The 69566-nt window shown below is 50.9% G+C and overlaps 3 protein-coding genes and 1 long non-coding RNA gene across 5 annotated transcripts; 1 reads left to right on the top strand and 3 right to left on the bottom strand.

Moving 5' to 3' along the window:
* Positions 1-8581: 8581 nt before the first annotated feature.
* Positions 8582-10754, bottom strand: HOXC11 (homeobox C11). The gene is made up of 2 exons (XM_058558083.1): positions 10073-10754; positions 8582-8822 (listed from the first exon to the last, which is right to left on the bottom strand). Exons 1-2 carry the CDS (start codon positions 10752-10754, stop codon positions 8590-8592), a joined length of 915 nt encoding a protein of 304 aa, XP_058414066.1. The 3' UTR covers positions 8582-8589.
* A 7178-nt stretch (positions 10755-17932) lies between these two features.
* On the top strand, positions 17933-21852 carry LOC131416019 (uncharacterized). 2 transcript variants are annotated; one of them, XR_009222531.1, is made up of 3 exons: positions 17933-18055; positions 19861-20033; positions 21108-21852. It is a non-coding gene; the product is annotated as an uncharacterized LOC131416019 (long non-coding RNA). The 2 variants fall into 2 exon arrangements; XR_009222530.1 differs by lacking the exon at positions 17933-18055 and having other exon boundaries at positions 18683-20033.
* A 5515-nt stretch (positions 21853-27367) lies between these two features.
* On the bottom strand, positions 27368-28970 carry HOXC12 (homeobox C12). Its single transcript, XM_058558084.1, has 2 exons — positions 28361-28970; positions 27368-27633 (listed from the first exon to the last, which is right to left on the bottom strand). The coding sequence occupies exons 1-2, from the start codon at positions 28968-28970 to the stop codon at positions 27395-27397; spliced, it is 849 nt and encodes a 282-aa protein (XP_058414067.1). The 3' UTR covers positions 27368-27394.
* Positions 28971-37499: 8529 nt separating this feature from the next.
* HOXC13 (homeobox C13) lies at positions 37500-44965 on the bottom strand. The gene is made up of 2 exons (XM_058558081.1): positions 44211-44965; positions 37500-38740 (listed from the first exon to the last, which is right to left on the bottom strand). Exons 1-2 carry the CDS (start codon positions 44932-44934, stop codon positions 38484-38486), a joined length of 981 nt encoding a protein of 326 aa, XP_058414064.1. The 5' UTR covers positions 44935-44965; the 3' UTR covers positions 37500-38483.
* Positions 44966-69566: the final 24601 nt, after the last annotated feature.

The raw sequence follows: 69566 nt of genomic DNA on the forward strand, positions 1-69566 counted from the left end.
CTTTCTCCCAAAGCGAACTAAACTCTCCACCCCTTCCTCAGGAAACGGAATCTGGAGAATAACTTGTCTTTCCGGTCGCCCCACATTTTCCCCTGGAAGAAGCCTCGGGTTTCGACTTTCGGAAGGGCTGGAGCCTGGCCGGGAAAGGACCGGAGCTCCGGGCGCCCTGGCTGGAGGGGTGAGGAGGCTGGATCGCTCCTAGGGAGGCCCAAGCCTGCGGCTGCCAGAAGGGAACTTCGGAAAGAAATCCGCCGAATTCTCTCATCCAGGGGGCGAGAGAGAAGGCGCAGGGGTCCCTGAACCCCGGGAAAACCGGAAGAAAATGTGTAATGTGTGGCTTGCTTGCAGGGCCAGCCAGGGGAGATTTGAAATGGTTTTGTCTTTTCCTTTGCAGGGGTCGCCGTGGGCTCAGCACAGGGGTTGGCCCGGGCAAGGTTAGGCTGTTTAGGCCCGAGACGAGACTTGGGATAGCCCGGGCAGCAGTCAATCCAGGGAGCCATTTGTCCCACCGCCCACCCCGCGGGAAACGGCGAGACTTTATGGCCACTCTGTTTGTATTATCTGCATAAGTCTTTCCCCACCAGTTTGATCGAAACTGTTCGCTTTTACGAGGACCCAACGAAAATTCCCCGTCATATTTATCAGCCGGGGATAAAAATTTAGTATGGGAACTGATATTTCCTCATTTATGGGGCGATGAAATTAAAGACCAAAGCAATTGAGAATTATATGGCTTTGGGGGGTTCCCTCCCCCCTCTTTCACATCTCCTTTATTTTCCTGCCTGGTGTGCCTGTCTCTGGAGTTTGGCATCCCAGTCCCCTGCCCTTGCCCCCAGCCCCGTTTGGGGGTCTACTGGGCCCTCTCCCCTAGGCCCAGGTGTCGCCTGGACACCTCAGCCTTTCCTAGTTTTTCTCTTGGTGTTAGTAGCTGGGGATCGGCACTGCGCCACCGGAGCCTCTGCCCAGGCCAGGCTGGGATCTGGCTGGAGGAGCCGGAGGTTTCGAGGAGCGCGGCAGAGGAAGGGTCCAGCCGGTGAGAGGGTGAGGGAGGCGGCGGAGGAGGGTGAAGGAGACAAACTCCAGATTACCTCTCAAAACCAGCAAGCCCCAAAGCTTAAGGTGGGGAGCCAGCGGGAGAGGAGCAGAGTCCCTCGGCCTCAAGACCCGTCTTCCCCTACAAGCCCGACCCCTATCCCAAACTCACTCCTTACCTCGGCTATGGGAGGGGATGGAATCGATTCAGAATCTTTGCCATTATTAATGAAAGTAATCCCCCCCCCCAGAAGGAGCCTCCCGCCTCGACTCACACCTCCTCACAAGAACGAATAGTGTTTAAAGTTGAAATAATTAGAAGTATGATAAACACGGCCCATTAATGAAAAAAGAAATCAAATTCATCAGCTTAAGTGGGACCCCCGGTGGGAAAAATGTTTGCCTCTAATTACACAGGATAAACGCAAACCCGGAGCTGTTAAACAAGAGCCTAAGCGGACGAAGACTTGAATAACTAGTTGGGTTTTTGCAGACTTGGGGATTCTGCCCCAGTGGAGGTGAAAGGAAGGGAGACATGAGGGTGAGGACCGGCGAGGGGAGCGTTTGTGCCGGTCCCGGAAAGTTCAGTCGGATGTGGGTCCCAGCCCTGCCCCCTTGGGCTCGGTCTTTCCCGAGGCCACGAGCAAAGGCCGTTTCTGTCCTATTGTCCGGGCCTGGCGTTCAAAGGCACTCGGGCTGCCACGGCCATCCGGCCTGCGCCGCTGCCAGGCGCCTACCGGCCCTGACGCACAGGGCCAAAACCCTCAGGCCTGCGCCCCTGGGGAACCGCATTGGGGTCCAGGAGAAGTCTGCGTTGCTAGAGTCACCCTGTTCAGCCATTTCCCCAACTTTCTGGGGGTGCTGAGAGACCTGCACCTCTGCCTGACTCTGGGGCTCCCTCTTCTTGCCTCAACTTGGGGATGTGGAAATCCAGGGGCTGCAGGCCAGAGCGGGGCTCAGGCTGCACCTGCATCTTGACAAATTCCACCCACCCCGAAAGCCCTGATGCCTTGTGCCCTTTCTCCTCGGCCCAGATCCCAGAACGGCCGCAGGGATGGGGAGCTGGTCCTCCTGCTGCCCGTGGGACTGTGAGTGAAGAAGAGGAGGAGGGTGCTCTGTGCTACTCTAGGACCATGGAAGGGTTCCACAGGGAAGGCGAGGGCTGGCGCACTAGGAGTCCCTGTGTGAAAACAGAAGAAGGAAGGTGCCGGGCTCAACGAGGAGGAAGGACTCTGGGCAGTTTTCTGGGCTCTAGCCCTCAAAGCACCCCAGAAGCACCCTGATTTCTTCAAAGAAAATTAGCGGACTTTCCCCAAGAGGTTAAGGAAGTCATCTGAGAAATTCCAAAGGTGAAGAGAAAAAGGAAGTGTGTCTTTCCCTTTGGGGTAAAATAATAAAATACAATAATAATAAAGTGTGTGTCTTGGAATCTCGTCAAGGGAAACGGAAAACAAAATCACACCAGTAGTGAAAATTGCAGAGGTTTTTCCTCTTGTTGTGGAGGCCCAGATAAATTACCCTCTTCCCAAAACTTGGAAAGATTTGCTTTACTTCCTCGCCAACACTTGCTGAATTGGGAGCAAGGAAACCCCAGGCAAAATGCAGAATGCCCAGAAGGCCAGAAAAGAGATTTTCAGACAGGTACGAGAGGGAGGTGGGAGGCCGAGGCCGCCAGGAGAGGCCTCTGGTCTGCTCCGGGTCTCACAGCCACCCCGGCAGCCCAGCCACCAGAGTCATTCTCACATCGGGACATTGTACACATTTGCATCCAGATCTGTGGAGTTTACTGTCTGTACACGTGTCTAAATTGAGCTTAATTGTGTGTACACAGCCACAAATATTCACTTTTGCCCCGAAACATCCTCCCTGTGATCCCTCCATCCCGGAGTCTGATAACCTGAGCCAGCGCGACTGCTTTCTTGCCCTGCTGAAACCAGCCAGTTATTTAACTTTGCCTCCTGAATCGAAACCAGACAGCAGACACGTCTGAGAGAAGCTTTGGGAGGAGGAGACGGATGGGAGGACGTCTTGGGGGGAAGCCTTGCTCCCCACTTTAATGATTTGCTTCCAAGTTGCCCCAGTAGGTCAGGTTTCCGGCCAGAACCAGGGCTGTGGTTGGGCCGGCTTACTCCGGAGAAAACCCCCCGCTACTCCCTTACCGGCTAAATTTCTTTTCGAAGATCTGTTTTCCATCTTTTTTCCTCTTTCTTTGTCCTCCTCCTTTCTCTTTATTTGCTTCTTTCTCTGTTTTTCTTTTTTGTTCTGCAATTCATTTTTTTCCTTCTCTTTTGCTGATCTTTTCTTCCTTAATTCGTTGTCTTCCTCATTTCCCCCTTTGCTTCTTTCTCTATGACACAGTTTATTCTTTTCTCTTTTCTTTCCTCCTCAGCACTTTCCTCCCCGTTGACTTTTCTCTCAGCCTTTTTTGTTTTTCTCTCTTGCGCTGGGCTCAGTGAGGGGAGAGCACCAGGCCCGGTCGCGTCCCTCCCCAGCCCGAGGCTCAGGCTTGGAGTTGACCTTCTCCTGTCTTCAGTCTTAACGCGGCTCCTCACAAGGCGAAGTGTAGGGCTGCCAGCGCCGGCAGCCAGGCCTCAGCAGTCGCCATTAGAGGGAAGGAAAAGCGGGCGCTGGGGCACGTCCCTACTGACTCCGATGGCTCCCTGAAGCGCCGGTTCCAGGGCTCAGGTATCTTCAGTTCCATCGTCCCACAGGAGCCTTGTCCACCAGGCCTGTCTTTGGAGGAGTCCCTCCATCTCTGTCCTGACCTCCAGAGATGAACATTACAATAGCCCCAGTTTGGCCCCGAGGCTGGAGTCATCAGGGGAAAGGAAGGAGTGGGGTTCTGTCAGTCCCAGGTGGGGAGCAGATCCAAGGGATCACTGTGGGCTTAGCAGCCCAAGGCCATGTCCCCACATGGGCACCTTTGTTCTCCAAGCTCCCGGTCTGCAGCCCAGCCGGCCCTCCAGTTCTCCTTCCGTCCTGCAACAGCTGCAACCTCTGGGCAGGAATTTCTTGGCGTTTTGAATTCTGTCTTTCTTCAAACCCATCGCGGACTTTGCAGGAGGCAGAAATGCAGGGCCGTGTGTGCAGAGACCCTCCCAAATCCCAAATCAGCGGTCTGAGTCAAGGTTATGGGTCTCCACCTTGTGCAGTGGGTTGAGGGTGTGTGAGGGGCTCTGTGTGTGTGTGTGCGTGTGTGTGTGTTTGAGAGAGAGAGAAAGAGAGAGAGACACACACACACGCACACAGAGGGGGAGAGAGAGAGAGAATGATGCTTGCAGGAGAACAAGAGGGTGTGATGGGGAGGGTCTGGTCCTGCTGACATTGTCCAAACTTTGGGGGTCTGTAAGGGTGTGTTCCCAGAGCAGAGTGGACAGGACTCTCTTGGAGGCCTGCAGCCTCCTTCTGCTGGCAGCCCTCAAAGCTGGGTCCAACATGGGCCTCAGGAAGGATTGACCCCAACCTATAAACCTTATTTTGCCTTAGGCAGAGAGAGAGGCAGCTGCAGACATTCCGCCCACCCCCCACACCGGGCCCTAGAGCCTGTCTCCCCTCAACCTCCCAAAGATCCTGAGATTTCAGTCTATAGCAAGACCAAAATGTTAAGTTTTTTAAAAAAGGGAGGAGGAGTCTTGTAAAACTTTTATGCCAAACAAAGTTATAAAAACTTCCCAGGCGTTGCCTTTTCCAAAGTTTATATGAATAATAACGAGTGTAGTCGCGTGCACACAGTTCTCGCTGGGCTCTGAGCAGGAAGGATTCAGTAAACAGCATTATCCAGCCCTGGGGCACCAGGAAACCCCAGGGGCTTCCCCCTTGAGGGAATACTGGCCCAGAAAGAATTGCCCTACAGATTCCTGAGAGGGGCGGGGAGAGGGAAGGGGTGGCGCCCTTGACTCCCTTGAAGTTCAAAGTTCTTCTTTGCCCTGGTGAGAAAAGCCCTCTGTCTTCAGCCCACTCGAGAAATTAGCCCCAGGTAGTTTCCCTCTGGTTAAAAACTGGCTCCAGGTATCCCCAACTCTGTTCACCTTTTGGACAACTGGTCCTCAACTCCTTGGTCCCCCAGAGCAGAGCTCCCCATCCTCTCCATCTGGGACACCTAGAAACCGTGGGCTTTCTCCCTGACGCGCTTTGTGGGGCTTGTGTAAGCCTTCTTCCAAGGGGCCCTTGTATCGCCATTCTCCAACAACCCAGGGGCTGAGTGACAAAGAAACCCCAAACCCAAGACTGGCCCCAATCTATTTTTCCTTTCAAGTCCTCCGGGGTCCCCCTGCACCCCCAAAGCCCATAGTGGGAGGGGGAGGGGCCCAGAGTGCTCTCTCTCAGCCCACACCACTTAATACCCTTGTAAACTCCCACGTGCGCTATAAACTTGGATTTTTACAACCAACATTCCTCCTTAGCTCCGGGAAACTTTGAACTCGGCCTCGGGTTTATTTACTGGGGCGGGGGGCGAGGGGGTTGGGGAGCTGGGAGCTGAGAAAGGCTGGAGGAGAAGAGGGGGGAAATGCGGGGCAAGGGGGCAGTGGAGTGGGAGTCTGGGGTGTGTTGGGGGTGCCAAGACTTTCCACTGCGGGTTTGTTTACTATTTAGGGCGGAAGCGTTTTCTAACACAGGCCAGACTGGGTCGTTAAGGGCAAAATGAAACTGGGTTTAGAGGCGCGGGGTGGGGGCGCTTTATGGCGGCGTCTAGACGAGGATCTTTTGTTCCTGGGCAGCGCCGTGGCTGGAGGGGATTACCCGGAGAGGCTGAGCCTACAGTGCCCCTGACCGGCAAGGGGGGCCGGACATCCTGGGGGGCTCGAAGGTGGGTTTGTTTGGGGGACAGAGACCCCTTTTTTCTCCTTTTCAGAGGGTCACCAAGGACTGTCAGGTTCCTGGGCCTGGGTCACAGAAGCCTTTGTTTTTCTCTCACTATGACCCTCCCTGCCCTTCAGAAATCCCTTCTGGAACTGGGTATCTTTTCTGGGCTGCACATCGCAGAGAAGGTGGTAGCTGCGGGTTTTAAATACTTTTCCCCCAAATCAAGAACCATTTGGAGACTAATATTTTGCTTTATAAACAGGTTCATTCTATAGGGTTACGTCCATCTTATTTTATTGGAAATATGGCTGGCAGGCCAATATTCCTTGATATGACTAGTGGATAAACACCATACCTACAGAATTCTCACACACATGCACACATACACACACACAGAGGACCCTCAGTTGCATTCCTGCCGACACTCACTAAACACTTCCTGTGGATACACACCACGGAGGACACAAGCCCTAGATGTGCATGTCCTCAGGTTTACTCCACATTACAGGCAAAAGCATACAAATAATATTCCTTCTCATGTACACCCATAGGCACACCAACTTAAGTAAAATATTTGTGCATGGGCACATGAGGGAATTGTGGGGCTGCATATACACCCCAGTCTGCAAATTTATCTCAAGACTCATATGTACATATTAGAGATTCAGATACCCAAGCTGCAGGGATCCCTGTCATCAAAAACAGCGACGGAATCTAGATGCACAGTCCGTAGCCGTGCCTTTTTCTTTCGTTCAACAGAATTGTATTGACAAAAACATTTTCTTTGAATTACATAAGAACAGTTCCAAAGAGAGGGGAAAGATGAGAGAATTGGCCCCAAATCACTGCCCCCAAATAACGAATTTGGATCTGAGCCTGCCAGAGTGTCCTCACTGAAAGGGCTGGAGGGACTATGGTTATCTTTACACAGAAGAAACATGCATCAAATATAGATGGATGTGGTGATCGTCTCCAAGGTCATCTCCTTCCCCAGTGCCCCACCTATGTCAACCTCTCACGAAAAAAATCTCTGGGGCTTTCTACTCTGGGAGACCCAATGTATAGACAGCAGGGTGGCCCCAGCCTAGGGTCTTCTTGTGTCTGGAGGAGCCTGGCCATTTGTGCTTGAGGGGAAGGGGCCCAGCCCCACCTTCCCACCCTCGGAGGGCCAGCCGCAGTGTGGAAAGGGAGGGGGCTGGTTTCTCCTCCTCTCCCCTCCTTCCTTCAAAACTGTATATAAAAATTCCAATACAGTCTTCTCATGGAGAAAAAAATGAAAGCCCTACCACCAACCCTACGCATTTAACTGCGACAGACGGAGACATCTGGCGGGAGGGCGGTGGAGCCAAGAAAATTCCTATAAATTTAAATTCGATGATGGTTACAATTAACTCCACAACAAACGTGTACTTAAACGGAAAGCATGGAAAGCATTGCTGGGCGTTTGGACGCAGCTCAAGCTGCACGTGAGAAAGGAGGGCTTTAAGAGTAGCCGTGGAAGGTCCTCAGCTCAAGAGCGGGAGGAAGCTACCACCACACTCCTGCCCCTGCCAGTGGAGAAGGGGGTGCAGGCCCGCCAGCTCGGCCTACCTCACCTTCAAGCGCCTGTCCTCGCCTGTCCTCCCGGGCTGGGCTCTACCCGCCTGCCTCCCCCTCTGCCTTGGGAGCATTGAGGGTTTTAAGAGGAGAGGGGCTAATAAAAGGGTCAAATAAAATCATAATATTGAACAGAATGAAATATCTTTATTTGCCACCAAAAAAAAAAATTCACAGCAATCCCTCTGGGACGGGAGCAGGGTGGGGATTGCACACATACACACGCACTCACGCACATGGAGAGAGATGGGTGATTGGAATCTCATTCCAGGCGAGTCCTCCCCCCATCCCCTCCGGGTAGAAAGAAACGCTTGTGAAATTTATTTACAAAAATTCAGGCCCCAGCATGGGAGAGGCGCCCAATCCTATCTCCTTCCTGCCTCGTCCACCCCAATCTTTTTTTTTTCCTCATAAAAAAAAGGAGGTAACAACTGCATAGACTATAACTATAAATCCGTGGAGTGTGGCACGGCTTGGAAAAAGGTTAGGAAACCTCAATGCACCAGTTAAGAAATTTCAAAGGAAGGCTCTACACGTTCACAGGGAGAACAGCTAGGCTCGGGCGGGGCCTGGGCGCAGACGGAGGTAGGACACGGACTTTGCACACCTAACACCAGGTCGAAGGTACAGAAATTTCACAGCAAGGCAGGATCACATTTAGCTGCCCCCTAGCAGTGGGGCCAGGTGGGGTAGGGGCGGGGAGCCCGAGAAGTCTCCCCTCGCAGACACGGTGTCTTAGCAGATCTTTACACTTGGGCAAGGAAGGCTTTCAGTTCAAAGATTGTTCGGCTCCGGCGCCCACTAATCTCGCCCCTCCCCCACCCAATCCGAGCAGCAAGACATCGTCGCGAGGTGTGTTTTCTTTTAAATAAAGAGTCTTGGCTTCGGCGCCAACGGAGTCCACTCGCCACGGGCCAGACACTTCCCTTCAGCCCCTTTCCAGGCCCGTCCCTGTCCCCCAGCGAGAGTCAGAGTCCCCCAGCGAGAAGGTGGAGGAGGTTCCGGAGAGAAGAGCGAGCAACGGCAGTGGGGGCCAGCCCTGGCCACAGTCCAGTTTTCCACCCGCGGAAAGAAGGCGACTTAGAAAATAAAAAATAAAAATAAAATAAAATAATTTCCCCCTTTCCCCTCCCTCCCCCAAAAGGGCCCGGTCTGCGGTTACAGCAGAGGATTTCCCGAGAAATACTGCAGCCGGTCTCTGCTTAGTTTTTTTTCTTTCATCCTTCTGTTCTGAAACCAAATTTTCACTTGTCGGTCCGTCAGGTTCAGCATCCGGGACAGCTGCAGCCGCTTCTCTTTGTTGATGTACACGTTGAAGAAAAACTCGCGCTCCAGTTCCCGGATCTGGAATTTCGAATAAGGGCAGCGCTTCTTGCGGGTGCGGGGGGCGTCTGGAGGGGAGGGGAGGGGGCAAGTGCGAGGAGAGGGGGAGAGAGACACGTGAGACCCGGGCGACCCCAGCCCGCTGAGCGCTCGGCGGCCCTTCTCCCAGCCCCACCGCCAGCCGCCCTCCCGCCAGGCCGCCGGCTCTCCGCGGGCGCAGCGCGGGGGGAGCCGCGACCCCGCCGCCAGGTCGAGCGCGTCCCGGTCCGGGCCACCGCGGGGCCCGCGCCCCTCCCCTCGGGCGAGAGCCGGGGCCGACGGAGTCTGGGGGAGAAGGGAGCCAGCCGACCCCAGTGCGTCCCCGTGGGCCCCGCCTGCTCAGCCGCGGTCCTCGGCCCCTTCCTGCGCTGCCCTCCCGGCGGCTCTGAAAGCCCACCACCCCTCCCCCAGAAATCTAGGGGAACCGCGGAGAACAGGCGCGAAGACGTGAGATCAGGCGAGAGCAGTGGGGAGGCGGGGACGAAGCGAGCGAGCAGGCACCAGAGACACCCGAGCGCCCAGACCGCTTCCGGGGGCCCTGGCGCCCCGGGACGCCCGGCGGGCCGCGCCTTCCCCGCTAGGCCGGCGCGGAGGCCGCGGACCGCAGAGACGCGCCGAGACCCCGGCCTGGAGCGGAGGGGAGCCCCAGCCGCCTCTCCCCGACCCCCTGTCGCCGCTGACCCCGGGTTGCTCGCGGTTCTGCTCCAGGACCCGCGAACACATAGTTTGAACATTTCAAAAATAGTTTTTAAAAGAAGCAGAGCCGCCCTGGCTGGCCTCTCCGGACTGAGGTTCTGCTCCATCGCCTCTCTCCCCCACCTCTCCCCCTCTCTGAGTTACTCCCTGTCTTTCCCTCGCCCTCCCCTTTCTCCCCCTCCACTCCTCCCCTCCCTCCCACCCCCCGGCAGCCCGGCTCCCCATCCTTCCTTAAATGCTCCTCTAAGTTCACGATCAAAGTTAATATCGCCCGCGATGGTGGCGCTTTTAAAAATTTCACAGACCGAGGGAGATAACGGGGAGGGGGGTTCACCCGGCTTTTCCAAAGAGCCCTTTTCCCTCCCTCCCCACCCCTTCTCCATCGTAAAAAGTCGAGTCGTTGGGAGAGAGGGCTTTGTAGGTTATAATAAAATCCTTTGAATGCTTATAAAACTCCACATAAAATCGAACTGACCCAAAACACGAGGCCGTCCCCGCTCCCCTCGCCTCCCCCCTACACTCGCCCTCCCTCTGGCGCTCCCTCCCTCGCTGCCCGCCTGTCCGCCCGGCCGCTGCTACCTACTGGGGGCGGCTCCCTTGGCCGGCTCCTTGGCCGCCGAGTGGGCTGAACCGGACGAGCTGGGATTCGTGTTTTCCTCCTCGGCCTCGGCCTCCGCACCCGCCTCAGCCCGGGACGCCAGTCCCGAGGCCGGGGGCGCCTCGGGCTCCCCCTTGGCCTCGCCCTTGCCCGGGCAGGGGGGCTCGGCTGGCGCGTCGCCGCCGCCGCAGTAGGCGTTGTCGAAGAAGCGGTCGAAGGCTTGAGGCAGGACGCTGTTCTTGTTGACTGAGGAGTAGAAGCCGGCGGGGGCTGCGTGCGGGGCGCTGGGGTGGTGGTGGCCGCCGTAGGAGCCTTCGTTTTTCATGAGGATCTCGGTGACGGTGGAAGGAGGCAGGCACTCCCGGTGCATGAGCTCGTCGGCCGCCGCATAGCAGGAGGAGTAGCTGTTCCGGTGGTGCCACTTGCCGGATGGCTCCAGGCCGTAGGAGACCTCCCGGACCGGGGGCACTTGGGCCGAGTAGGGATAGGAGATCTGACGAGAGGGGGCCTGGGGCAGGAAGGAGGAGACCGTGGAGAACTCGGGCACGTAGTAAGTGCAACTGGGGAGATAGAGGTTGGAGGCGCAGCTGCCTCGCTCGCCGAAATCAGCGCCCCTCTCCTTGCGCGACGGCGAGCAGAAGTTGCCCAGGTTGACCGAGTTAAACATCGTTCTCTTCTCCTGCCGGCTCCAGATGGAGGTTTTGGACCCGGTCTAGCGAGGGGGGAAAATTTGGGAAGGCGAGATGACGCGTTATCCGTCTTAGTCTCTCTCCTGGAGCACGTGATCCAAAGTAGATATTGTCATATATCAGTTCGGAGCACTTCGCACACGTAGGAGGGGTTCTCTCTTAGGTAAGATGGGGACGTTCAGGCGATTGGTTTGCAAACACCGCAGAAACATTATGAAAATCAATTGCAGATTTGTATTCGTTTTTCTCTCGTCACTCCCCTCCTCTCCATTCCACAGAGCGAGCAAAGGAGGAGAGAGAGGGTTGGGGTGGGGTGGGCGGTGGGATGGGCGGGGGCGGTGGCTGGGAGGGGGTAATTGTATTTTTTTCTAGCTGCTGCTCTTTTTTCCCTAGGGTGGGGGAAGGAGGAGGGCTCTCACGTATGGGGGGTCTTGCCTCCTCCCCGTGATCAGTCTGAGACTAGGGTGGGGATGAGGACCTCTTCCCCCACTGCCTGATTCCGCCAGAGATGGGAATCCTTCCCCCCAACTCTCAGGGACTCTTACCCGCCAACCCGAAGAGGGCCAGCGCCTGTTTAGAAGAGTTTGAAGAAGTGGATTCTCTTCCTGGCCGAGGCTGGGTGTCAAGACTCCCTTTCCCCTTTGGAGAGACTCCTCAGAAGAGCATCCGAAGTTTCCCAAAGGTGAGGCAGCCAGCAGCAAGCTAGTGTCCCAACTTTGTCTGGCTTGCTGCGCTGCCGGCAGCTAGGGACTCAGATTAGTCATAAACGAGTGGTAAGGAGTGAGCCAGCCGCCCAGCCGGTGCCTGGCGAAGTCTGGGAAAAACCTTCTCTAATGTTGTGTTAAATATTTAGTATGAGAGAGTGGCCCTGGGTGAATATTTCATGCCTGCCTTTATTGTCAATCAATGCACAGAAAGCTACATTCACTGTGGATTTTTAAATCTCAAACCCCAAAGAAAAAGGTTGGAATGAGAGCCATGTATCTTCTCTGTTGGGGCCCTTTGGGTTGGGGGCTCAGCCTCAGCTTGGGGCTAAAAAGAAGCCTGGTGTCAAGGTCCTGGAAGGATATGGTGGGGGACTAAGTTTGGGGCTCCTATCCTTGAATGATTTGGGGGCTGTGAGCTGGGTGGTGTGGCCAGGTGTGGGTCTTTAGGACAAACCAGCAGGGCAGTGGAAGGGAGCTGAGGAACCTAGATGGGCAGGGCTGGGCCAGGGGCCACTCCCTAGGGGAAGTCCCCAGCCCTGCTTCCAGGGGCTGCAGCCAGGCCTGGTGCTTCCTTCCTGTTTCTCAGCCCTGCCCTGCCCTCCTCCACATCTGCTAGCCTCCTGGATGGTTGTGGCCCAAGGGGTGGACTCAGTGGTTCTGCTCTCCCTTGCCTCCCATTCCTCTGGGTGCCACAGGACACATCTGGGCAGCTGAAAATCACTTTATTGAAAGGTTCTGGACTGGGTAGCAGAGTAACTGCCGCGAGCATAAAGCAACCTTGGATCCAAGGAGGAGCCGCTAGGGCACGATTTATTCGGGTAGGAGGGGAGGAACTGAAGCCCTCAAGGACTCTGTCCATTGCGCTCTCGGGGAAAGCAAGAAATGGCCCAAACTCTCTTTATATCCCTAACTCTTGGTTAAAATCGGTTTCCACTTTTAAAATATTATTTGGATTTGATTTTCCTTGCGGAACTTGATGAGGTACTGAGACCCCAAAAAACCAGACGGGGAAGACACAAAAAATGGTAACTTGTCCCTAAATACAACCCCCCAAATCCATTTCTTCTAACCCTCCTGCTTCCCCCAATTTGATTGGCCTTTAAAATAACACCTGGGGTGAAGGGGTGAAGACGCCTCAGCCATGGGTCCCATTCTTGGGGTGGTTCTGGAATACACAAGAATAGGCCTCCAGCACCCCTCTACCCATTCATCACTGGGCACTGCTTCCTGAGCCCTTCCTTAGTCCTGGCCAGATCTTAACGGAGGGCAAAGAGGAACTAGATTGGGGCTTCGCTCAAGTGTGGGACTTCTCTGTCGGTAAGGGGCTACAAGAAGAAAAATCTGTTGCTTTTCCTCCTTCCTCTACCCCTTTTTATAGGGTGAGTTGGGGCCGGAATTTTTAATTGTAATGGTGGGGAACTATGGACTGTGGCTTTTATGGGGTTTGTGCTGACATCATTAAACTTGAGTTTATTGGAGGCAAAATGCTCCCCAAACAGTGATAGGAACCGGCAAAAGGTGCCCCCATCCCTTGCAGAGGTGTAGATGGGCTCAGAGGCTCAGCTCCAGCTTTCCGTACTTCCCTTTAGGGCCCAGCTTCCTTCCCCATCCTGGCCTCCAGGGTGATGTGGGGCCCAAGCCCCCAAGGCGAATTCTGTGCCGCCAGGGCTGCCAGTGGGGAGGGGTTGTGCTTCCTGTGAGGAGACAGCTGTGGGCCTGAGCACTTGAATTTGACCACCAAAGTTTACTCCAGGGCCACCATAAAAGTGAGCCAGGCGGCTGCAAGGAGCTGCTGGCGGCTCTATTTCCTTGAAACAAAAAAGAAAGGCAAGAAAGAATGTCAAAGGAGTTGATGTCCAGGAAACTCCAGGGTCACCCAAATGAGGCTTCTGAGAATTAATATTCTTTCCCCTAAAAGTAAGGCACAAAGTTCGATTTTTTTTCTAGTTTTAGCCTGACTTTTAATTTTTCAACAACTTAAAAAAAATCCCAGCAATTGGAGGTTGCCGTTGGGGTCAAGGAGTGAAGGCCCCAGCCACTGAGGTCAGCAAAGCATTGATTGGCAAAAAATGCCCACGGTGTGGGCTAGCGGCCTCCCTGCCTGACTCTAGGTCCAGGCGTCTCTGAAGCATAGACTGAGCTGCCTGCCCCACGCTGCACCCCATAGCATCAGTGCCTCCCCTGACATGAGATCCATCTGTGGCCCCAAATTGGTTCCCAAGAGCCCTGGCAAGCCCTACTCCCTGGAGTGGAGGCGGCTTTTCTCTCCTTGTCTCATGGATGCCTGTGGCCCCTCCACCCTTCTGGAGTCTCGGCTTTCACCTGAAATTTTCTGCCACAGGGCCATCCTGCCAGCCCCACTGGCTCTTGGCCTCAGGCAGCACTGCCTGCCTGCCTGCCTGGCCGCTAGCAGGCAGCTGGGGTCTGGGCAGCTGCCGCGCGGTACTCTGGCCAGGGCCGCGACAGACTCCAGCACCCTTCCCTGCCACATACGGACACCAGAGGCGGCTGCAGAAGACGGCAGTATCTCCAGAATCCTGGCCGGGGGACCCCACCGCAGCACCCCAGCACAGCCGTGGGCCGCCTTGTCCACCTCCTCCGGCTGCTCTGGACTCTAGAGAGCGGCCTTTGGTGGGGAAAGGGGCCCACACCACAGACGCTGAACTGGGAGGCAAACCCACGGAGGAGGAAGGGGGCCCTCAGAGCTCGGATGCGCTTGGACTGTAAGTTCGGTCGCGCGTGGAGTCAATAAAAAAAATAAGCAATGAGCGCATGGGCACCGTCAGCGGTTCCGAAGCTGAGCCAGCTGGGATGAGTCCTCATGAGAAGTTGGCTTGCTTCTTTTTGCACATTTCTCTCCCTTAGAGCAATACCGCGGCGTTTAAGAATACCTTCAGTGTGCTCAGGGATTTTCAGGCCAGCGGTTTATCTCGCACCAGGTACACCTCCGACCCCAACCAGGGAACTAAAAGGCGGTGGGACTGCCAGTTCTCGGCCTCCACTTCTCCTCAGCCCTGGTCATCGCCCCAAGCCCAAGGCCCCAAGTCAGGCCACCTAAGCCGGTGGACGCTGCTCCTGAGGTTCCCCTGGCCCCTGGACAGGATGGGGGGAGTGAGAGGGGCAGCTCCTCCGGCCCCGCAGCCCCACCCACTCTCCTCCGCGGAGGGATTGTCCCAGGAGGCTATCGGCTCGACCCCATTTCTTCCCATAAAAGTCCCATTTTACGAGCCAGTTTCACTAGCCCCCTCACAAATGCTCTAAAATGAAGGAAATGGCTTAAAAGCAGTCTGGAAATGGAGCCGCTACGCTTGGACCTTGGTTTCTAAACCCAGTTGCAGCAGCACAGAAAATGCCTTTTCTGGGCAGGATGGCCCTGCTGGGCCACCCGGATCTCCGGCCTCGCCGCCGCGCGGACGCTGGGTTGGCCGGAGCCGCCATTCCCCGGCTTTAGCGCCTACTTAGGCTCGGACCCAGACCCGTAGATCAAAGTGAGCTAGCGGCATTTTTATGAGATCAACTTCAGTGGCTCTTTACTTGTAATCAGACGCCTGGGTCGAAAATGCAAAAGGGAACAGCCCATCAATCCAAAAAGGAAAAGGAGAGAGACAGAGAGAGAGGAAGAGAGAGAGAGGGATAGAGACAGAGAGGCGTGGGGTGAAAAAATTCAGGTGACACACAGCAAGAAGATTTTGGTCACCAACAAAAAAGATCCTTTGCCTGCAGCAAGAATGGTTTGTAGGTCTGTCCCAGCCTCCAGGCCCTGCCATCTGTCTGCACATTTCGCCCGGTTTCCAGGAGCCAGGAGGCCTGACTCTCCTGTGTTCTGAAGCTTGATCCGAAACTTTCCACAGTGTGGACACGGTACGAGGGGCGAGTGTGGCCGCCTGCAGTCCCTTGCCCCAGCGGGGAAGTCGCCTTCTGCTCAGGATTTAAAAGTCTCTCCCATTTCGCTGCTTTCCTCTCTGCTGTCTCTGTGGTTCTCTCATCACTACAGCCAGAAGTTGAGTTACAGGAAGATTTGCCAGAGATTTATCGCCTGGCCCCAAACTTGGAGAGCCTCCTTGTCATAAACAGCCGTCTATTGTCTAGACTTTTATCTCCGGGTATGGATCGTGCATTACTGAGGCTCAGGAGACACGAGCCTGGCTCTGTGGGGTGTGTGTGCAGCCAAATGCTTGTGCCCCCCACCAGGGTTTCTGTGGGTAGGTTTAAGAGAAGGCACAAATGTGGGTGTGCTCCTGGTGCTGGGCAGGTACACTGGTGGAGGCTCGAGATGGGAAGGACTGTCTGTGCCTGGGAACATTCTGGTGCATGTACTTGTGTGTTGGGTGAGAATTTGTCACGGTGCGCTTTGTTTCTGGGGCATTTTAAGTGTTCCTGTCTGGGCTTTTGCAGGTTTTATTAACCTGCATCCGCTTGGCCTGTTTATGTCCCTTCGAAGCAGATCATCTGGTGTTTTTCAATATTGGGGCCCACTGTGTGTGTGTTTGGCTTCTCTGAAGACATGGGTTTCTCGATACCTTTCCAGTCTTGCTCCCTCAGATTCCTCCACCCACCTTAAATCACACCTCAGCCTCTGCCTTCACCAGAGTGCCTGGTCCTCACTCCCTGCAAGTCCCTAAATCTCCCAAGTGGCTACCAATTTTCTGTCACAGACACAGAACACATTTTTGGAGGATGGGGTCTGGCTATCTCTGTCTTTCCCACACTAGGGGGAAATGTGTCCCAGCTCATAAATGTCCTCACTTCCTGGGGCTCCCCTTCCCAGGGCTGAGGGGGACATCAGAAAGGACCTCCCTAGTGCATTTGACCTTTACAAATGCTGTCCACAGAACTCCAGAGAACGCCAAAGAGGGTCTGCTGCTCCCTCCCTGGGGTTTCCTGGCAGCAAATGTCCCCACCCAGGCCATCCCCTCAGCCCCTTGAGCCCAGGCAGTAGGTCGTTTGCCCAGATTAAATGTCTGTGGGAGAGACGCTTATCGCCTTATGTCTCAGGGTCAGGCGCTTGTTTTGAAAGCCAGGGTGCTTTAACACCAGTAGGAATAGTCAAATCCTCCCCCTTTGTTTTTCATTATCAGAACACAGGGTGGAAGGGCTCTTGACATGGAGGCCTGGGAGCTCCTCTGACCACCCCTGCTGCTCCTGGGGGTTCCCATCTGGTCCCCAATCTCCACTTCAGGTCCCTGAGAGCCCTTAGGCACCCTCAGCCAGGTAGGCAAAGGGGGAGGGGACTGACCCCAGAGACTGGTTTTCCAGGTGAGAAGAGGGGAGGTGACAAAAATTAGGGGTTTGTAGAGCATCAGCTTTAACCAGAAGCCCCCATCATTGCTTTCTGAGCATCTCCTTTCCTTTGCCATACAATTCCCATTTAAAAAGCGATGATTAGGACTAATAAGGGCTCCGTGGCGCCGAGCGCGCGAAAACAAGCTGTGAGGTCCAGGAAAAAAGAGGTGAGCCCTTCACAGACACCCCCACACCATATTCTCTCTCTCTCTCTCTCTCTCTCTCTCTCTCTCTCTCTCTCTCTCTCTCTCTCTCTCTCTCGTCCCTGGTGCTACCCTGGAGGGAGAAGATCAAGGATTCCACTTCAGGCTCCTTTCTCCCGGCGTCTTGGGCTGAGCCCGCCGCCGGCTGCCCACTGCCCGGGCTGACGCCGCCGCCGCTCCGGAACTCCCTTTCCCTCTGGCAGGCCGGCCTCGGCGCCGCCTCCCTCCCAGTCTCTCCCTGCCTCCCTCCATCCCTGCCTCTCCCCCACCTCTCAGACCAACAAATATCTAATATACTGGTTTCTCCGCACCCGAGGCCTAGGCCGAGCCGGCTCAGCGCCCGGGGATCTCTGCCGAACACCGGGTCCTTGCGCGGGCGCGCTTGGCTCCCAACCTCCCGGTGGCAGCCTCCTCCTTTGCTAGTTGCCCGGTTAAAGCGCTTCTCTCTCGCTTTCCTGCTTCTCCCCCTTTCTTTCCGCCTCTGGATGTGAGAAATTAAGAAATCCAAGTCTCCTACCTTATCAGCCCTCCCCACTCGTGCTGCCTCACTTCTCCTTACCGAGTGGACCGCCTTGTTTTCGGAAGGAAATCTTAATACACATGTAAGCTGTAAATGAACTTTTCTTTCTGACGGCTAATTTTCTCTCCAACTCTTACATCTTGCTCGGTTTCGTGGTGAAATGGCACGGATTTAGAAGTCTGCAGTAGGGGAGGGGGGGAGTGGGGAGCCCAGAGTTGCAGACAGTGGAGAGAGATACGGAAGACCGGGAGATACAGAGAGAAAAAGAGGCGTCGGGGTGGAGAAAGGAGGGAGAGGGGGAAGGGAGGGAGGGGGGGAGGGGGCCCCAGCTGGCGGGAGCGGAGCCAGACAGAGAGAAAAGGAGAGAAAAGTTTGCCGGAGTCTTCATTAGCTGACTTCTCTGTCCGATGCTTCCCCTAGTCGGTCGAGCTCACCTCCAATAAAGGAAGGAGGGGGATCTTTTTTTAAGGCCCCAAAGAGTCCAGTGTTTACAAGACCAGAAATGCCACAGCCGCGTCCTGGCAGAAAGAAAGGCTGAAATGGAGGACCGACGCCTTCCTTATAAGGTACGATGCTAACTTGACCTTCACTTTGTCTTGGCGCCCCCCGCCCACCCAGACTGCTGCAGGCGGCCAGGCAGAGCGACCCGGGCGTCTGTCTCCCTCCTTCCTCTCTTTCCCCGTCAAATCTCTTTCTTCTTTCCTTTTTTCCATTTCCCTCCTTTTTCCTTCTTCTCCGTTTTTCCTACCTTTTCCTTTTTATTTCCTTATTTCTTTTTTCCTGCTGTTCCTCTTCCTGACCCTTTTCTTTCACTTTTCCCTTTTATTCCGGCCTGCCAAGTTTTCATGGTGTCCCTGGATCTGTCTTGCCTTGCTCTCTATTGCAATCTCTTTCTCTCCCCCACAGCCTTCTGGTCTTTTGAATTCCGGAAACAAGAAAAAGTATTTTCAATTCTCTCCTCATCCCTACCCCAACTGCCCTCCACAGCCCTAGCCTGGCTTCTGCCCCTATCCAGGTGTCCCTGGGGAAGAGCGTCCAGGAAAGAAGGCCACTTTGGGGTCAAAGGGGGCTTCACTCTGGGCCCGGTGCCCACTTGAGGATGGCAATGAATTGGTTTTGGTAAGACCCTGTTTTCCTCTCGCTGGCCTCACCTGCCAAGCCTCTGTGACCCTGGTGGTCTTGAACTGAGGGCAAAGCCCTTGATTGTGGGGAGCAGGAGGAGAGCAGAGAGCACTGCTCCTGAGACTAAGGGGGAGATTTAAGTACCAAATTGTTGTTTACCCTTCTGCAAGCTCTCAGCCCCTAAAATCCTAGAGATTTCCCTTAAGACATTTGGGAAGGAATTTAGAGAATTAGGGATTTCTGGAGATTCACACACCCATAAAAATAGGAAAGAAAGACTATCAGGGCCTCACTACCCTGACTCTTGCTGCCTCCCAAGCTCCAACAGAGCCACTGACACTAACTCTAATCATATCTTGTGCGGCTATAAAATAAACGATATTATCGACACCCCTATAATTATCTATTATTCGCTTACTTGTGATAATTACGATACTAGATGAGGCAGGTCTATGCAGACAAAGTAAAGCCAAGCAAATACCCTGGAAAATGAAAGTGAATCACTGAGGCCTTCAAAATTTCTTGTCCTTTCTTGAGTATGTTCCAGAATCTGTATGCTCCTGTGTAAGACCTCCCTGGTTTAGGAGTAGCCATCCTGTAGGGGCCAGGGTGGTATTGGGAGACCCAACCATCGTTTTTTCCTCTGTATCCCATACACCACCCCCCTCCTCCACACAAACACCGGAGAGGATCAAACAATAAAAGGGAAATGCTTTCTGTCTCTCCTCCAACAATTATCCGGATAATTGCATGAATTCTTCCTTGCAAACTGCTGTGTAGTCAGGGCTGGGATTTCAGCAGGAAGTGCAGGGGACAGGATTGCAAATGGGGGCAACTGAGAGAGTCCGGCATCCTTACATTCCCAGACTTTATAGTTCTGTCTAGTGTTACATTGTTTCTTCAGGCAAAGATCTTTGTTCCCCTTCAGTCATATTTCTCCCTTCCCCCTCCCTTTCTCTCTCCCCCTCCCCCCTTTTTTGGTCCCTTTAAAGGAGACTCAGACCACCTTCTGCTCTTAATAGATAACTATAAAAGCAAAATTAATTCCCGCCTGCCTTTTAATATCAATATCTCTCTGTTAAGTATGCACATTGGTGAGAATAAACAGAATTAAGTGCTGCAGCCCAAACCAACAATTACATCCAAGGTTTGTGTTGTTCTTTTTTTCCATTGAGTCAGGCTTATCTGGGTTGTTCGCTCTGCAGCAAGTAACCAGGGGGTATTTGTATTATTATTATTTTTTTACGAGCTTGTTGGGGCCTGGGCCAGCACCAACTCATAGAAAAAGCAACCACGAAGACAGAGAGAGAGCCAAAAGAGGGAAGAGGGCACCAGAAGGAGATGAAAGGGAGCCACACAGAAAAAAGAGGCGGCGGCAGGCCCCGGAACAAACGTGGCAGAGGGGGAGACAGGCACTCATGTGTATGTATTTTTATTTTTTTTTAATGTTTTTTAAAATTTGGGGTTAGATGAAGAAACGGGAAAATCCAGGGAAGGGGAGGGGGGAGGGGATTCTCTGAGTCCCAGCAACAATGCCCCAGAAGGGGAGAACGCTGCATAGAGCGGCGCCGGAGCAGCACCCCCTGCCCCAGAGACTGCTGGGCTGGGACCTCGAAGCCCCCCGTCACGGCCGCCACAGCATCCTCGATCTCCTTATCATCTCCATCTTTATGACGAGGCTTGTTAACAAGGCCAGCGAGCTGGCCACGCACATCTATCTCAGCCGCCCACGCTCAGCCAAGCAGCGGCTGGCGGGGGGACTGGTGAAGCACTAATTAATTGATTCCTTTGGACAGTAAAATATGGCCGCGCCTATACGGAACCCAACTAGTCATAAACAATATCTCTGCTGGGTGTGAGTGCGCTGTCTCTCAAACAATTTTTCCGTTAACAGGAGTCAGGTAGTCCCGGATTTTTAGCTGCTAAAGAAAGAGCTGTGGGACTAATTTTTAGGGGGCTGAGACAGAGTTAGCTCAGTGCCAGAAAATGCTTCGAGTTATTACCGCCTCTCTTAAAAGCATCGGGGATGGGTTTTGTTGAGAAAACCTTGGCTTTTGCAATAAGCTTTCCCTGCTGCTTGTGTAGACCTGGCCGAGGTTAAGGATGGGAACCAGAGGGCGGAGCTGGGTAGGCCAGAATCTTCTCCCAGGCTGGCTGGGAGGGAGTGGGGCTGCTCTGGGATTTGAGAGGGGTATGGAAGAGGGGCTCCAGCCTTTGCCTCACGCTGTTCTCTAGACTGATGATTTAAAAATAAATTTTAAAAAATTTAAATAAACCTTAGCTTTCAGGAGGCCTTGATTGCCCAGCACAAACTCGGAACCTGCCTGTTCCCTCAACCTGCCCGTTTCACACCTCAGCAGGCCGCTGGGCTTCCCACCTGACCCCTTTCCTAACTGACAGCCCAGAGTAACTCTATGATATATTTATATTAGGTGTAGAAGAACACATCCTGAGACACAGAGGGTAACCTCATTATGTAATGCTAATTCCATGCAGGCGTGATTATGCAGTCAGACCCTGCTGCAAATGGACTAGACCCCCACTTCAGATGAGAGATACAACAGGGAAATAGAAGTCGGAGACCGCTAATGAAAATAATCCATGTAGACATAGAAGGAGTTTTTAAAAGACAGAAATACAGAACGACAGGAAAGAAGTTCAGCCGATGGAGAGCGTCATTGCCAATGCCTGAGCTTCCTCCTGCTACTGTGTTTAAGATCTCCAGAGAAACGTGTATTATAAATACAATAATTTGTGAACTCAAAAACTGTACTTCCATGTATTTGGTACACATACACCATGTGTGCAAACATAATTTACAGAAGATATTTTTCATACACTGGGTAGATATGCATTTTGTCTATATATAATAATATGATGTATTTTCCATGTAATTTTTTAATGTGGATATATTAAAATGGATGCATTTTCCATGCACTGATTTTATATGTCCTATGGAGTGGATACATTCATGTAGCTAAATAGATGCAGGACTGTACATTCAGTGTGTACGATATATATATAACAGTACTGTTTATAAATGTAAACAAATTTTTACGTATGGTGGATATTCATGCTATATGTAATCTTTTCCCAGGAGGTTGCTTTCCCATACAATAGATAAAAGTCCCTCTGTATGTATATTTTCTAGAGAAATATATTTTCCATGTCCAGAATATATGTGTAATATAGATATCTGTGCATTTTAGACCGTTTCAATATATTGGTTATGTCCGCAGTATGGCCAAATGTGCATTTTATGGAACATCTTTTCCATGCTCTGCATGTAGACTGTGCATCTTTCACGGGGAGCTTTCTTAGCAAGAACTGCAGGTGAGTTCCATCCACAAAGACCTGTCCTTAAAGGAAGTTCTTCACTCCGGGTCAGAGAAATTGACAACGCGAAGGCTTGTCTCTGAGTCCCAAGCAAGTGGCTCCGGCTCGGAGAGCAGAAATCACCCACCGGCAATCGGCTGGGTCACAGTGGCTAAAGGTCCGGCCCTGTCTGGTCTCATCCAAGCCCAGTTCCTCGGCCCCGGTGCCAGGCTCCTTCGGGCGGCGCAGGCTTTGGGAGCCTCCAGGGCAGAGCCGCTGGCGGTGAGCAGCCCGGCGGGAGGGCGGGCCGCCGCTGCGGGGATGCCGCGTGCCCAGCAGAGGGAGGGCACTAAGGAGAAAGGCCTGCTCCTGCAGCACGGCAGCGCCTCGGACTCAGGCTGTTCGAGGTCTCCTACAAGCTCACCGGGCGTCCCCCAGGCCCGGGGTACTCAGGGCCGAGCCCCTGAGCGGGTCCGGGTCTCGGCCGCCTCCACGGCTCCGGCCAGCAGGGGTCATCCCGTCCTTCGCGGGGACCCGGCGGCCCTCGGCCGGCGACCGCAGCTGCCGGCGCTGTTGGGCAGGGAGCTGCGCGGGTCAGCCGGGGCTGTGGGGGCGCGCCGGGGTACTCTCTCCGGACCCTGGAGCGGCCCGGGGCCGGGGCCGGGGCCGGGGCGGGGCGGGGAGTTGGACCGAGGTCCCAGTGCCCTCTCTCCCGGACCGGGGCACTGAGGGCTGCCGGCGTGGGCGGGGGAGCTCGCGGCCCGGGCGCCCGCGTCATCCACCAGCAGCCGATGCGCCTTTGTCTCGGGGCCTCCCCTGGAGCGGCGACCGCGAGCCGGCGCCGGCTGCAGCGGTGGGGGTGTCCCGTGGCGGCGGGCGCCGGCCGCTCGCTTCTCCGCGGAAAACCGGCAATTCTGCCTGCACCGAACCAGACGCAGAAGAGCGGCCGCTCGGGCCTAAGGCTCCGCAGAGGCGCGGCTGCGGGAGCCGGGGCCTGCAGCCCACCTCGCGCGGAATTACCCCGGAACCTTCGGCGCCTCCATGCGCCCGCGGCGCAGCGAGGGTTGGGGGCTCCGGGGTGCGTTTTCCGCGCGGGCCCGGGGCCTAAAAACCGCTCCTACTTTCCTGGTAATGGCGGGGAGGATGGGCGGGGGCTCCGGCCTGTCTGGAACCCAAGGTCCCGGGGGTTTGCTTTGTTCGCAGATCCGGGCGGCGGTCCCTGCTCTGCTCTGGGTCTGAACCATCGATCGCGCCGGGTTTCCGGCTGCATTAGCTCCCGCAGAACCTGGGCTGGCGGGCCGTCTCCCGCCCGCTCGATAGTGGCTTTAGATACCCTAGCTGCGTCTATACAGGTCAGAGTGGAGTAGAACTGGGTGATAATCAGGGCCAAATACACAACTCATTTGGATGGTGTAAGCTTACAAATACACAACAGCACAAATATTTTCCACCTGAATTATCCAGATAATTCTCCCCTTTTCTTGCTCCTCAAGACCCAGTTAGAGACACAGAATGCTTTGTCTTCAAGTCAGTCGAGTAAACTGTAATTTGAGGGCTTAAATTAGACAAATAGTTGCAAAATAGATGCAACCCTTGCCCAGATCCAGAGCTCAGCTGTGCAGTGAGTATTTGATTGCCGCTCCAACCGTGACCTTCTCTTTGGAGAGGAGACCCAAGGACTTGATTTTCAGCCATTGGGAGGAGGTTACAGTGTAGTTCCTTCTCTGACAGATTCCCCAGTTATCCAGTTTTGGGGCCTGCATAGACACCACCCAACAAAGTACCTTCTCTCTCAGATCTGCAGTGTCTCTGGGAATAAATCAAAGGAATAAATTAAGGGCCAGTTATTCCTGACCTCCTGAAATTCCCTCCTTCCTTTTTAGCCCGAAATGCCTTCACTGTTAACTCTCCTTGTATAGATGCATTTTAAGAAGAGGGTAGTCTCTTGCCTGGATTCACTGGGATTCATTCCCTCCCTGCCTTTATTCAGACCCAGGTGCAGCCACCCAGTCCCTCCCCCAGCTTATGGCTGCCAAAAGCTATCCTGTCCCCAGCCTTGCCTGCACTCTGTGGGGCCTTTGTATGAGTAGCCCCAAAGCTTGAGATTTCCTTCCTGCCTGAACCTCTCAGCTGTAGAAGACAGCTGGGGATTAGGGGCAAAGGAAGAATGGGATTTGGTCTAAATTTGCTAGTTTTTCTAGTTGCAGGAGTAAGGAAAGGAAGGGAGAGAGAGAAAGAAAGATTTCAGGGCAGGCGACATGGCTAGGAGGCTGGGCTCCGTGGGGGCCCCTGCTATTCCAGAGCAGGCCCAGAACAGTGGAGGGGGGATTTGGAGGAGACTCCACGATTAGAGCCAGGCTGTGAGAAAGAGAAACTCAGAGACCAGAGGCTCAAGGAGGGAGGCAGAAGGAGGGTGTCCCACTCAAAAGGAAGGGATGAAGTAGACGCACAGAGGGCTCATGGGCACAGCTGGGACCCAGACTCTGGCCTGGCCCTGGCTTCTCTCTGGCATGGCCTGGAGGGGGTAGCTGGCTGAAAGAGATGGAGCCTACTTCACCAGCTTCAAGGGGTCTGGCAGTGTACAAAATGTGCTCTCAGAGAGAAGCCATGGGGTTAGGACCATGGAGTTGAAATGTGGACACACTAACCCTTGCCCCATATCTCAGGGCACTCTCACCACCCCAGCTCCAACCTGCTTCTGCCCGGGAGTTCCTGAAGCTCAGACTTCCTTTTTCTGGCCATGAAGGTGGTTTCAGCCTCCTCCGGGCTGTCCACATTATTTTTACAGCCCCATGACTCCTCAGATCTCCCTCTCCTCCCCCACCAGTCTACCGTCCCCCAATTTTCTCTCTGCTAGTAATTGCTTGAGACTGGAGATGGCGGCTCATCAACAGATCTTGGTTGCTCATATATTTTTGTTGAAACTGCAACCGCTCTTTCTTTATTATTATACATTTATTATTTTTATTATTCACTTGAGCTGGAGAAGATAAAGTGGGGAGCAGCTAGGAGGCCAGGGGTCTCATTCTTTTTGGGCAGAGACCATGTAGGGGGACTCAGTTTTAAATTTTTTTCTCAAAAAAATCACATCACCTTAAGTCATGTTTTAATTATTATTATTAATATTAATATGATGAAGCAACTCTGTACAAGGACTGTATAAAGGGAAAATGTGCTAAAGACAGACGTTTGAATAGGAGGGCTCACAGAGAGCTGGGGAGGGAGGAAGGGGAGGGCATCTACCTGCAGAGACTACACTAGGTACTAGCAACAGACACAGAGGACAGGACACAGGTTGACAGAGAGGCTCACAGAAGTCAAGTTTAAAGCGACGAGAAGAGAATATTGCATATCTTTGTCTCCCCACCCCTGTTGGAGTGTTCTAGTCTCTTCTCTATTAGGCTGTGGGAGTCAAGCTGGAGTGGTGGAGCTCGAATCCAGAACCCCGGAGCCCATGAGGTCACAGGAGGGGCTGCATGAAGGGGTGACCAGGCAAAGGAATGAATGCCTCATACCTAGGGCCGCCCACGGGGGAATGTGCAGACAGCTGAAATGGCAGTGGTTTCTTGGAACTTTCACATAGGTGAAACAAGTTTACGTGGATGGGGAAGCGTTTCACGAGTCAGGGGCCCATGGGGGATGGGGGCACGTGGTTGTACAGCCACTCTGCAGGGCTGTATTTGGGGATATGAGGCTGCCTGCTTACAAGTACAGTCGGCAGAATGGGCTGGGCCCAGTGGTGCGCTGGGCTCAGCTATTCCTGTGTTTGCCCGTGCCTCTGCAGGAGCCAGTACAGGGACTTGAAGCTGTGTGCTGGTGGGAGAGTGGGGGGTTCTGTGGATTGCCTTTCAAGGGTGTGTTAGGGCAGACTCCCCACGTGGGAAAAACTCCAAGCTAGCAGGCAGTTTCCTACTGTTCAGGCTGGGCTCAACTCCCATCAGTCCCCTGCTTCTCACCCTCTTGCTGCTGGCAAGGGTGGGTCAGCAGGTGGGAGGATGGGGGACTCTCACCGTGAAGGGTAAAAACGGAGTTCAGGAAGGTAGGCAGGCTCCTTCTCTGCTCCTTTCTCCTAAGCCTAGGATCTATTGGGCTGGGGCTGGGCCCTGAAGGGGACAATGAATAAAAGCATTGGGCTGGAGAGGCCACTCACTAGCCTCCAGCCGGTTCTGGGGATGTGCCCCTCCTTTTGCTCTGGTCCTTGTACTCAGCGGCTCGCCGGCTGGAAAGGCGGAGGCAGAGGATCCAGAGACAAAGGGCGGCGTTGGGGGGCGGGTGGAGTGGGGGTGGGTAAAAGAGAGAAAGGAGTTGGGTGGGGGGCTGCAGCGACCCCCTCCTTCATTGTCACCAGCCTGGGAAACCCAGGCTGAGCCGGGGCCTCCGCGGCCGGTAGCCCCTTTAGGGGCGGATTCTCCTCCCGCCTCGTAAATTACGCCGGTCCAGCCTCCGGCCGTGACCGTGAACGCCAGCGGGGAAAGGAGAATCAGCGGCGGCCGCCTCGGCTGCCAGAAACTCTCCGGGCCAATCGATGCCGCGCTCTGCAGCCCCTTTCACAGCCTCTTGGGCTTCCCGGAGGGCCAGGTGGGGGTCCCTCGGGTGGCTACTGAACCTGAGGCTGCGGGCGCTCAGCTCCCAATTCCTCCTCTTGAGGCTTCAGGTCCGCAGCGCCTAGGTGGCTGGAAGAGCGGATGGCAGCACACCTGTGAGCGAATGGGCGGGCAGGGGGCTCGGGAGAGGACTGGGGACCAGGAGACCGTTCGGATTGCCTGCCCTAGAGCGGATATAAGGCTGATGATCGCCTTGTCTGCAGCCGGGTCTAACGCCTACGCCTCAGGCTGCTCTGAGTCCACACCTAGAGGACCCAGACCCCAGCGGACTCGGGCATTGCTGATCATTCGGTTCTCCCCAACGACACTTCCTCCTAGGTTCTCGCACTTCCTCCTGCCCTCCCAGAGCTACCCTGACCCCCCTCCACTCCCTTCGGATCCTCCACTCTCACTCCCTCCTCTCAGCCTCTCTTAACACTAACTTCCAGTTTTGGGAGGTTGGCTCCGCTGTTCCCACCCTCACCTACTCCTGCAGGCAGACAAACTTAAGATCCCAGGAGGAAAGTGGTGGGAGGGGGTGCCTGGGTCACCTCTCCTCCAGATCCTCAGCTCAGAGGCCCAATGCCCCAGTCCTGCCTCAAACCAACCCCTCCCAGCACCGCAGCCTTCCCTGCCCCTACTCTCCGCCTGCAACTGTGGGCTTCCTCTCTCCCTGGCTGAGTTCTTCCCTTCTCTCTGGGACCTGGCAGGGCCTGTTGGGGGTGTGTGGGAGGGAACCACGAACAAAACAGATAAGAGGATGTCCAGGGAGGGCCTGCCAGAGACGCCTGGCGTTCTAAGCGGGGACTGTGTCCCAGGCAGCGCCCCCTCTCGCTCTCTGCCAGAGACAGTCTCAGTCTGGGGCTGGCGCCCGTGTCTTGCCCCCTAAAAGAAGGAGAGAGCTTGCTCCCTCAACAGAAGTCTTTTCTTTTTCATTCTCCGGTTCTGAAACCAGATCTTGACCTGCTGGTCACTAAGATTCAAGCGGTCTGAGAGTTCCCTCCGGCGCTGCCGTGTGATGAACTCGTTCACCAGAAACTCGCCCTCCAGCTCCGCCAGCTGCAACTTCGAATAGGGCTTGCGCTTCTTCCGTGAACGGCTGTGGATCGGGTACCAGGGCGCGCCTGGGTGGAGATGAACCGGCAGGGTTGGCCAGAGGACCAAGAGGTGACAAGCCCAGTGCCCATGGTCCTTCCCCAGCCCCTTTCACCTTGGCCTAACTGCCTCCTCTCTCCTACACAGACCATCATCCTTCTGCCCCCATCATTCTCTTTTCCCCCTTTACTCCTTTCCCTTGCCTCCCCAACCCTACCTCCCACTGGGGTATCTCTGACCCTGCTATGTTTCTATCCCCTCACTTCTCCTGAAACCTCTCCTTCTCCAGGATATCCTGCCCCCTCCTCTCCCATCCTCCAGCATGGGTCCCTGACCAGTTAGAACAGATATGAGCAAGTGGTGAGAGTAAGCCTTATCCTCTGGCATTTCTTAAAAGAAAAGATATAGGTAATGGGGCCTGTGGGAAGGCAGAGAGAGAGAGGCCCTGGGGGACCAGTCTCTCCATCCCCACCCCCCACCCCCCAGGCCTGGGGAAGCCTGTATCAGAATCCCCCTTCTCTAGTGCTCCCTGCCCTCTCCAGCCGCAGGCGGATGAAGAAGGGAAGCTCTTCAGTTCTTTTATGGGGATATTTACATGTTTATAGGGCTCCCCCCCTACCCCGCACTTCTTTTTAAAAGAAGCTCTTCCTCACTGTACATTCTGTCACCCCAGGCGGCCCTAGCTCAGTCCTACACTCCCCGCCCTGGTAAGATGTCCTGCCCGAGTACGCCTCACGAGTGGGCCGGGGTCCTTACCGCTGGCCGAGAGCCCGCCGCCAGGGTTCAAAGGCGACACCAAGCTGCCGGGGTCGCCCGCGCCGGCGCCCTTGTTGCTCTCGTTGAGCAGGGACGAACTGGAGTCGGATTCCAGCGACTGGCACGAGGGCGGGTCGTGCGGGGGTCCCGCGCCACCGTCGCCACCACCGCCGCCTGCCGCGTAGTCGTACTTGAAACCGAGCGCAGGCGGCCCCGACGGCTCCAGCGGCAGCAGCGCTGCTCCAGGCGCGACTCCTGGGCCCGGGTCGCGCCCGCGCTCCTCACGCTTCAGGCCCCCGCCGCCGCCCTCGGCGCACGGCTCACGGTAGTAACCCTTGCTGTCCTCCACGCGCGCCAGCTCGCACGTGCGCCCAAACGGTGGGTTGAGCGACACCGGGCTGCCGAGATAGGGCTGCGGGTAGCCATTGCACGGCTCCGCGGACGGCCAGGGCAGCGAGCACACGTTGTCGCGGCGCGGGTAGGACAGCGAAGGCAGCCCGGGCAGCTGCGCCCCGGACGCACGGAAGTTGGGGAAGTAGAAGGTGTCTCCCGTGTGGATGTTCACCAGCGGCCCCACAAACCCGGGATTCAAGAGATTATGCTCGCCCATTTCCGCGGGGCCCGACCGGCAGCTTCTACTTTATTGCTATCTGACATTAAACATAGTTAAACCTGCACCGACCACCCATTGGCCGTCCAGCTCACGTGGGCGCCGCCGCCAGGGGGATGGGTGGTGACAGCGAATCCCCCCACCCTGCACCAACTCCAACTTCCCCCTTCCCCAATGTGGGGGGGGGGGGGCGAAACGCGGGGGCAGATTTATTCGCTGGATTCTGGTTTTTAAAAAAATCATATACAACCTACGAAAAGAGTAAGGCAATCGCCCGACACGGGGCAAAAGGAAAAAAGCCACACCAAAAATTCCTGCACACACACACTTCTGCACCCTGCACCCCCCCCCAGATGTATAATCTTCTCGCCAACAGCTGGCTGAGCACAGCTCGTCTCTCTTTAATTAGCTCCTTTATTAACTAAAACCGTTGGAATTTACAATATCTCCCCCAATAAATTACTATTAGATATTGTGTCATATAAAGTTTACTGGCTGTTTAAGGAGACGGATGAGCCCTTTGGCTCGGGGTTTCTTTACAGTAGAGGCGAAGTGGGGGAAGGACAGGTTCCCCTGCGCTACCTCTCCCAGCCCTGCCCCTGCTGCATCCTCTCCCTCAGCTCTTTCTTCTCAGGAATCTGGGGAAACATTTGGGGTCCTCTCCTCCAGGAAGGACTCAGCGAGAATTGTTAATGCTGGGTCTCCCCCCTCCCAGGTGGGAGCCACCCCGACCTCATACCTCCACTCACCGTTAAAGCAGGGATGCAGAGCGGAGGCAGAAGAAACAGAAAAGGGAGGCACGCAGCTGGATGCGGACTTGCCTGCCTGCTCCTGAAAAGCTGAGGGCTGGCATTACTCTTCCCTCTGGCCTCCGTGGGTCAGAGGGGCTTCTGAGAGTCTCCCAGAGTCTTTGCAGCAGGAGGCTCTGGGCTTGGCTGTCCTGAAAAGCTCCAGATCCCCACTGCAGAGGAGACAGCACACTCTAGAACCGGCCCAGCCTGCCACTGGGACCATCAGATACCAGTGCCGAGGCAAGTAGGTGTGCTGGGAGTGAGAAAGAGAACTCCAGAGAATTCTCGTGTTGGGGGTTTAAAATTATATTTATGGTGCTAACCTCAACAGCTCCTTCCACAGAAGGCTAAGAACCCATCGCTGGCCACTGGAGAGATTAATCGACATCTGAAAACCACAATCAGGTCTCAACTAAGTCCACAGAACACAGCCAAGTGGATTAAAATGAAGAACAAAACAAAAACCTTCAAAACTAGATTATTCTATTGGGGTCTAATAGACAAAACACACGGATTTCTATGTGATTATTTCAGGCTCCTATGCAAGGCACGGCTTTAAGTAATATAAGGTGAGATAAAAACATAGTTTAGCAAACGTCTAAATAGGAGAAAACTCCAGAAGACTTAGAGAAAATTAGAGAGACGGAGAGAGTCTGAGAGAAGACAGGAAAAAGAAACCCATGTAGGTGAAAGTTAAACATCTGAGAATGAGCCGAAGCTACCAAAGCAGACCGACGCAGAAGATTCTCATCTCTCTCTTTTTCTCTGTCCTCTGCAGGACGCGACAGAGAAAAACGCAGATTCTTCGAATTCCACAGCTCCTGGGGCGATTTCATATCCCAAACCATAGCTGCTCACTCCGACAGAAATGTGTCCGCGCGGGCGTCGCCCTGCCCGGCGCAGCTCACAGCTCGGCGGCGCCCGCCCTTCGCCCGGCGTCCCCCTCTCCGCCTGGCCTGCCAGGCCGCCTGGCCAGGTCCCTCCTGCCCCAGGAGCCCGCCCCGCGCCCGCTGGGCCCCCTTGCCGGAACCGGAACCGAGACCAAGCTGTGCGATGCCAGGCCCACGCAGTCACCTCCAGTTGGCACCGCGAGAGCCGGGGTGCCGAGGAGCGGGCAGGAGACCGCCTGGATTGGACTTTTTGTGCTTAATTGATTAAACGGCTGCGCGGCTGCCGAGAGGAGCATCCCTCAGCTGCAAATTCCACGTCGCAGCATCTCCAACATCTTATTTATGCGCCTTTTCAAGATGCATTGCTGAGCGCCACTGAAATTTTTATTTTTAAAAAATTTATTTGGGATTATTTTTGTCATAAAGATAGACAGGATATGACTTTAATATTGTTGCTGTTTTCAATTGGAACACTGCGCCGGCGGCGCGGTCTCCAGGCCTCCAGGCCTCGGCGCTCAGCGCCATTGTTGGTGTGCGGGATGCCGAGCTGAGCTTTGCCGAGTAATCACTAGTCCTTGTGAGGTGCAGGCTTCTCCTCACTCTCTTTTTTCCCTCCCAGATGACTCCAGTCTCCTAGGAGGGGGACCCCAGGAGGATGGTCTCAGCCGCTACCCATCCTTTTCTAGCTCGAAAATCTCAGGCCCAGGGCTCTGCTCGCTGCCCTCCCGGCCAGGCCGCTGAGCACGCAGAGCGGCGGCCACGGGGCGGCAGATGCAACGCCGGGGAAATGAGGATCGACTGAGGGCTTCTTTTTTCCACACGCGCAGTTTCTCACTGTCCGCTTTGGCCCCATCAAAAAAAAAGGCATTTCCCCAGGTTGCGGACTCTGCGGCGGGCACTAGCACACGCACAAACCCCTCTTCCTTTCGTGCAGCCGATCCTAATTCCTCTCAGGGAGAGCTGCCTAGAACCATTAGCAAAATTCGCGTCCCCGGTGTCCTGCTCTTCGAGGTCCATTGTGAACCTAGGGGTTTTCAGGACCCCGGCGAGGACCCAGGCAATCTAAGGGCCCAGCCTCGCCGTGCACCACTGCGGTTCTGTCCGTCCGCCTTTAAGGCACCCCGCGGCACAGGCAGCTCAGGAGCCCCTTCCTTAACCGGGCTAGGACAACCCGCCTGCCCCCAACCCTGCCCCAGTGTCGCTCCCAGCCTGGGTCCCCGGGGCCGGCGGGAGGCTCGGGTGCGAAGCTTCAAATCTAAATCCAGCCTCAGCGAGAGCTGCTCAGCTCGCCAGTCTGTGAGGGCTGGGTGAGGAGACTGCGGCGGACTCGCTGCCCAAGGCGCCCGGCAGCTGCGTCTAGTGGGGTTAATCCGCCGGCACTTCGCAGACCACATGCAAAACTGTGACGGCCAGTCCCAGGCTCCCGCGCGGAGCGATCTGTGCGTCCACTCTCCAGTACATTCGTCAAATCGCAAGGTTAGAAAAGGTGGCCTCCCTGGGCCACGGGCTCATGCTGCAGCTGGCCTGGCTCAACCATGCCCCGCTTGTTAACTCGGGGGTTAATTAAAACTGAAGGCCGGGATGTGGTCCAAGGTTTTCCTTGAAGACCCGCGGCAGCCCTCGTGCTTCTGCGCATCCACCAGCTGGGTGCACCGCCGCCTCTCCCGCGCCTTCTCTCTCTGAGCCTCCCTCCCTCCCTCATCATCGCGGCCTCTGCGCGTGGCCTCGAGTCCCCGCCACAGCCCAGCCAGGAGAAAGGAGTTAATTATCAAATCTACCCGGCTCTGGTGGTAGGGGCAAAGCCGCTGCGGGAGGCTTAGGTCACCGCGGAGCGGCTGTGAGCAGCCGTGTTCGGACTCCCTCGCCAACCCTAGGTCGGAATTATTCGGCGGGGTTCTGCCTTCTCCCTGATCAGTCGAGAGGCCGCGGCGGCCCGGTTCAAGGTCATTGTCTAGCTTGCAGAAAGAGGTTCCGCCGCTATGCAAATAAGGCAGGGCCGGGGCCCCTGAAGGGAGGTGAGTGGGAGCTGGGCTGGCGGTGGAGGGGAGGCGAAAAGTGGTAAATTGGGAGGGCCTGGGCCCCCGCCCGACCCCTCAGCCCTATTTTGCCCCTTTGGGGCAGGTTAGTCTTGGGACAGGATTTTGGCGGGTTCAGACAAGGCTGAGGCGTGGAGGTAGGGGGCTCAGTCTCCTCTTTCTTCCCTTCACTAGCTCCTCCAGGGGTCAGAGCCCACCTGGCTCCCAGGCCTCTCTACGAGTGCCCAGGACTTAAGGGGAAGATTGGGAGACCCCTTCCCCAGGTGCTGCCTTCTAGGGATCTGCAGCCTGGGGGACGGGGGTTAAAGGCACGTTGGGTGAGGGGGCCCAGTCAAGCTTTCAGACTCACACAAGCGGCCTGGGGTCAGCAGTGTCCTGCAATCTTTCTGCGGCTCCTCTGGGCCCCCTCCCACCACAAGACCCCAGCGTGTTTGCTATTCAGGAAATGGAGAAGGGGTGGGGGAATTCCAGGTGGTAACTTCTGGGACAACATCTCTCCACCTCTCACCTGAGCATCCCTAAATGGGCCTTTTTCCCCCTTTTTCTCTGTTCTTTCGGCGCGCTAATAGTTAAATAGTTTCGCAGCTCTGACATTTTCCCCCTCCGCCAGCAGAGGATCTCCTCCGCCTAGTGAATTACTGAGTCTCAAGAAAGATGTGGGAACCAAGTTAAAAAAAAAAAAAAAAAAAACTCTCATCAAACGCCACACCCACAGCCGCCTGCAATGTATCCGGGAGCCCGGGGCCTGGTCTCCGCGGACCTCGATGCTCGGTATGGGGTGAGGACTGCCCCAGTGCCCTCTGCCCCACAGCCGGAGGCTCGCTGTGACCATGGCCTCTCGCCAGGCCTAGCTTTGGGGAGGGATCTCCCCAAAAGATCTGCTTGGGGTCTGCTTTGCCCAGATCCACAACTGCTTCCCAAATCCAAGCCCCCAGTCCAGGGTGGGGGGGGGGCGCGGGCGGATTGGGATGGGGGCAACCCACCCAGGAGGCTGGTTGGGGTGGGAAGATGTGCTACTAATCCCGAGGATTGCTGGGCTGGGAGAGCGGGGGTCCACTTACCTTTGGAGACTGAAGAGGTTCAGAAGGGTGCGGGGCAGGAGTTCTCAGCCTCTAGAAACCCTCTGGGTCCCCCCTCCCAAGGCTGCCCGCAGGCCAAGCCGAGGTATCCGAGGAGGGCGGGGCGGAGGAGGCAAGGGAGCGGCCAGCGGTAGGCGCGCGGGAGCTGAGTTGCAGAGCATCTCTGGAGAGGCGGCCTTTTATGGGCGTTATTAGCGCCCCTGTCTAGACTGGAGACGACACCTCCTCTATGTGTAAACAGAGGCGGTGGGGTCTGGCGGGAAGGGGGATGGCGCGTCAAGGGGGCCAGCGGCCCTCCCCTTCTCTGGCCACCGGAAGATCAAGGCCTTTTCCACCCTCCCCCCTTCCCTGTGCTCCCTGTGATGTCAAGGTCAGAAAGACCTAGTCACGGTCAAGGCTAAAAGAGGAAGAGCCTGGTTGGTTGCTAAAAGGCTCTGGCCCCCTCCTCCTCCCAGAAGCCCCTAGCTCCCCAGGGCCTCTCAGTCCTACACCAGCGCAGGTCTGGATACTCGTCCGCCTGAACCAGCACTTGGAGTTTTTTGAGGGGTGGGCTCCCGGCACAATCAGTCGGATCCAGGTGGATGCTAGGGTGGGGAGTCCTCTTTTGAACAGAAGGGGCTGCTGCAGGGTCCCCAGCTCCAATTGTCCAAGAGATGGAGAATGTCCCAGAGGCTGCCTCCACCTTACACCCACACTGGCCCCCTGACCCAGGCGCCTGTGACTCAGCCTCTGGAGCAGATGGTCTGGAGACAGTCGTGGAGGGATCTCCTGAGAACTGCTGGCCTTGCTCCCTCAGGTGGGTTCCTGGCTGTGGGACTACAGGCTGAAATGTCCGCTGGCCCCAGGCCTGGGAACTAAGCTGTGGGTGGGGAAGGGTTTTTCCCCCAAGTTCAGGAAAGGATCTGACTGAGCTCTCCCTGGCAGCTTGGTAGAGGGACCTCCAGACAGAGAGTCCCCTCAGTCCTGGCCTGGAAGGGGGGGCATGGGGAGTGGGGAGTGCCATCGAATTATGAGAAAGATAACAGGAGTGGCAATCCCAGAGGAGAACAGCTGTCTCTTTCCAGGGGAAGCCTCTGTGCTCACAGCCCTTCAGACCTCTTCTATCCCCTGCAGCCTCGCATTCACTGCAGCCTCACTCTCACACACACACTAGGAGGCAGGCCTTGGAAAGGAAGACTTTTTATAGATTTGAATAAAGAAGAAAAAAACACACTCTACACCCTGAGATGAGTGATGGCTGACAACATTCCTACTTATACACTTGCACACACACAGGCGGTAAAAGCTGAGGAAATTTTCCACTGGTCAAAGACTCTCCATACACACACGCACACACACGTGTGAGTACACATGCACACACACGAGTGCACATCCTCACACACACATCCTCACAGGAGTGTCTCACAGAGTCTCTATTAAGAATGCCAGCTCTTGGAGTAAGGAAAGGTAAGGAACAACACAATCGGGGAAAGAATCATAGGTTTTCCCAACTTTGCCTCCCCAGGACACACACTCACACAACTGTCTCACACGGGGGTTTCCATTCTCACGCTTGCTTACTTTCATGGGAGAGGCATCTCCAGAGTTGATCCTCCTCCAAAATCCATCCAGGTATATTTCATCCAATGCATGAGAGGGTCCTTAACACCCTGGTACACTGGGGCTTCCAAAGGGGCTCACAGCTCAGGGGGGCTGCAGTCCTTGCCTGGGTTACTGGTGTTCCAGCGCAACCCCGGTGAGCCTGCACAAGCTTTCTCTTTTCCATCGCCCCCTTCTGGGGCCTCAGGATGGGTCCCTCTGTGTGGGAAGACTCACTCAGTTGATTATGTGTGGGTTTGTGTGCAGAAGTGGAGGGATCCCTCGGAGAACTCCAGACTTCTCTTTATCCACTGAGTCTCCAACTCCCACTGTGTCTACAGCTGTGTCACGGGACTACCCAAAGCACCCTCAGGTCAAGAGGAGTGGGGGCCCTCATCAAGGGAGCCCCAGGCCTCTTGCCTACTCAGTTCCTTTTTCTGATCACACACATTTAGTCTTCCACTCTTTCCATCTCAGGAAAGACTCAGGGGTTTTGGAGAGAGGTTAGGGTGGTGGGTGGGGAGAGAAAGGGGAGATGGAATTAACAATGAGCCTTATTCCTGGGAGATTTACCTATTCCTTCCTAAATCCCACTGCCCAGCATGTGACTCTTCAGTAGTTAACCCAGAGCTGAAATGGAGTAGAACAGGAGCGGCAGCCACCTCAGTAGTAGAGCCTCCACAAAGGCTGAATTCTTCAGGCTCTTTGTCTCTCAGACTCTGTGTGTGTGTGTGTGTGTGTGTGTGTGTGTGTGTGTGTGTGTGTATTTCACCCCCAGAAACATTTATTTAAATAAAATTTTAAGAACTTCAGCCGTCAGGCAAAGGGAGATGGGAAAGCTCTGATTTCCAACCCAATGCCTCCAGTCTTTCTGTGTCTCAGGAGAGGAAAAATATTATATATAAATAAAAATTGCTGCAGTAAAGATTTTATCTGAGATAACATTGTTTTAGGCTATAATGCTTTTTAAAAGTCTCTTAACCTGACAACTTAACAATCTCATTAATTCCGCCAGATAGTGAGATAGGCACAGACAGACACGACAGGGAAAACAAATTAGTGGCAGAGTCTACATGGCTCCTGATTGCCTGGAAGAGGGGTTCCCAGGAAGGCCGGAGAATGAAAGTGAGGTTGGCTTCACGAACTGGAGCATAAGGGTCCCTAGCAGCCCGATTTCTCTGCCTAGGTTAATGGGGAAGAAAAGAGTGCAGGCTGGGAATGCTGAGCTGGCAGCTGCTCCCTAGCATGGCAGCCTGTGCAGACCCCTCCCTAGCCCCAGCCCTGAACTGGCTGGATTTGGGACACTCTGGGCTAAGTAGGGCCCCAGGAGCCTAAGGTTATCTCCCCGCTGCTGCTGCTGCTGCTGCTGCTGCTGCTGCCGCTGCCACCGCCGCCACCACCACCACCACACCCAGCTCCCAGGGAGGCTGCTGCCATCTCTGCACCCAGATCCAGATCTGAGCCCCAACTATTAACTGAGGTGAACGGCAATGTGTTTTTCTCACTCACCTGCTCCTAGGCCTTTCCAGTTACTGATTACATCCTTCTCTCCCCAACATACACTCATCTATTTTAGGCATCAGGATAGGAAGGAGTTTTCTCCTGTCTAGATAGTATCAACCACCCAAATAACACTTAAAAAAATTTAAGTGGAGCAAGTTTGGGGTCTACCCAGCTGGGAGTGTTGTCTACACTCCTCCCGCCACCCATTCCGGCTGAGTCAGGGCATCAGAGACTGCCCTGAAGAGCGAGTGGACAGAAGGGACTTTAGAAGGAATCTGAGCAAGAAAATCAAGGCAAAAAAAAAAAAGATTTTATTTTAAAAACAGGTTGAGGGGGTTTTTTCTTTTTGCATTCAGTACATTGTCATTCAGACATCACAATACTATATACAGATACACAACATTTTTTAAAAGCCTATTTCTGATTAACATTTCAAAAGAATACTGTTTTGTAATGCACCCTGGTAAGGGAGAAGGTGAGCCCCCCAACCCAGCACCAAGTGGGCCTTGGAGGAGGGAAGTGACAGGCAGCGTCTACAGTCACTGGCTAGTTGGCGGCGGTTCTGTTGGCCTCCTGGAAGAAAACTGCTTTCCTCTGGACAACCGGTGAAAGCAAACGCTTGAGGCCTCTTTCCTCTGCTATTGCCCCAATGAAGAAGCACCTGGAGAGGGACTCTGGGGGAGCCCCACTCTCCATCCCCTTGAAAGGGAAGGTTGTCCTTTCCTTAGAAAAAAGTTCTGCTTCTGTGCCTGGCCTGATCCCCAACCTCACGAGAGAGAGAGAGAGAGAGAGAGAGAGAGAGAGAGAGAGAGAGAGAGAGAGAGAGAGAGGACATACTCAGCAGCGGGGTTAGAGTTTCCGCATGTTGACTGAGAGAGCAGAACAGAGGAGGCAGTGGGGGCAAACACGGCTCCCAAGAAATTCAGTTTCTTGGATAAGCAGGGGTGGGTAGGTGGCTCCTGGGTCAATTCCAGCTTTTGTTGAAACAGATAAGAAAAAAAGAAAACCTATGCACTGTCTGTACTCCAATCACGATGCCAGATCCCTAATAATTATCATTAATATTAACGTGAATTTTAAAATATGCACAGAACAACTTAACTTGGAAATCTTGCCTAACTAAGGAGAGCAGGAGGGACAGGGAACAGGAGGATGAACTGGAAGGAAAGTATGAGTTCGGCAGGTCCTGCACCCCCGCCCCCCACCCTCAGGGGGGTCTTCTACCCGCCTGGGCAAAGGATGAGGCAAGAATGGAGTCATTTGGGGTTCCCCAGCCCTGCTTAGATTGGAATGATTGAGCTCTTCGCTGCCACTCGGGTTTCTCGCAAGACGAGGGGTGACGGCGAGGGGGAGTGGAGGCCAGTCGCCTTTCTCCCACAGCCCACCTGAACCCACCTCCAAAGCCGTTGAGGCTGGGTAGTTCCCATCTGCATGGGGGGTGGGGGGGGCGGATGGGGTTGGGAGTAGGGGGAGGCAGAGCTGGCCCTCCGATCCTCTCTGCCTCCCGGCGGCGGCGCGGTTCCCCTTTCGTGATAACATTAAATATTCGTCTGCACCGGCGAAGCGTCCTTCGGTGGGTTCGGTTATGGTACAAAGCGGCGACATAAATAGACGGGGCGGGCAGCCAGGTAGGCCGTCAGGTGGAGTGGAGATGAGGCGCTTTCGATTTGCTGACCACCTTCTTCTCTTTGACCCGCCGGTTCTGGAACCAGATGGTGACTTGGCGCTCCGAGAGGTTCGTGGTGGCCGAGATGCGCCGGCGCTTCTCTTTGGTGATGAACTTGCTGGCCGCGTACTCCTTCTCCAGCTCCTTCAGCTGCACCTTGGTGTAGGGTACGCGTTTCTTGCGCCCGCGCCGGTAGCTGCTCACCTCGGGCTGGAGGGGAACCACGTCTGGGGAGAGAGAAAAGGCGGGCGGGAGCAAGTGAGTCGCGTGGCTGCACCATGGATCGGGCTAGGGGCCCCGAGGCTGTGCGGCTGCGGAGGTGCAAGGTTCGGGCAGAGACTCAAAGGCGGCAGGCGGACTGCCCCCAAATCCCTTGTACCTCTGATATTAACGAGGCCACGACTAAGGTGAGGCCGCTGGTGTATTGTCTCTGGCGCAAACTTTAAAGGAGGGGGCGCCCAAACTCAGGAATCAAGATAAATAATATTTTAATGGGATGTTTAAAAAAATCAAAATGAATGCAAAAAAATCCATGATGAACAAAAAAAATATAAAAAAATTAAATAAAGCTGGGACCGGTGTTACCGATCTTTCCTTTTGCCTCAGGTTCCCATAGCGCTCTGCACAGCACTAGTTATTAGAATTCTTTTATCCTTAGAGGAGTCCCTCCAAATTTCACCCTGGTCTGCGGGCCGGCAGGATTGCAGGCATTTAGGAAAACCCCTCAGTCCTGCAGTTAGGTCATTTGGGCATCTGTCAGCTTTAGTTTGCCCCGGTTATCAGAGGAAGGTGTTCTGTTGCATGTTTGAGGGAGGGGATGGCAGGCAGGGAGACAGTTTCAGTGGGCACAGACCACCAAGTGGGGCCTCCTGCCTTTCTTTGGTCACCAGCTCTGCACTAGGAATCTGAGGCATGCACCAACAGCTAGAAGAAGAAAAGAATCCAGGTGAAGCCAGCCTGCTTGGAAGCCAATCACTCTAGGAGTCCAATGTTGTGAGCCACTTAACATCCAAGGTGGGAGGTCCTGGCCCTGAGATGTAGAGAATCAGGTCCTCGGAAGCAGAGGGTCCCTGCCCAGGGTCTGCCCACCAGAGGAGGCACCAGGAGACCCCTTCTTGGATTAAAACCAGCTGTGCAGATAAGTCTTCTATCAAAAGAATTCAACACCCCTCTTGCCCCCACAAATGTCCACGCACCAAAACAGAGCAAATTCTGCTCCAAGACCCTCCCCTCTCCATTCCTCCAAGGCTGAAGGAAACTGTCTCCATTCCATGCAGGAACCCTAACCCTAAACCCTAAAATACCTTGTCATCCCAACCACTACTAGTTCAATTTTTGTACGCTCTGAGAATTTCACAGGAACTAAAAACAATGTGTCACTTATATCCCCTCTTTGACTCCATCCTCACCTCTGTCAATAAAAATGTCATAGCAACACTTTCAAGAGGAAGTGGGGAACAAGGAAGATTATCTGAATAATTCACCTCTCAATTTTAAAAATTTAATTGCTAGACTTTTTCAGGCAGAAGCTAATGACGAGGACTGACTATTTGGGGTTTCTTCTTCATTCTTTCTGCCCTTTGGAAGTGTAGACACAGTCCAGAATGAAGACACAAAGCTCATCCTGAAATGCTTGTTCTCACCCCACCGTCCTAAAACCTTCCATACACCCATTCCCATGGGTCTGCTCTCTCCCAGGCTCCCTTGTCTACACAGGATGGGGAGAGATGGGCGCAACTAAACACACAGGGAAATAATGCGCTCGGGAGGAATATGGCAGAGGGGGGATTCCAGTTGCCTAGTTTGCTGTCTTCATGAGGACAATTTCTCAGCAAAATTATTAGATTCGTCACTTTTCTCTGCCTACGTAGGAGTAGGCCAAGGTTTTTAAAAATCTGAAAAACAAAACTTCACTTTAACAGTGCAGATCCTTTAGGTTAAAAAGGATTTTTTGTACAAGATATATTTTTTTAAATCTCTCAGTTCTCAAATTTGTTTTACTCTTATAGACATTAACTATGGTTCGGGAAATTGATGATTCTGGGACAAGAGTAAAACACAGAGGGTCTTTTTGATACTGTGAGGCTCTTTTTTTTTTTATCATCAGAACACTTTTTCAGGCTTATTTTATTAAACCCACTTTATAAGATGAGGAATCTGAGGCTCAGAGAGGGTAAAATAACTTAAGCGGCAGAGCCAGATTTTAAACCTAGATTTTCTGACTCAACATAATGACACAGTAAGTTCTAAAATGGAAACAGGCCACCTGGTACAATCCAGCTTTAAAATATCTCCTTTTACCTGGAGAGAAAGCTGGGATAAAATTGGGGTTTGGTTCCTGAATTAACCAGATAATTGTCCCTGATTTTCACCTCACTTTCTGGAAATGCTCACAGTCTCCTACCCAATTTTGTGTCCCCTAAACCCCAACTCTAAATTTCCAATGAGGTTTAATCAACACGACCCTAAAAAATCGGTTAAAAAAACTGATAACTGGTCTAAACTGGCTATTTTTCTCCATAGGATGCCAAGGCTTGATTTGGCCAAGTTTTTCATGGACCAGACCAAACTGCTGGTTGTTTTGGCCTCCTGAGGAAATACCTTTAGTCTTGCCTTTTCAAAGAAGATCCTTTCGTTGTCTGCAGTCTTGTCTGGAAAGGAAGTGGGATCTACAGATGTGGAAACATTTGAAAGCATAGACCTTGAGTTGTGTCTATACCACCTAGAGTAAGTAAGGGACTTGGCTATTAATTTTACTATCAGCCCTTCCCTAATTTCCCTCCAGAGCACGCGTGCGCACACACGCACACACACAAACCACTTCATACCTCGGAACCTAGTAGACACCTTTGAGGAGCGAATAAAAATCAGATCAATGCTCAGCCATAGCTTTCTCTTGGAGTCCTGTGTACAGGTTCCTACCAGCCACTTGCTCTTGACAACTTACTCCCACAACAGGGCTCTGGGCTCTGAAGAGGACCTTGTCCGGCTAGAAATCCTAGCTGCTCTTCTCAAACAAAATCCAAAGATTTGTCACTAGGGACTTCCACTATGGCCCAAAGAACCCACTATTTCTTTCTCTATTGCTCTCTCTCCTAATCCTATCTGTCTCTGTCTGTCTGTCTCTGTCTCTCTTTGTCTCTCCCTGTCTCCGCCTGCCCCCCTTCCCTCTGATTTTCTCTTGGAATTTCTGCTTCTCTCTGTCAAAAAAAAAAAAAAATTGTGTCCACACTCAACATAGGAAGAAAAAAAGCCAAACAGCACAACAAAGCAAGGGTCCCTATAATTGGAGGAAGGAAAAAGCCACAACAGATCTTGGCCCTAATTATCTGGATCTTTCTGAACCATTGCCTCCATCTCCCACACCAGCCCAGACTGCCACAGATGAGGTTTCTCAGAGCCAGAGGCGCTGAAGAGAGACAGTGGTGTTTATGCCTAGATGCTGCTGAATAAACCACAATTGCATAGACAGAGAGTTATCTGGAAATCTCACTACTTCTAAAAGATCTTGGTGTGGGTAGAAAGAGGGAGGCTGTCTGAAGATAATTTCTTTTTCATCTGCCTTTTGCCTGGACCTCTGCACTCACTGAGATACACCAGCCCGATTCCATTTCTACACAAGAGTGTGTGAGCACATAGCTGCTGAGACACACTGGGCTTTATATCCATTTCCATGCCGTAATTTGCAAATGTATTAAATCTCAGTTGAGCTGTATTTTTTTTTTCAAAGATATTTTTCTCTAGGAGGCTGTGATCAAAAAGTGGGTTTTTTAGTGAGTTTTTTTCTGGAAATCTTTAATGCTCAAAGATATTTCTGATCTTCTCTCCAATCCCTCACGCCCAGCCGCTCCACAAGCATACACAGGGATGCCAGAGCGCCTCCCTCCCTTCCCCTCTTCACACTAAACCCATTGCCCATTGCTCTAGACCTGTGCCCCCGCCCACAGTGGGCCTGGTGGGCATCTGCTTCCCTGCCCTTCAGCCCCTTGGCATGGCCTATCAGCTCCCTCTGCTCCAGGAATTCCTGCTGGATCCCTGCCTCCTAAGGAGCTTTCCACTTGGGTGAGATGGAGAATTAAAGGGCAATCTTTCTACAATACATTATCGTATACCGATATGTGAATTGCCTATCTTCTAAAAATGTCTTATTATGTGTTTCATATTAGTTAGTTAATAACAGAAATCATATTATATAAAAATATTAAAGCCAATGCACAGTAGGTAATACATGATACCATGTACTAAAATTCTATCATCCTTAAATCTTCTGTGAGCCAGAAATGGGGTGCCTAGGGTGAGTCCCACCCTGGTATTCAGTTGTATTATACGAAGTAAACTCATAATAATTACAAAAATGTTATTTGCTACACTTTCTAACATCATTCAGTGATTTTTCTCCATCTGCCCTCATCCTAATCCCGGATGCAGAGGAATTTCAGGCCCATCCTCAGGAGGTCTTCAGGTCTGTACTTCCCAACAAAAATGTCCCTGGGCCCTCATGTAGAGCTGGGGGGCCCTCTGGGCAGCGTGGGGAGACATCTGTGGCTGCTCTGGGCCCCCCAGGACCTCTGTGGGCAACAGAAGGGAGCCAGTCAGCCCTCTCCCACTGAGCTCTGCTTACAGCCAGAGCAGACTCAAGCTCTGGATTTGCTCAGCCCAGAATCCTGATTTCTCAGCACAGTGATGAATCCAAGGTTTCTGACATGGTTTTGAGAAACCTGGGACTGGTCTTCCCTGGCCCTGGGGAGTAATGGGGGTTACAGGATCCCCTCCTGTTCAGAGATAGCCTCAATTGTAGAGGGAACAGGACATCAGTGAATTCCACCCCCATACACAGCCAGACCAGACCAAGGGGTCCCCAGCCTGGGCCTGGACCCCACATCCCTCCAGAATAGATCTTCCTCCCCCCACCCCTCATCTTCACTCTCTTCTTTCTGTGTCTGAGGCACAGATAATTCTCTTTCTCCTCCACATCTAGGGGAGTTGGCAGTGGAAACACCCATAGGATTTGAGCTCAGTATACCACAGAGGCAAAGAAAATTTTATATCCCAGGAGAAGGATGCGAACTCCCTTCTCTCCACACTTTCTTGAGAGATTTCAGCTCTTCTAACAATCAGGAAATTTGTGGCCAAATTTTAAAAATAAATCAAGAAAAGAAAACATCCTATATTTCTGTAGACCCCGCCAAATGAGACCTCTATTTTTTAAAAAGCCTGTCTGGTGCCTGAACGATCTTGGAAATTCAGGCAAAGAAAATTTTTAGGGGTTCTTACTTTTTCCCCCAGTTATTCTCTGGGTTGAGGGTTTCGTCCTGGTGGTTGTGGATTCCAAGGCACCCGAGGCCCACCCCACCCCCATTCCTTGCCGCAAGCGGGCTTCAGGGGGCCAAGAGCCGCACGTCAGTTTGGAGCCGGTTGGGGGAGGAGGAGGCGAGCTCCGAGCCGGCAGCCCGGCGCTCGGGCGCCTGTGATTGCTTCACTTTCGGCCGGCAGCTCCGGGGAACGTGTCGGAGCAGATTTCTTCCCCGGCGCATTCCTCAGCGCAGCTCGCCCGGCCGGCTCCATCGGCAGCCCAGCACAGCCTGCGCGCCGGGGCCAGACGGCGGGGGTGGCTGGGGCGCGGAGCCCCGGGGCAGGCAGGGCGGGGAGGGGTCCCCGGCGGCGGCGGCGGCGGCGGCGCTCAGGCCCCTTCCTTACCTGGAAAGGGAGACTTCCAGAGGTGGGCGGACTGCGACTGCTCCTTGGAGCAATACACCTGACTGTCCCAGCCGTTGGAGAGAGCCCAATGCTGGTAGCCTTCGACGGGGATGAGCGCGTCGTGACGCGGCTCTGGGTGCCCGCTGATCCCAGGCACCACCGACACATCCAGGTAGCCGGGCATCGCCTGGTAGGAGCTGGCGAAGCTGGGATAGAAGGCGAACTCCTTGGCTCTAGAGGACAGGTCGTCACCGGGCAAGGCGCCCGACGACTCCGGGTACTTGTCGCCCGGGTGGTAGGCGCAAGGCTTTTGCTGCAGGTTCACGTTGTGAGACAGGCGGCAGCCGTAGTAGCTGCCACCGAATGGGTAGCCGTAGCCCAGGGTGGCGCTGGACGAGGTGGGGGGCGCCGGCGGCGGGGCGCACTGGCGCGCCGTCTCCGGGGTTGGGATGTCCGTGTAGACGGCGCCCTGAGGGGCGCCCAGGGGAGCCGGCGGCCGGCCCAGCACGGGGTGCGGAAGCAGGTCGCGGCAGTGGCTGGCTGGGCAGCTGCTGCCCAGCCCGTCCATGCTCGGGGCTTTGCCGGGGCTCGCTCCGCTGCAGCCGACCCCCGCTCCGCCCGCGCCGCCGCCTCCCCCGCCGCCGCCGCTCTCCGCCGCGCTGTCCTCATAGACGTACATAAGGCTCTCCGGCCAGCGCGGATGCAGGAGCAGCGAAGTCGTCATGACATGATCTGCTCGAGCTTTTTAAAAACTCCACTTGCCAGAGGCAGCGAGCTAGGGAGACACCTCACTCCCTTTTCCCCTCCCCCATCCCTCCTCCCTTCCCTGCCCACCCCTCCCCTCCCTCCTCCTCGCGGTGCTTCCACCTCCCTCCCCACCTTCCCTCTACGCATGCGGGGACACATCATTAAGAAATCCGCCAGCTCCCGCCCGCCTCCCTCCGCACCCCTCTGGCGCCCACGTGACGCGGCCCGCGCACGTGATGCCCCGGCCTGGTCTGCTGGGGTTCCCACCCCTGGAGGTGGGGCGGAGCGAAAGGGAAGAGGTCTCTGCTGATTGGCTCTCAGAAGGGCAAAGAGGAGGGAGCTGGGAGATTTAAAGGGATAGAGCAACGCCCCCTGGCGGGCCCCGGGGAGGGAGAGGGAGGGAGGGGTTGGCTGAATTTCGCCGACGCAAAGGGGTCTGGAGAGACGAAGACTGTTCCTGGGGGCCTACCCCTAGGCTTAGGATGTGTATGGGGGAGATGGATCTATACCCCAAAATGATCGCTGTGACTGGATTGGGGCTTGCAGCAAAGGGTGGGGGAGAAAACAGATTTTTTTCTAAATAAATAAAGAAACTAGATAGCAGGCGGGCGTGGGGAGCCGTGGCTCTGGCCCTGGCAGACTCCCCTGGAGCTCACTGCTGAAAAGAACCCGATGCCCTGCATCGAGAGAGACTTTGATGCCCGGGATCGTGTTTCCATTTCCGACTTTGAGCCACTTTCCCCAAAGCCCCAGTTGTCTGAGAGGGACCCTCTGGGCTCCCCGCCCGCAGGTCTTCCTCCAGCGGAGCAGAGCGGGCTGGGACGATGTGATAGCTCCAACACACACACACACACACCATCACCCGGAGGGGGATACTCTCAAAGAAAAATGGAGAAGAATACAAGAAGGGACCGGGCAATAGAATAGACTGATATTTCAATACAAATAGAAATAAGCCTTGCAGTGAGATTTTTCAAAGAAAAGGGGGAGAGGATTCGGTCTCAGAAAGCTAAAAAGCCCTGGATGCGAACAAGAGCACGCGCTCTCAGATCCGTGTACCAAAGGAAACGTGGAATAAGGGAAAGTCGGCGCCGCTGCCCCTTTAGAGGGACCTTTCTCAGACACAGCTCTTGGAGACCCCAGGAGGGAGTCCTGCGAGGCCCGCCTCAGCCCTTGGCAGCCTGGGCTGAGCCTGATGAGGGCCAAGGGGCCGGCAGAGCCGGGATCAACGCAGCGTCTAGCTGGACAACCCTAACTTCCGCTCCCACGGCTTTCTTGGGAGTCACTCCCTTTTAGTGTGGAGTGTTTTCGTGCTCCGAAATTGCCCCATATTTCCAAGAAAAAATTGACACCAACTCTTTCAAAAAGGCCCCTCTTCCTCTCTCCCGATCTCCGGACTTGTTGGGCTTCCTATGCCCAATTTGGTGCCTCAATAGAGTCATCCCTTAACTGGGGGCATCTCCGTGGAATTGAGCCAAGTTCCCTTTCAGCACAGGGCCTCCCTGAGGAGAAGAGGTAATAAAGAGAGAGAAAAAAGAAGGGCGAGGGGCTGCAGCATCTCCCTCTTTCCTGCCTCTGCCACAGATTTTAAATGCTGGGTGCTCCTGTCCAGACAGCGCACAGGCCATGGCCACACAGCAGCCCCGAGCTAAGCCGGACCCATTGGACCCCTCGAACCCGAGAGAAAATGGCCAGGTCTGCACTGAGCTCTGGCCCACCAGCCGGTACCTTCTCTCTGTAGGGGGAAAGTGGTGTTTGAGGATGGAGAGCGCCCTGGCGTCGGTAAGTTAGAATAAGAAACATAATCCTTATCGGTGTGATCTTCATCCGGAAGGGTCATCTCAGAGCTCGCGGAAAGCAGGCTTCGGGCTGGTGTGGCAGTAGGAGGCAAAACATAACAGAAAGGTTTGAAACATAAGCAGGCTAGCTTGAGTGTGTGTTGAGGGCGATGATGGTGGAGGGAGGAGAGATGAGCGGAGGGGTAGGTGGGGTCTTGCTGGCAGCCAGCTCTGGGCTGGGAAACTGTCTTCCCTGCTTCCGGAGTCCAAGGTCAAGGTAAAAGGAGGAGCGCAAAGACGGCCTGGCCAGCCTAGACTGGGTCCGTGTGACCTTGGCCCCCACGTCTGCCTGCGGCCTGGCTGGTGGGGGAAGGCGAGTGGGGAGGTCTGCCGTTTTTCCAGCCGCAGGTGTAGAGGTGGTGCGGAGGCCCCGGTTTCCCCTCCCGTGATGGACAAGCCGGTCCGCATGGAGAACCCAGGGAGGCGTGGACCCGGCTCTGTGGGGCCCCCAGGAGAAACAAAGGGCCTGAAACGCCCACTCCATTCCTGGGGCTCCCTCCCGGGTCCAGGAAGGCTCTAGCCCAACGCCAGACGCGCCTTCCTCGGGCCAGAACCCAAAGACACGTCCCCACCCAGCCTTTGGGAGTAGGGGGCAGAACGGCGGGGAGGATGTGGGTGCAAGGAAGCCCAGCAATAAATAAAATTAATAGTATGTTCTTTTCCAGGTTTATGTAAGGACAATAACTATTCCTATTGCAATGAGAGATAGATTTAATTAACCTGGCAATTTTACAATTCCATTTATTAGGGGCACTATGCGGCCAAAATTTAGCGACGAGAGCAAAGAGACGGAACCCAAGACCCCTTCGTCAAGACCAGCCGAAGAAGATGTAGGCTCCCCAAGAGACTTGGGGGAGTGGGAAGGCTGGAGGGGAAAGTTCAGGGCTAAGGGAGTTAAAAGCGCCTGGAGAAGTGCCTGCATGTCTGACGATTCTCCACTTTTCGCTGGGTTCCCCAAGACCTTCCGCGCTTGAAACTGCTGGCTCCACGACGGGGGCGCGCCTGGAGCGGGGAAAAGGCGGCGACGCAAGAGCCTGCGGGCAGGCGGCGGAAAGTAAAGCCTTGTTGGTTAATCAACTTTAAGCCTGGGGTCGCTTCTCCCTCCTCCCCCGAAAAAAATGTGGTTCTCGCTGAGACACAAATAAAACCAAATTAAACTCTCCAGGAGAATATGCACCACTGGAAACGTGGTAATTACCTCTCCGAGGCGATCCCGCCCTAGAAAGCCGGGCGCTGAAACCCTCGGCTTCGCGCTCACTCTCCGCCACACGGCCACGCCTCGCCCCACCGGGCTTCGCAGATGGGGCGATGGGGCTTGACTACGGATGAAGTCTAGAGAAAATCAAGACAAATGAAAAGGAATATGGCTCCTCAGTCTCTAGCTGTGCTGCTGGTGTCGGGGAAAAGACACAGCACTTCATTATACCGAAGGAAAATGGAAAATGGCCCCTCAGCCCTGTCGGGAAGCCCAGGCTGTGCTCTGGACTCTTTTTTCAAAGGGATGTTTGTAACGGCGAGGCTCCGGGAGCCGCTATGCCCTCAGCTTCCTCTACAGACTGAGTTTCCGGCTAAGTTCAACTGTGAAATTTTTCCTTTCAAAGGCTCCAACATATTCAGTGTGCCTTCTCACTGGAAGTGTGTGTGTATATGTGTGAGTGTGTGTGTGTGTGTTTGTGGTGTACGTGTGCATGCCTGGCCTGTGGATTTGGGACCCTCTGCAGGTTGCGTGCACTGTTCCAGCATATGCCCTTGTGGACACAGCCCAGATGTGTTCATGAAGATACCCAGCCCGCAGTGGAAATCCTCTATATGCAAATAAAGATCTCTGCTGGTCTATTTCTCTCTGTGAATACACACTTCCTTTACACGCTCATCCTGCTCTCTACCTAGACACCCCGCCAGGAAAATACCAGGAAAATGAAGAGGCAGATGTCTGTGTCTGTCTGAAGCTGAGGGGTGGAATTCCTGGCCCACTGTCTTAAAGATGCAGTCAGAGGTGTAAGTTAGCAGCATTGGCAGCAGGAGGGGGCAAGCTTGATACCCACACTTGAGGGCTGGGTGCAGCTTGAATACCAGGCTAGGGAGGAGGATGACAGGAATGAGGTCAGTGTGCCCCTCATTCGATGCCCAAATTGCCTTCTCTGGAAATTAAGCATCCATTGATGTCCCTTCCTCCCCCCGCCCCCTTTCCTCCATATTCCCCAGGGAAAAAAAAAAAAAAGAGCTTGAAGCTCTGAAGCTCCTGCCCCCTTTTTTATGGGAGAAATTCCAGTTTGAAAAAGGGAGGGGGTGTGTTGAGGCTGCAGGAGAACAAAGAGCCTCACCACCATGGGGTCTGGATTCCGGCCCAGACTTGGGGCCTTGGTGGGCGGGCATAAAATTTGGGGGGCCCTTTCCTGTCCAGGGTCCAGGCTGCACGGTGAAAGAGGAGATTTGTGGGGGCCAGAGGACATAGGGCTTGACCTACCCAGGAAAGAAAGGGATGTTTGAGATGGAGAGGCCACTACAGGAAAGGGTTGGGGTTCAAGGAAAGCCTATGGGAGGGCACCCAGAGAGTGTGTCTGAGTCGGGAGAGCCTCCCACACGGTCAGAGGAAATTCCTGGTTGGTTGTGAAGGGTGATATTGGTGGGGAAGGAAAGAAAAGTGGCTGATCCTGGGGCTCCCTGTCCCTGCCCAATCCCCCCCTTGCCTCTTTCCCTCTACCTCTCCGGGTTCTGGAAGACCAGGAGGGCAGCACAAGGAGCGTGCAGACGAGAATGCCACCTCTTAGGCTCCTGGATCCATCTGGAACCTGCTCAACCTTAATCTCTCCACCCCCATAGCCTGGCCTCAGAGGAGGGACGCCCAGGTCTCCCTTCTCAGCCTGAGAACTCACCTCCTGGTCAGCAGCTGCCATCCCAGTGTCTTCTACCTTTATTGTTCTCTTTCCCTGCGCCCCCAGCTTGAGGAAAGATGAGACCCGGGTGGCTGAGGCATCACTTTGCTCCTAGTTTCAGAGTTTTCTGCTCTCAAACCCAAACTTGCCTTCCTCCAGGCCCCATTCACTTCCCTTTTTTAGACATCAGAGAAATCCACTCCCTTCTGCTGCCAACTTAGGACTTGCAGTGCTGGCCGAGGGTTTAGGGGGCCATCCCAAACTTTCCTGTCTGTTTCTGCAGGGCCCGGGGTTTAGGCTGTTATCACCATCTTTTTCTGGATTCTCCTCTAGCCCGCCCCCAGTTGCACACCCTGTCTGGTGGTGCACCGGGTTTGGGCAGGGAGATCATGTGGCCCCTTCCGTGGGGAACTCTCAAGAAGCTTCCTCCAGTGACCTGCAGGGTCCCTATCCCAGGCCTCTTTCTTCAGAGTCTTCCTGCCCAGCGCACCCAACCCCACCAAGCTCAGCACAGAGCCCCTTCCCAACCTCCCTCATCCTCTCCTCCCACAGCCCCATCCCTTTTCTAATCCTCATCCCTTATGCTCCCTTTTCTTTCTCAGCAGCATCTCGGCCTGTCACTTGCCTTCCCCTCACCCCTATTGACAAAAGGAGTTCAGGGAATAAACACAGAGTTAAGAAATTAACAAAGTATCTCCTCCCCTTTCTTGCCTCTCAGAGCCCCTACCCCCATCCCATCCTCTGCTGTGAGAGAGGGTCCTCTGGCCCCCTCCCCTCTTCCCAAAACACCTCCCTTTTTTAGGGAGCCCTTCAGAAACAGACAAATAAAATCTCTCCTGGTTTTAGGGCCTGTCTGAGAGGGAAGTCCAAGTTCATTTTCAAGTTAGACAAGGGAGCTGAGGGGGGTTGGGGAAGACTTGGAGGAAGGTTTACTGGGGGCTGGATTTGGCTTCCTCGACGAGATCTAACAAAGGCCCCTTTTGGTCAGAAAGCCAACAAACTGAATGCTTAGAAAAGGTATTTATCACTTTTGATCATTTCCTCCATCTTTTAAAGTTAGATCTAAACTTCTCCTAGAAAGGAAGCAGACCAGTCTCTCTCTCTCTCTTTAAGATTTCCAGTTGCTTTTCAAAAAGATATGGAAAAGAACATTTTTCTCAGGGCAAGGAGGGGTTGTGGACTCTAATACACCATTTTTCTGAGTTCAAGTAGACTGTTTAATCTGTCCCAAAGAATGAGTAAATATAAAAGGCATAGCTGAAGGACTGGGCATTTCATCTCTAACTAGGTGAGAGAACACTTAACACCACCATGATGCTGGGAACTGGAGTTTGGTGGGGTCCTAATAGGCAGATGGTGGAAAATGTGTCTATATTTCATCACTGGGAAGAGGGAAAATTCCACTCTAAGTGGATCACAGCCCAGTTCTCCCCATGGGCAGACAACCTCAGAAGTCACAGCAGAAAATATACTCTAATCATTCTACTATGAAAATCATTGAGCAGAACACAAGAAATTAAAGGACCTTCAGAAGATGCCTTATCAAAAGAAAGAAAATTTAATTTCTTCCTCTACAAAAAGAGGTACGTGAAGAGCCAAGACTCAAATAAAGGGAGAGAAAGAAACCCTTTTTTGCTAAAATGGCCAACCTTGCTTGGATCTATGGAGCAAAAAGGCAGGAGAGAGCTTGTGTGTCTGGGAACTTGGGAAAAGATTCCTGCTGGTGGTGATTAATTCAATCTTCCTTAAAAGATATAATTTGGTGCAGTTTTAGTGACTGGAGGGAAACTATTCCTATAATATTCTTGGGGAAGGGACTATTAGACCTTCCCTCCCTCGCTACCTCCTCCCTCTCATCCAAATTTCCCCTTGTCTCAGGAGAACTTAGAAGCACATTTTTCTCTTAGCTGTGGTGTTGCCTTGTATATGCAGCAAAGTTGATAAAATCTAAAGAACTAGAAAAGAGGAGGGGGACACTCATTTTCTTTCTTCTCAAAGATTACCGCACTCACATGCATAGTCACAGAAAATTTAACTGAGATAAGAAATATCTTTCAAGGCATAGAGACTACCCCCGGCTCCTCAGGCTCCTAGCACTTGATGGCCTTCAGCATTTCCAGGGAGCATGATTGTTGAGTCTTGTTTTTTAGACACTACTGGGTAGTGCATATGCTGGCGAACATGTGTTGCGATGGGTGTGCATTGTGCTTGCATAGCATGGAGGTAATTTCAGGTCCATAGTGTCAGGGGTGCTGGTTGGGGCAGGCTGATGGGGTGGGGGTGAAAGGAAAGGAAACACTGTTTAAATTTGAGCTTGGGGAAGACCTGGAGAATCTACCAACTCCAGCTCTCTCCAGAGGCCACCTTCTCTCCTTCGGCTGAGCCACTGTAAGCAAATGGATGGGAGAAAAGACTATGCTCAAGTTTTGCAGAGATGCAATTCATAAGGCATTGTTGGGGGTGGGGGGACACCTTGTGCAATTCCTCTTCTACTCTGAGGCCTTAGGAAAATCCTTTTCTGCTAGAATCCACATTTATGATTTAAAGCACTTGTAATTCTCTTTCCAGTGCTTGGCTTATTAATGAATTTCCCTCCAAAGAAGTAATACAGATTTATTTCTCTCTCATCTATTATAGACCTATCATCTCTAGACAAATAAGTATATAATATATGCTTTGTTGGGTGGTAAGGGAACTTTAGATAAATATTAACATAAGATATGTGCCCTCAGATACCCATATCCATATAATTAGATGATCTTTGTAAAATTTAAAAAAAAATATTTCCTTTGAATATGACAACATAGTCATGTTTAATTAAAAAATTTTAAAGCCTTTAATTGTCTTTATGCCCATGCTGAGATGTGTGTGTGGAGTTTAGTGGACTTAAAGTTTTGTGGGTAAAGATATATGTTTATGAATATGCATATGTTTGCACAGATATGTTTATTAATCCACCTCCACTAGTGTTTCCTCTGATGCAGTTAGCTATTAAGTGGAAATGGTATTTAGGCATATTTAAGGCGGAAATGCTTTATATATTTTTATTTTTAAGAGAGAATAAAGACATCAGGTCTGCGGATATCCAGGAGCAACGTTGCAGTATGTAATTCTCAGGTCCATTTTCCCTCAGCCATCGCTTAGAGGAATTATGCGCCCACCGGAAAGCAAGACGCCATCTCGCTGAAGTTGGCAGAATCCTGGCTTTGGCACTATTCTTTCAGCGCAGTTTTTTCTCTGCACGGATTTTAGGAGATTCGGGTCACTTCCGGAGCCTGGATAGCGAGTCCCCTCAGCCTGAGCAGTCACCGCCACCTGGCTCCGCCAGCAACCGGGCGCCAGCATCTAACTCCTTTCTCTTTTCTCTCTGGGTTTCTCCCAAGACTTTGGGAGTTCATTAGTTGATTTTAATAGTCTAGTTTTTTGTTCTTTACGTGTAGTAATTACTTAGTATTTGATTTCACTAGCTCGGATCAAGCTTCAGCTGGGCGAAAGCCGCTTCCACCCAGGACAATAAATGGCCGACGCGCGGGAGGACAACGGGATGAGTGTCCGCATGGGGAAGCGCCCGCTGCACTCCCCGCGGCGCCAGAGCAGATCCAGGGAGCCAGGCAGCCAAGCACAGTCACACCTATGATCCTGGGTGATGCACTGGTGTGCACTCTATGGGCACCTATAGCTGAGCACACAGGTGGGTACATTTATTTGTGGGGTGGAACAGACTTTCATGAGATTCCTGAGAGCTCGGGGTGTGCGGGGAGGCGCGGGGTCACCGGAGTGCCTGCGCATTCCTGGCACCGTGTGTGAAGCGTCGTGGGATTTTGGGGAGTTAGGTCCCCCTGAGCATCTACAGGGACACATCCTGACTGCAGATTTCCGCTGGCGACCACCACTGCCAACACCAAGAATCAGCCAGCTTCCCCTTCCTTCTCTCTGCCTCTCTGCCTGTTCCTGTGGAAAGAGAATCTCCCAAATGGGGAAAGAAAAAAACCCTATTTTCTATTCCTTATGCCCAGTCTTGGGATATAGAAGTGGTTAAAAAACACACACACACACAACATACACCTTCAAAGATTTCTCAAAAAAGATTGAAAGACTCTCTGGCTCAAAAAAAAAAAAAAAAAGTAGGGGGTGCTGGGTGGGAAGAGCTGGAGGCCAGATGCAAAGAAGCCAGGAGAACAGACTTCTGCAAAGCTGGGTAAATCTTATTTGGCATCAGGGTAAAGGAGGAAAGCAAATTATTCAGATGTTCGGAATCTCAGTATCAATTTCTGTGTGCCTATGTATTTGTGGCCATTTGCTGCATATAATGCACATGAAGTAGCCGCGTCATGTCTTATGTAGAAACCCGTGACGACAATGTTCCCCACACAGTTGGACATGTTTCAAATGTACTTCTGAATCTGGTGCACTGTGGGTGCACAAATTTCCTAGATTAAATCTTTTCTTTAGCATACTTTGTACTTTAAATAGGAGGGGCAGGATCATAAACAGTGGTGAATTTCTCTTCAAACACGGCCAGTAAGAAAAGCAGGCTCACTACCTTTCACAGCTTAGTCCCACCCTTGGAAAAAAGTTTCCCAAGTGTGACTTATCCTGGGAAGAAGAAAGCCCATTCTCATCCCTTCTCCCCTCAAGATGACTGCTCACTTGGTCTTGGGGTTCTGGCTCTCCCTCCAGGTGCAGCCATTAGAGGGGTGCTCCTTGCTAGGAGCTAGGTCTAGAGACACCCCCTGGTCTCCACTCTGGCCTCGCAGGGCTCACTCCTTAGGTTCTGAACCCCGCAGGGATTTCTCAGATGCTCTGTCCAGCTTCTAATATCTCTCTGAATCTGCTGGTTTAAGTTGAGTGGAGGGACGCCCTAAATTCACTCTGCAAGTTCATGTTCAGCCTAAGGATTATGTGGGGGAGACTGGTCCCACCTGCCTTTGACCATTTGGAACAAAACTGGACCCCGAGTACAATTCCCACGAAGAAATGTGTTTGCCAGCGACATAGTAGAAAACCCACGTTTCTTTCTCTTTCTCTCTCTCTGTCTCTCTCATATGCATTTTGATAACTTTAGCTCTGCGCCTTTCATCACAGCAGAAGCAATATCCTTCTAGGAACTGATGCTCCAGAAAGGCAGACTCTGTCCTTTCACACCAGGAAAAATGCAGGGAGGATCCGTACCACCAGCGCAGAGCACACTGCATGCATCTCGATTAGATTTTTCTTTTTTTTTGTCTTTTTCCTCTCTGGTGACGATGCGTCTCCACAAGCAATCAGAATTCTCCGTTTCCTGAATTACTCAAATAATCAAAAGGTAAGTGAGAGGAAGAGTTGTCCGAATTTTCCGACGATTTCTCTGTCATGATTTTTTTAGAACGTTGCAAGATTGTCCCCCCACTCCCACGGAGAACCTCCCGCTGTGATCCGCCCCACACAGTGGACCTGGAGAACGAGGTCCCCGCTATTTGAACAGGGAGCGTGCCTGTAACAACTTCAAAATCTGCCTTCGTTACAAACCCCTAGGACAGTGAAGAAACTCCCCTTAGCACCTCCATCTCTATCGTTTCTTCAGTCGTCACTGGGTAGCCTCAGTTTTAAGTATCTAAAGCTGCGGGGAAGAGTCCCCCTTCTCAAGGCCCAAAAGGCGTCTTTTTGTGCCCTCCGGGACGGAGCCAGCTCGGACTTGCAGGCTCATTGCGGGGGAGCCTCCGCGGAGAAGCGCGGGCGTCATAATCTCGCTCCAGATCTTTATTTTAGAGATCAGTCCACTACTTTTCTTCACTCCCAGGGCCGTTCAAAGAGCTCGGCAATATTGCCTTCCTATTTAATTCCCCAGCAGCTTCGTATTCTGCTCTCGAAAACTGACGACCTCCTCTAGCCGAAATCAGGCGGAGGGAATGGAGACGCTGAGCGGGAGCTCCTTCCCGCCCCGCAGCCGCGTGCTTTCGATCCGAGCTTTCAGGCCGCGACTTCGAGGGGGGCGGGCTGCGGTCTCAGTGCTTTTTCTCTGTCCCGCCGCACAGCGATCTGGGCTCCAGCGGGCGGGACACGGCCTCCACGGAACCTTCCGAGGGTCTGGGCGGCTGGGAGAGCGCCCTCATCCCCAAGGCAACCCAGACGGTTTGCAGAGTTCAGAGACAGAGGTCCCCACGCTCCCAGCCTGGAACCCGAAGACCCTTATTTTCTCAACCTGAACCGAACGAAATCTGCACCAGTCAGAACCTCAGTTCCCAGACCGGGTGGCGCCTGCCCGTCCATGTCTTAATTTTTTTGAAGGGAATAGATTTTTTAAAAAAAGCCAAATAAGGAGAAACTTGCATTTTCAAACGTTCCTAGCGGAACTTGTACGTGTTGGCGCCGCACTAGGGCCACGCATCCGCCCAGAGCCTCCCCCCTTCCTAGGAGCTGGGTCCCGCTGCAGCTCTCCACTTTAGGGGACCGAGTCACTTTCCCGCATTCACCCTCCTGGGACCGATCGCTCCCCAAAGCAGCCTTCCGAGAGGGGCGGCCCCTCTCCAGGGCAGCTTCGGAACGGCGGCCGCAGCCGGCGACGGGGGTGGGACGCGGCCCGGCAGCCAAGCCCGTTCACCTCCCGCCGCGCCGGAGCGCAGCACGGGTCCCCCAGGTCTTCGAAGCTTTCCTTGCGGACCGGCTTTCGTGTGGATGGGCGAGGAGCGGTCGGAGTGAATTGACGGATTGGGAGTACTGACTCCGGAAGCCTCCAAAGGCCGCACTTCGCAGTTTTGTAACCCTCAGAGCTGCTCAAGCCAAAAGGCGCCGACTGGTTCTTCTTGATGACGGCATTGGAGGGAGCGGGGAGTAATTTCAACCCCTGTGTCTACACTAACGGATTATTTCTTCCCAAGTCCTTTTCATTTACGTAGGAAGCCTTGGCTGCTTTTTGCTTTGGGATTTGATAGATCTCCCCACCTCCCCCGTTTCATTTTTCCAGCGTTTGTTCCAAGCTCATATCAAGAAACCGGCAGGGGAGGGAACTTAATGCAAAACACCAGAGAAACTAGGAGAACGAGAAAATGCCCACTTCACACGTAAATCAATAAGGCAGTGAGTGTCCTGCAGAACCGTACATCTAGGGGATAATAGAGACATCCTTTTATTTTTAATATCGATCTAGAGGCCCAGAATGTAGGTAACAGAGGGGATCAAGTTACTGGAAACTTTGCCTTCCGTGACCGGTCCTGCGAAGCTGTTTGCTCCCACTAGGAGTGAGACTCCAAGAGAGACGGGTGCTCTTAATTGTAAATATTCAAACTCTTCTTGTGATGACCTCATCCCTGCCAGATGTGTCTTCTGATCCTAGGAGAAGGAGGCACTTAAAAAAAATTAAATCCGGTTTTGGAATTGATCTAATGTAAAATATTATATGTTTAGGGTTGAAAGGCCAGACAATTCTCCCCTGCATTGGATTTTACTGGCTTCTGTGTCCAGTGGCATATTTTACTGTATTCTTCTCAGTAGTGAAAAGGTTTTTTTAGGATCATGTCCACTTTCAGGCTCACCAAGACCTAGGGGTTTCGGGCACATCTTCATTACAAGAGGCCAGAAGTTCCCCCCGGGAGGAGGAACCAATCTCTTGCAAGCGGAAGGTCTCAGTAGTCAAGCTACAGGAGCCTTGTCCACCTTTGTGGACACCGGATTGTGGTCACCTCTGTTCTTTTACAAGAATCCTCTTCTTTTCTCCCCCATTCCGTCTTCACTGTCCCCCATTCTTTTTTTTTTTTTTAATGACTATGCTTTTTTTTTTAAACTTTGTTTTTATTTTATTTTTTTGTGAGGAAGATTAGCCCTGAGCTAACATCCATGTCCATCTTCCTCTACTTTATATGGGACGCCACTACAGCATGGCTTGACAAGCGGCGTGTCAGTGCACGCCCGGGAACTGAACCTGCGAACCCCAGGCGGCCGAAGCGGAGCACATGCACTTAACCGCTATGCCACCAGGCTGGCCCCTACTGTCCCCCGTTCTTTAACACACATTCTGGAGAAGTCTCTTTGGAGAGTGATGATCTTGCTTTTGAGGAAAGAAGTACTCTCACAAGTATGCTTTTTCTAGTGGTTGAACCATCAGTTCTCCGTGAGGATCTTCCAGGTTGGTCACCATAGGAACTGTTCCTCCCAAATCTGCTAGCTCTTCTCCTGGAATGGACTACATTCCCCAGCTTCCTTTGCAGTATGATGCGGCCATGTGACTGAGTTTTAGTCAATGGACTGTATATGCCATTTCCTCACCAAAGCTTTTAACAAGTGGATGTGTCCCCATTCCCCTCTCCCATACTTTTTGTCCCCTTCCTGTTTGGATGCTGACCTTGAGGCCCTAGGGAATAGTGGAGAATCATATGGAAGAACCCGGATCCCTGAATCATGTATAGAGGAGAGCTGCTCACTGACAAGAATCTTTTGCCTAGGACTTCATCTGAAGAAGTAACTCTCTATTGTGTTTGAGCCACTGTACATTTTGGAGTTTATTATTGCTGCCCAGTCCATCCTTAACACTCTCTTTAACAGACAAAATGCAACTTGACTTTTGTCTTCCATCACCCATTATAAATGTCAATGGATGTTAGGTAATCCTTCTTGGCCTTGGGTTAAAAGTCTATGAGGCCCCAAGACTCTTCTGCCTGCTCTTAGGTAACAGTCCTATAAGAACTTCGAGTCATATACACAATTTCCTATCTGTAGTTAGAGTGTCCAGTTCAATGTATCTTCAAGATTCTGAGTTTGATTTAATGTGAAATCTTCTCCCCTCCCTAACTCAGGATTGTTCAGCCTAGATGCCTGTAGAGGGAAAGAGGGGGTGCTTTTAGCTTCTTTAGTTCTTAACCTTGTGTTCCTCTTCCTCCCCTTCTCCTCAGCTGATGTTTCAGACCCACTAGTGGTTCAGGAGATGGACAGAGTGCGGAATTGGCTCAAACAATGTTTTAGTGATTTTGAGTTGTGAAGATAAACCAACTAGATCAGGGCTACTGTAGTGGAAACTACATATCACCAAATGAAGCAGAACTTTGGCAATTGGTTACTTAATTTGACATAGACAAGAGAGGGTGGATCCAGACAATTTCGTATTTTAAGTAGATTTTCTGAATTATTTGGTTTGATATATTTTCAGATATAAGAATCACCATTCATTTCACTAAATTGTGTGGAAATGACTCAATTGCTCCCTTGCAAAGGAGGCTGATATGAAAGCATTTTCTCCAAAGGTGGTGTGGACACACTGTTTTTAATTGGGTTCACCAAAATTTCCCCCATCATCTTCCCTGGATGTATAGACTAGACTCACTCTCAGGAAATATGTTCCTATTTTTTGGCCCCTTCCAACACAAGGAACTGGGCAGTCTCCTTCGTGGAGTTCTGTTTTGCGTTCTGCTTCTTACGGAAATCACAGCAGCTGTCTGATAGTCAGGATGCCTACCAGACTTTCGGGTACTTTTGAGACACTGGCATCTCTCTTTATAACCAGTGTCAAGCTACTCAGGCCAGCCTTGGTGTCACCAGGTGGGGAGAAAGCCTGTCCAGCCATAGCATGCCAAGTGGAGAAAAGAAGTGTTAATGATGCAGTTAAATTTGTCCATGGACACTGCTTGACCACAAGATTTTAGGGCTGTCTATGTACTGACAAAGAAAAACTTCAGTCTTTCTTTGGGTTATTTCCAAATATATCAAGAAATATTATAGTGAGTGGATGGATTAACCAGATGACATTATCCTCCTGCTTACAACCAGTTGCTTGGCATTACATAGATCGTTATTAGGTGAGCATGCTTTTTAGCGGCACCAGCATTCTCTGAGCCTGAGCTGGGGGATGAGCTGTAGAGTGGAATGTGGGCAGACAAAAAGCATTTGAATCTGTGGTTGAAACTAATCTAAACTTGGAAACCTGCTTACCATTGTGAGCCAGGAGGGATTTTGGATGTCCATAGTTAACAACTAAATAAGTTTGGAAATTATTCTGGTCTTTGGGAAGAATGTAGACTGGATTGAAGATTGAATTATCCATCACGGATGACCAGTTAGCTCACTTTCTCTGGATTATGTCCAATCTTCCAATTCACTTTTTCAAGAGTATGGTAGGTTATATTCACCATCATCCACTTTCTTGGAACCATCAAAGTAGAAAGGGCCTGACAATGAAAAGGAGAAGTTGTGGGTCCATATAATGAAATATTACTCTGACAGTGAGGGCTGTTAGATAATGGAATGGGAATTGAAGAGTATGACATCCATTCCCCTTGTGTAGCACTTTGAATACTAGATCTTTTCTAATTTACCTGAGCAGAAATGGATGGGTACGAGACTGGAGACAGGGGCATGTCCGAGATGACCTCTCGAGGCCTCTTTTTTCTTTGCCTTTGGCTTCTATAATTTTCTGACAACAGCCGTACCTGTAAAATGTGTCAGATTCAGTAGCAGGGTCAGGGGCTGCTGTCACTTGGCAGACTTCAACAACATGACCCTGGCAAAGACTTTGGAATAAAAACATCAGGAAAATAAACACTCAATGCTCCATAGCCAGAGGACCGGCTGGGAGCTGTCAGGTTGAAATACTAGGCTATTTGGGAAGGTAAAGAATAGGAGCAAGGCCTCCGACATTCCTCTGCCTCCTAGAAAATACCCCTCTAGCAGCAGAGCTGATGCCAAACACATCAAATTAATTAAGAGATAGGAGAAGTATTAAGGCTGAGCTTCTACTCCAGACCGTCTGTCAATCAACACTCTATCAGGAACAAGGCACTGCTTGCACTGGGGGAAGGGACTACCCCAAAACGAGAGATGAAGCCAATCCTTGCACATGGGGAGCCTCACCCCATCTGTCCGGGGTGATGGAGCACAGACCCAGGAGTCAGAAAGAAAGATGAGAAGACTGAGACACAAGAGAGGTGAGGGACATCAGTGCAGGGGGAGGAGGAGGATCAGGAGCTGCAGAGACACTGGAGGAATTAGACAAGGGAATTAGATCTCCTCTCCTCCCAGGGTGGGGAGATCGCTCAGAGTGGGAGAGGAGAACTGAAATGGGGTTGAGGACAGAAGTGGGGAAAGACTTGTGTGCCGGGTTGGGCAATGGCTTGTGCAGTTTAGAGACTGGAGAGGACAAGATATGTGTTGGTGGAGAGAGCGCAGGAGTCTGCTTGAGCAGGAATTCTGCATCAGGGATCATGGGAGAAGAGGTTGGGAAGCTTATGAATTATAAAGCTGGCAGGATAAGATGAACCAAACATGAATTTCTGGGTAAAGGTGCTTGTGACCTACATAGGGCAAACAGAAAAAGCCCCACCAGTTCCAGCCTGAAGTGGCAATAATATCTGCCAGCTATAGCAGGAGTAGCCAGGGAAGAGCCAAGCTGGTAACATAAGCCTGTCTATGTCTCCGTGTGTGTGTGTGCGCGCGCGCGCATGTGTGTGTGTGTGTTTAAGGCTGCATGTACATGTCTTTATATGTTCTGGTTCTGTCCCTTCTTGAACACTTTAGGAAAGTGTGCAAAAGATGCACCAACAATAGACTAGTACGTTAAATTAGTAGGTAGATTGATGATAGGGTTTGAGCAATACACATTCTAGGGAAGAAAGCATAATACTAACCCCTCTACACTATACACACATACACACACACACACATTCAGATGTTGAATAACACTCGTGTACATATTAGAAATGCACATACACAAAGATACACCATTTCAGATATGGTTAAAGACACAAGTGCTATTGAGTAACTGCTATCTATTTCACAGATTTCCATACTGTAGAAAAGACTAAGAGAATAGTAGACAAAATGGTGTTTACATCATCTTATCTGTTCTTTTGTCTATAAGAAAGAATACCAGCTAACCAACTACTTTAAGCAACGTAATGCCCTTTTTCTGAAAGAAATATAGGAAATTAGTCCTATCTCTAACCCCCACTGGCATGTGTAATGTAGAGGGAAGTGCACTGAATCCTGTGTGTAGTAGTCACGTTATGGATTATTAGTCCACATCTGTCGCCTAATAGCAGAGTATCCTTTGGTAAGTCATTTTCTGTCTGACTCTGTTTCTTCATCTATTAAATGTGAAACTTGTTTATAAAAATCTAAGTTTCCTTCTAGCTATAGTCTTAGAATTTAAATATATATATATATATTTTATTACACATACACACTCACACACACACAATGTTATCCAAGTGCCCAGGAGTTTTTGGTGGGAAAGAAAATTACAAGATCACCATAGTTGTCTATAAAATGCCCAAACAACTTTTCAGTTCTGTTTTCTAATGACAAAATTCCAAAATTTTCACCTTTCAGGATCTGAGTTGTTGGCATACAATGAACCTGAGCATGAACAGGTCTATAGTCACCTGTTCTACACAAATGTTGGAAATGGGTCCTTTGATTACGACCGTAGTTACACAATGTCAAAACAATGGGATGATTTAGTCAAGTCAGTGAAAAAAATCAGTTACATTGGGGATTTGGCATTGGATGGGCAAAACAACTTTTTTTGATGTTTTAAGCAGATCCAGTCTTTGTTCATGTTATGGATCTGTGCCCATCTCCAGCAGAATTAGTGCTTGGGGCCTGTTCTCTCTGTGTCTCTCCCCATCCTCACCTTTAATGCCCAGCACAGAGGATTTGCTCCAGTCTTCCGGAGCAGCCACGTTCTGAAAGCCTATTAATATACCAGTATACCTGAATGCTCCACACATGTGTGCATGTTGAAGAACAGACAGACCATCAGATAATAGCATGCTCTCTTTTGAAGGCTCCTAGTAGAGCACTGACTCTTGCCACAGTATTCCATTGCAAAAAAAAAAAAAAAAATTCTGCAGCTAATAAACTTCATCCCGAATGTCAAAAGGGGCTGATCCATAACACAACAGCCTGAGATAACCTGTAGCACAAAGCCAAGCCTGGCTGTGATTACTTAGCATTTATATAGCACTTTATCTGGGTCCTGTATGTCAGTATCATTAATGGGAGATAACTCACCAGAAGTTACAGCCAAGAAAAAAATTCATGACCAAAATGGAAGAAAGAAGGGAAAGCTTAAAGGATCTGGGTGATTCCACAGGGGCTTGTGGTTACTCAGTAATGGGGAGAGGGCAAAGATGCTGTTTAAAGAACACAAGGAAAATTCTTTTGTCTTTCCCCTGTGAACAGAAGTGACTGAAGGTGCAGAAGGAAAGAATGAGTTCAGACAAGGAAGAAAAACTCTGCCAGTGAGATGCAGTAAGCCTAAGAGCTTGGCTAAAAGAATTTATAATTTGTCTTCTATAGCACCTTAGACCCCAGGGAAATTATCATCTAGCAAAAACTGTGAGTAATGGTTGGAGGGTGGTTCTGTCTGGAGGTAAGGGGGCCGACAAGATGCCCTTTTAAAGTGGATTCCAAGCCCAGAAGTCTATTTTAAAAAATAGAATATTCCAAAATTCATCAAAGTTTCATTGTGGCATTTTTATAAAGTACAAATTAACTCAAATCCTCTGTTATAATAGATACATAATCATTCAATTAGCTGGAAATATGCAAATGGTCACTGTAATGTCAGGAGATTAAAAACAGCAAGGCTGCCTATCTGTGGACCAAGGCTAACAACAGGGTTTAGAGGTGAAAGATCTCAGTTTGGAACTTGGTTCCACTCACCACTTGATATCTGTGTGAACTTGGGAAAATGATTTAACCTCTCTGAACCTTAATTGTCTCATTTGTTAAATGGAAATTTTGTAGTACATATTAATGAGATGGACTTCTGTTTCCAGCATTATAACAAATAAGAATGCTTTATTATAAAGCACCTAGAAATACTGGATAAAACATAAAGTATTCTTTTAAATGCATAGCTAAGCTTGCTAGAAAGAAAGAAAAATCTCCCAAGGGACCAAAATTAAGAAAATAACTGAAAACCTGAACAGTAAATGTGAGAACTGGTCCTGGATCTTCCCCACAATGTGTTTGGAGGTAGTTGCTTGGTAACCAAAGGGACTGGTTTTTTGTCTTGTTTTAAGGTTAAACACTAACCAGAATATTTATTTCTAAATATTATAATTACATGAATACAAACTTTAGATTGGTTTATTTATTCCTTCCAATTTGATATATTTAACTAGAGTAGGTAATTTGTATTCCATTCCATATCTCTGGTCAATATGTCCTTTTTTTTTAGAGATTGGGCTTTAATGGCCATGCAGAAATAGGAATCAAAATTCACCCCAAATATGAAGGAAGAGTAGGAAAAATATCTGCCCACTGGTAAAGGGAGAGGACAAAGAAGTTTATGTATCTGTCTTGATCTGGGATCTGGAAAAGAATTCCAACTTATCAAAACACATTCTTCTACCAGATTTTTTTGCCTCTCTTCATGCCAGTTTTGGGGTTCAAATTTATAGCATATGCATGGTATAGGAATTCTTTAGCTGAGAAATTAATGTTAAAATTGATCCCAGGCTTGATTACCTGGCAGAAGCAAACATATAAAACCTCTCCGAAGGGAGACATCCTCAACCAGGCTACACAGTATTCCCACAGATAAAGTCTTGCTTAAGATGAGCTAAAAAGTCAAAATTATAAAGGCACAAAGAAACCATCCAAAAGAACAAATGTCAGCCAACACATCAAATAGCAGATTTGGACTTCCAAGAACTAAAGATAACATATTATCAGATCCAGATAATAAAATAAGTATGCCTATATGATTAAAGATACAAAGGAAGAAAAATTTTTAAATAAAATACTATAAAAAAAAAAAGACCAGCCAAATTCGAAAAGAATCTAGTAGAATTTTTAGATTTGAACAATACACCATATTTCATCAATTCTAAGATGTGCTTTGTTCACATTTTAGCATCTCTGAAATCGGGATATTTCCTACAATAACTGTGGGCTAGGCAGTTTTGATGTAGTTGTCATTCCCTGCTCATTCCCATCAAAATTTGCAGAATAGGTGACAGTTACTTTGAACAAATCCTGGAGACAATATGGAACACTCCTTTTTTTTTGAGGAAGATTGGCCCTGCGCTAACATCTGTTGCCAATCTTCCTCTTTTTTCTTTTTTCTCCCCAAAGCCCCAGTACATAGTTGTGTATCATAGTTGTAGAGCTGTACCTCTTCTAGGTGGGACGTCACCACAGCACGGCTTGATGAGTGGTGTGTAGGTCTATGCCTAGGATCCGAACCATTGAACCCCAGGCCACTGAAGCGGAACACACGAACTCAACTGCTATGCTACTGGGCCAGCCCCAGGAACACTCTTGTGAAATGCCACATCACTAATGCTCTTGATGTCACAGAGGATGTCATTGTGTAGAAAAGCATGAAATTTAAAAGAAATTCAGAGGAGATGTGAAGCCAGGTACCCGAGGGTTACTGTAAATATTCAGTAAGATTACCTTTCCACCTTGTTATGAAAAGAAGGTAATCTTGTCAATTTGCTGTTTTCCTGTTTAACCTGAGGGGTAACTCAAGGGTCACAAAGATTTATGAGTTCATTTTACAGAAGAAAGAGAATGCCTTCAAGGATCACCAGATAACCGGCCCCCAGCTGCCTACCACACCCAGGAGTCGGATTGCCCAGGGGCTTATTGGGAGTGAAAGAAATGCGGATTACCCCTTTGTTTCTCCAAAACTCCTCCTGCCACACCCCTTAGTTCTCTAAAACCCCCTGCTGTCTTCTCTTCTGAAGGCGGATTTGAGAGAACATATGCTCCCGCCTTCTAGTCTTGGCCAATTCGAATAAAGCTTTCTCTATTTCCGAGCACCAACATCTCAGTGTTTGGCCTACTGCTCATTGGGCACATGAACTTGAGATTAAGAGGTTTGGTATCAGATGGATTCTGAATGTGAAGAAGTTTTAGGAGTGCCCTAACTAATTTATGTCCCTTATATTTTCTTTTCTTATGACTACGCAAAAGTAATACATTACAAAACTTGTGTCGAAAGTCTAAAATGGCTCTTTAAATAGGTAGGGACAGGAGCTGGCCCTGTGGTGCAGCAGTTAAGTGCACGCACTCAGCTGTGGCGGCCACGGGTTTGCAGGTTCAGATCCGGGGCTCACACCAACGCACCGCTTGTCAAGCCATGCTGTGGCAGCGTCCCATATAATGTAGAGGAAGATGGGCACAGACGTTAGCCCAGGGCCAATCTTCCTCAGCAAAAAAGAGGAGGATTGGCCTCAGATGTTAGCTCAGGGCTGATCCTCCTCACACACAAAAAATAAATAAATAAATAGGTAGGGAAAAATTCTAAGTGTCACAAAAGTATTTGTGTTGGTTTAATTGCAGCAATGCTTTCTTAGTGTCAGTAACATAATGGTGCTTCTTATCTTTGATTTTTTAGATTATGTGGAGTACAATAGCCATTGTATCAGTTAGCATTCAGGATTGAAAAGAAATCTCTCTAGGTATTTTAAACAGGAAGAAATCAGGAACTAAGTACTTACTAATCGTTGAATGGGCTGGAGGATTGGAAGGCAGAGTCAACTCATTGTCTTTATCACACCTGTCTTTCACATTGAAACAGACAAATGCAGCAGTAAAAGTACCAGAAATGTGGCCCCTACCTTGCTTCTGCCTTCTAAATCTTTCATGAGTATGTCTTTTTGGTGGAACCTAATTTGTATCCAGAACCTGGGAAATGTAGGTAGGTGTTTATTTGTTTTGCCTTCTAGATTCTCTTATATGAGAAGGTAAATAGAAGAGAATAGGAATGGATGTTCAGTGCCAATAAACCATATCTGGGAGGGTCACTAAATATAAAAACCAAGTGGATAACAGTATATCATTTAATTAGTAACTAGTGAAATTACTAGTTACAAATTAAGGCCATAATAAGACACTATTATATACTCACCAGATTGGTTCAAATAAAAAGTTATTCTTATAATACCAAGTGTTGATGAGGTCGTTTAGCAGTGGGGATGCTTATACACTGCTGATAAGAGTGTAATTTTGAAGAATAATTTGGCATTATATGATAAGATTGAAGGTATACATACCTTAGGATCCAGAAATTCTACAAGTATATAAACTACAAAAATGCACATCTGTATGTACCAGTATACATGTACCATAATGTTCATAGCAGCACCAAACTGGAAACAACAAAATGTTCATAGCAGTAGAATGGCTAAATATTTGGCATATTAGACAGTGGAATATTATACAAATACACACAGAAAAATGAATGAGCTACAGATAAACACAATAATATAGGTGAATATTTAATATATAACATTGGTCCAAAGATCAGGACACAAAAATTTACCTACAGTATTTATCTTATAAAGTTCAAAAACAGATGAAACTAACCTATATCGTTTAAGAATGCATACTTAGGTGGTAGAACTATGTTTTTAAAAAGCAAAGAAGTGATTACCATAAAGGTCAAGATTATGGTAACCTCCAGTTGAGAGGAAGACAGTTGTGATCAGGAAGGGGTACATGGAGGGCATCTGGGATCTGGTAACATTCTATTTCTTGATCTGTAATTGTAACTACAGTAATTAATTCAACAATACATTTATTTTTTGTGCATTTCTATGTATGTTTGTTATACTTCAAATTTTTAAGAGTTTAAAAAGAAACTAAATGGATGAATAAAAAGAAACCTAAGTAAAGAGAGAATTATAGAGCTAGAGGAGCAATGTGAGGAAATTGTTCAGAAGATAAAGAGTTAGAAAATATTAGAGACTAAAGGATGTATTGGAGAATGAGAGGGTCCAACATACATATAATACTAGTTCTAGGGGAAGAGAATAAAGAGAATTGGAGGAAGCAACATTCAAAGAGATTATGGCTGAGAATTTACCAGAATTAATAGAAGACATGAATCCTAAGATTCAGATTGCACAAGTCCTCAACAGGATCAATTAAACTAAATCCATACCCATACACATTGCTGTGAACTGAACAATTTCAAGTTCAATGAGAAAAGCTTAAAGCAAACAGAGAGATAACCACATTACCTTCGAAGTAACAACAATTATATCCACAGCAGACTTTCTGAAAGCAACAATAGAGAATAGATGACAATGAATAATGTATTCAAAGTGCTGAGTTTAAAAAAATTTCATCAAGACTTCTTTACTCAGCTATACTATCATTTGAGAGTAGGGGTGAAATAAATACATTTCCAGACAAACAAAAACAGGTTTCTTACCACAAATAGACCTCCCACTATAGACATTTTCTTCATGGAATTTCCTGAAGAAAATTTCAACCCAGAAGGAGGAAGAGACATAAAAATAAGAATTGTGAGAATAGTTATGGTGAATAAAGAAAGTGGAAAACACGTGGGTGTATCTAAAGAAGCATTGACTATGCAAACAATAATGACAGTGACAATAAGAACAGGGCTAATTCGATGATATAAAAATAAGGTGGTATTATAATACTGGACAACAGTAACATATAAAATGAGAGAGATATGATCAGAGTTAAAATATTCTAAGGCTCTTGCATTATTTGGAAGGATAGTAGGGATACTGATTAAGCCAGTAAGATTATTATTTTTAATTAGAGTAATCATGAAAAGAATAGAAATAGACTATGCAACTTCCAAATCAGTAACGAAGAAAAGGAATTAAAAAAAAAAAAACTTTCATCAATATAGTAGAAAGCAGAAAGAGAGACACATGGAAAAAATATAAGCACAAAATAAGATGGTATATCTAAAACAAAAATTATAAGTAGACTTAATAAATATAAATGGACTAAACTCACCAGTTAAAAGATTGAGATTGTCAAATTGGATTTAAAATTTTAATTATGTGTTGTTATACATCATAATGACATAGAATTCTTGAGAGTAAAAGAATAGAAAAGGATATCAAATAAGCTGGTATTGCTATATTAATATGAGACAAAATAGACTTTAAGATACATAGAATAGGGATTACCAGGGGCTGGGGGAGAGGATAATGGGGAGTTATTGGTTAATGGGTACAAAGTTTCAGTTTGGGATGATGAAAAAGTTTTGGAGATGGATAGTGGTGATGACTGCACAACGTTAACGTATTAAATGCCACTGAACTGTACACTTAAAAATGGTTAAAATGGTAAATTTTATGTTATGTATATTGTACCACAATACAAAAATACTTGAAGATAAAAAAAAATGTAGTCACTACGTAATCATAAAAGTAACAGTTGACCAGGAAGATATAGCAATTCTTTACTTTTATTTAATCACTTCAAACACATAAAACAAAGCAATAAGAAGAAATTGATAAATTCACCACAATGGTTGGAGATTTAAAAAATCATAAGTCTCTAGTAATTGATAAATTGGCAGACAAAAATTAGTAAAGACACAGGTCAAATACCGTATGATTTCCTTCATTAAGTAGTAGATAATAACAACAATAAACAAACACATAGGGACAGAGATTGGATTGGTGGTTACCAGAGGGGAAGGGGGGAGGGAGGAGGGTGAAAGGGATAATTCTGTACATGTGTGTGATGATGGGTTGTAATTAGTATTTTGGTGGTGAACATGATGTAATCTATGCAGAAATAGAAGTACAATGATGTACACCTGATATTTTTACAATGTCATAAACCAATGTTACTGCAATAAACAAAAAATTAAAATAAAAAGACACAGGAGATTTGAATAACACAATTAACAAGCATGCTCTAATGGATATACATAGAACTCTTTATGCAACAATTAGAGAATATACATTTGTTTTAAGAACATACAGAACATTTCAAAAATTGACCATACATTGGGCCACAAAACAAATCTCAACAAATAAAAGGAGTCAGTGTTACGAGGACCACATTTCTCTGAACACAAGCAATTTAATTTAGATAGCCATTAACAAAAAGATAAAATTCCCATATAGTTGGAAATTTAAGAACAAATTTCAAAGCATAACTAATAATGGAAATTAGATAATATTTAGATGGAA

Source organism: Diceros bicornis, chromosome 17 (assembly GCF_020826845.1).
Source record: "Diceros bicornis minor isolate mBicDic1 chromosome 17, mDicBic1.mat.cur, whole genome shotgun sequence".
In the NCBI taxonomy this organism is placed as follows: domain Eukaryota; kingdom Metazoa; phylum Chordata; class Mammalia; order Perissodactyla; family Rhinocerotidae; genus Diceros; species Diceros bicornis.

What these genes read in the sequence shown, in the direction of transcription:
- HOXC11 (XM_058558083.1), bottom strand. Translation starts at nt 10,754, where the DNA reads ATGTTTAACTCGGTCAACCTGGGCAACTTCTGCTCGCCGTCGCGCAAG. An exon ending in GGCCAAGGGAGCCGCCCCCA is followed by an intron (nt 8,823 to 10,072) that starts GTAGGTAGCAGC and finishes CCTCCCCTCCAG; the next exon opens with ACGCCCCCCGCACCCGCAAG.
- HOXC12 (XM_058558084.1), bottom strand. Translation starts at nt 28,970, where the DNA reads ATGGGCGAGCATAATCTCTTGAATCCCGGGTTTGTGGGGCCGCTGGTG. An exon ending in CGGCGGGCTCTCGGCCAGCG is followed by an intron (nt 27,634 to 28,360) that starts GTAAGGACCCCG and finishes ATCTCCACCCAG; the next exon opens with GCGCGCCCTGGTACCCGATC.
- HOXC13 (XM_058558081.1), bottom strand. Translation starts at nt 44,934, where the DNA reads ATGACGACTTCGCTGCTCCTGCATCCGCGCTGGCCGGAGAGCCTTATG. An exon ending in CTGGAAGTCTCCCTTTCCAG is followed by an intron (nt 38,741 to 44,210) that starts GTAAGGAAGGGG and finishes CTCTCTCCCCAG; the next exon opens with ACGTGGTTCCCCTCCAGCCC.